The sequence below is a fragment of the Strongylocentrotus purpuratus genome, unplaced genomic scaffold (assembly GCF_000002235.5).
Source record: "Strongylocentrotus purpuratus isolate Spur 01 unplaced genomic scaffold, Spur_5.0 spur5_scaffold_7, whole genome shotgun sequence".
Lineage (NCBI taxonomy): Eukaryota > Metazoa > Echinodermata > Echinoidea > Camarodonta > Strongylocentrotidae > Strongylocentrotus > Strongylocentrotus purpuratus.
The window spans coordinates 2,537,324-2,609,412 of record NW_022145613.1 but is presented as its reverse complement, the minus strand read 5'-3'; the positions used below and the strand labels follow the sequence as shown (position 1 = coordinate 2,609,412).

At 37.5% G+C, this 72,089-nt stretch overlaps 2 protein-coding genes, 1 long non-coding RNA gene and 1 other non-coding gene across 5 annotated transcripts; 2 read left to right on the top strand and 2 right to left on the bottom strand.

Moving 5' to 3' along the window:
- The first annotated feature begins 17,121 nt into the window (after positions 1-17,121).
- Positions 17,122-33,191, top strand: LOC582035 (cholesterol 24-hydroxylase). The gene is made up of 13 exons (XM_782011.5): positions 17,122-17,328; positions 18,789-18,863; positions 19,799-19,880; positions 21,280-21,440; positions 22,067-22,205; positions 23,642-23,755; positions 25,667-25,901; positions 26,304-26,376; positions 29,227-29,311; positions 30,662-30,772; positions 31,175-31,263; positions 32,427-32,493; positions 32,979-33,191. The coding sequence occupies exons 1-13, from the start codon at positions 17,195-17,197 to the stop codon at positions 33,120-33,122; spliced, it is 1,509 nt and encodes a 502-aa protein (XP_787104.4). The 5' UTR covers positions 17,122-17,194; the 3' UTR covers positions 33,123-33,191.
- Positions 33,192-43,045: 9,854 nt separating this feature from the next.
- Positions 43,046-43,117, bottom strand: TRNAE-UUC. The gene has a single exon. It is a non-coding gene; the product is annotated as a tRNA-Glu (tRNA).
- Positions 43,118-43,961: 844 nt separating this feature from the next.
- LOC115919965 lies at positions 43,962-49,126 on the top strand. Of its 2 annotated transcripts, none has more exons than XR_004062084.1 (5): positions 43,962-44,261; positions 45,784-45,936; positions 46,643-46,944; positions 47,837-47,995; positions 48,434-49,126. It is a non-coding gene; the product is annotated as an uncharacterized LOC115919965 (long non-coding RNA). The 2 variants fall into 2 exon arrangements; XR_004062085.1 differs by having other exon boundaries at positions 43,963-44,261; positions 45,789-45,936.
- A 14,259-nt stretch (positions 49,127-63,385) lies between these two features.
- Positions 63,386-67,007, bottom strand: LOC105440120 (monocarboxylate transporter 5-like). Its single transcript, XM_030974758.1, has 4 exons — positions 66,871-67,007; positions 65,002-65,981; positions 64,574-64,664; positions 63,386-63,896 (listed from the first exon to the last, which is right to left on the bottom strand). The coding sequence occupies exons 1-4, from the start codon at positions 66,965-66,967 to the stop codon at positions 63,745-63,747; spliced, it is 1,320 nt and encodes a 439-aa protein (XP_030830618.1). The 5' UTR covers positions 66,968-67,007; the 3' UTR covers positions 63,386-63,744.
- Positions 67,008-72,089: the final 5,082 nt, after the last annotated feature.

Below are 72,089 nucleotides of genomic sequence, written 5' to 3'. Positions count from 1 at the left end.
TTTTAAGTAAACAAATTCCTCATCTTTATTCCTTCCATTTTTTCTTTTCTTAGTGATTCTAACTGAACTTTCTGTTCATTTAATATGACTAAAGCTCTATATTTGTCCGTTTTTGATATCAATGCCTTCTCCAAAGCTATAATTTCTTTCTCTAAATCATATTCTAAATTTACCAATCTTTTTTTCTTTCTGGCTGAGTATAACATTTTTTCACCTCTAATTATGGTCAACAACGTATCAAAAAATAACTGATCATTTACAGTAAATTCATATTGTGTATCTTGTCCTTCTACCTCAATTCTATTTGCATTGTTATTATATGGGACAGAATAGGTCTCAATCGTTTGTTGAATGACATCTTTAATGTTTTCCACATAACTATCATCCCTTAACAACGAATTATTGAATTTCCAGTAACCTCGACCTACCATACAATGATTTAAATTCAAAGATAGCTTGACCAGGGAATGATCGGATCCAGGTAAAATTTCTATTTTATTAACGAGTGACAGTAGTTCAGTGGAGACCAAAAAATAATCCAATCTAGCCGCCTTAAAGGGAGTAGGTTGCCGCCATGTAAACATTTTTTCCAGGACATGTAATTCTCTCCACGGGTCTATCAAATCTAAATCATTCTTCAATTGATCGACTTTTTTCTTGGCATTAGGATTATTAAGGCGAATATAATTATATGTTTCAAGGATAATGGGGGCTCCGTTGGGCATCTGTTTCAAGCAAGGCCTGTAACTTTCTTTCCTTTGAACCCTTACTGTACTGGGCTATTTGAGCACCTCATGCTGGGAGACCCCCCCCCCCCCCCCCCCATGATCTCGGCCGTCGAATGTCCGATGAACACGAAAATTTGCATGTTTGTAGATATTTACGTATGGAACAAGATGGTATAATTAGTTTTTTTCCTAATATGCACATTTTTGTGGTTATAGGCCTAATTAATTATGCAAAATGCTAATTTTATGCATTTTACAGAAAACTCTTCATATTTGTCTGTAGAGTTGTGAAGAATCTTGAAATGTATTGAATAAATGTTTCATTTATCTCAAATTCATGAGGTTTCATTATTTCTATGATATATGAAAATGCATAGGTTAATTTGCATAAATTATGAATACGCAAATTACGCATTCATGAATATCAAATACAGGGAACTAGAATCATTACAAATTTGTCAGACTCCACTTTTTGAATGTTGAAACTCATTATTCATATGCAACTTCTTTTCTAAAACAAAATAGTTATTTGATTTGATTTGATTTGATTTGATTTGATTTGATTTATTTCTGTTTGATTTTCTTTTTCTTTTGCATTTTTACAAATATATAACAAACAAATATTGCAAATTTACACGTGACAAAAGAATATATGTAGAATAAGGTAAGGCTGGGTGTAACTAATCGAGAACATCAAACAGGAGGGTTGACAACATAAGCAAAGCTTGATAGTATGACTACCCTCAAAGGATACATAATAATACAAATATGGAAGAACAAAATATTGGTAAAAAGGGGGAAAAGACAGAAAAAAGAAGAGAAAAGAAAGAGGGGATGCACATCAATATTCACAGACTTATGTGGTAGTTGGATTTCAAATTGATATATAAAGATTTTAAATAAGAAAAGAAATGCAAATTTGAATACTGAGTGGCCAACTTGGGATACAATAGAATGAGAAGACTCTCAAGGTTCGAACAGTAAGAATGTGAAAGTAAGATCAGCCAGCTGGTTTTAAACCTGGGCATGCGAGTCAGAGCCTTGATATGTTTGTATAGAAGACAGTGTTTATTCAGTATCCCAAGTAGGCCACTCTTTATTCATACGTGTATTCATACCAGGTCATGGAAGGTTATAATCAACGTTTCAATAAATGGAAGCAAAAAAAAGTAAACAGTACAGAAAATTATCGAGTTTTGTAACGATGGGTAAACGAGGAGAATTTATTTTGTTGATGGATTTAAAGATAATGAGCAATAAGAAACTTTTTTACCGCTCTTTTAAAGGATAGCATTGTATTCATCGTTTTTATTTTGATGTAATTATAATGATAATTTATGCAAATTTGATGCGATTTTCAAATATTTATTTTCTTATGTATTTGATTTTTTTTTAATTTCTTATTATATCTATTGTTTTATTTCTAATGTATTCTTTTGTTCTGGAATACATCAAGTTACTTTGAGAAACATGTAAAAGCAATTTGATATCAATTCATATCTCCCACTTAGGAAGAAATACATCTAAACCTGTATTTATATAACACTTTTTGATGACATGCGCATACTAATTGTTATGTAACACCTTACAGGTATATCCGATTTCGACGAAAATTTTATCAAAATGTGCGTAAGACTTGAGGAGAAAAAGTCATGAAACGACAATTAAAAATTCTAAGCGGTTGCGGCGCAATCTCCGAAAATGTCGATGGGGGGGGGATGGGGCAGGGTAGCACAACATTCAAGGGAACATAGCTACAACACCATGTGAATGAGGCAAATGATGAAACTGTGCATTTTACCGACGCCCATTGACAAATCACATTTCTTTTTGCGATGGAGCGCAGAGACCTAGCAAGAAAAGTTGAACTCTGTAGTTTGAGGAATTTTGACCACAGAGGCAAATTTGAGTCGAATTCCCCGTTCTCTCAACGGGAGTAGGCAGCTTTATATCATTAACTTACGAACTATGGGTTGATTTCTAAATTTCGGAGGTTAGGGATTCAATCCATTGTCCAGATTTTCCATGCGAGACATCCCTCATCCCATTTGATTAGCAGACCCTCTATGAGGCACAAAAATACATTTCCTACATTCAATCATGTTCCTATGTATTGATCATATTATAATGAATCGCAAGACTAATGAATGTGTGCTTTTAATACAGATGTGTTGGGCAAGAGAGCGGAGCGACCGAGCGACAAGATTTCTTTTTTTTGTAAAACTGAAACTGAGAATTCTAAAACATCCTACAGCCAAATGCGGTATATAAACCGAGAATAGTGTGTGCGTGTGTGTGTGTGGGGGGGGGGGAGGGGGGGCTACAGCCCGGAGCCCCCTTTTCATTCTTCGGCCTACGTTCTATTTACCAACTGAAATAAAAATAGGATGATAACAATTTTTAGAGGCCTTAAGAAATAAACAGGAGTCTTGGTTGGCCTAGTTTAGGATTGCTTCCGAAAATCGTGGAAATGATGAATTTCCTCCTTGTCTCCATCCTACGTGGTCCCGTCACTGCCATGGCTGCTTATAAACATGATGAAGAAAGGGCCAACAGAACGAGCCTCAACACGATGTCTACACGAATGAAAGTCAGCTCATTAAATATGATAACAATATTCTGGATTTATAAAGCGCCTTGTTATGTCTCTATGCGTCAATTTTTCAGAAATGTTGTAGCCCTTATCACGTAAATTCGTGTTAAATACGGAAGCTCTTCACAGGACCCACTTCTTTTATGCCATTGAAGAACATGGAGGCATTTTTTGCACAAAACATTATCCTGACGTAGTATTTAGACGCAGATGCTACTTCTTGACGGAGGCCTAGCGCATGGTTGCGGATTTGTCCTACTATCGGCATCGATGCAACACTGGCGTAGAATCAAACTTACACAAACTTATGAATTTGCATATAATAATGTACATTGTAGAAGCCTGCGTCATTTTTTCGACATAGTGCTGCATTAGCGACTGGCGTGGTTTATGACGCAGTATGCACGGGAGAGTTACATGGTACAGAAAAAACGCAAAATGAACAGTGTCAACACTGCGTTGAATGGCGCATTTGCTAACTACTTCCATCGTGTTCATTAGTATGCTTGATTAGCATCGATTTTAACGCAATCCAATAAGGGATTTTACAGATACTATCTGCGCATGGGCAGATAAAGGTCATTTGTACCAAAAAGGTAAAACCCACAGAGATGAATACACTGTGAAGATGACGGACAAAGAAAGCGGACAAAATATACAGTTCCTCAGGTAGACAAAGAAACATCCCTTCACTGATATTATGTAAAAAGTGAATATGCATGTGACACCTGTTCTACACATTTTTAAATAATAGCAGTGAAGGGATGTTCCTTTGTCGACCTGAGCAACTGTATATTTTGTCCGCTTTCTTTGTCAGTCATATTCATAGTGATACTGGATATGCGCTCATGAAAGTTATGTAACATTATTCATTTATGCACCAACGGTACATTCTATGATACGCAGGTGGAAGTATTCTTTTCAAGAGGGCAAACAAAAGGTATTCGTGAAGCACATCTAGGACTTTGGCAGTTATTATTCTAATATGCTCAAAGTGGAACTTCTCCATGTGTAAACGATCTGTGGATATTTGGGGTCATTTGTACCATGTGCTATCTGTAAACTCCCTTATTGACGCCTCATGTGTATCCCAAGTTCTTTTGATATGAATGAAACAAACGATTGACGCAGAGAAATGACACATCGGGGTGATCATGTACAGTAGGCGAGAGGTCACAGAGACGGAACCATTAATGTTGCAATTAAAAAAGGGGTCATATCAAAGAAGTAAATGAAGAGATGAATGGAAATAAACTACTGTCCTTGAACATGTTTATCCCTCCATTGCTACCTGCCTTGAATATCTTGCTTATAATTATGTTGTGCATCGCAATTGTTCGTTGATATTGATTAATATGTTTTGTTTGTAATACTACTGTTCAGCTGAGATGTTGTTACAATAAAAAGTAATAAAGTGGGAAGGAGAGAGGGGTAGGGGGTGTCCCACATGATTGTGAAAGAAGTGGCCGAATAAAAGAGTAGACTTTGAGGCCTACAGCTATAACAATGAGACTACGAATAACACATTATGTGTAGTACTTAAATCCTATTTTAGCTTTCCTTTTTGTGCGAGGGAGTATAGTGACCGAGCAAGGATATTTTTTCAATATTATTATAGAAATTTTGCAGCACATTGAGTAACACCCGCCGATAAACATCTCTTTTTTTAAGGGACCTGCTCTATAGGGATGGTGCTAGATTCTTCAATCACTATTATTTTGATCATGGAGAAAAAAAAATGGGTTATTATACCCAATTTTACTTATTTTGCGAGAGTCCCATGTTAATTTCTCTTTGTTTGATATTATTCATCCCCAATATTAGCAATATTGGTTCATATATTTCTCTCTCTCCATCTCTCTCTCTCTCTCTCTCTCTCTCTCTCTCTCTCTCTCTCTCTCACTCTCTCTAATTTTATATATCATTGTTTTCATGGTGAATGGATGAAAGAGGAAATCAAGTAATTTGTCGGTCAAGGCAAATAACATGAGTATCTGATTCATTTTAATGACGTCATATTTTGTGTTGCCTGATGTGTATGTCATCACTTTATTGATAAAGGTATTGATGAGCAGTTACTTTCTTCTCTTTAGATTCTGCTTTGTGGAAGGGGAAGAGGATGATGATTATTTTCCCTTGTCCTTATATATTCACGCCCTTTCGTTTTTTTCTTTCCGCGGGTCATCCTTTACATGCTTTTATTACTTGCTTTACTCTCCATTTTTCAACTAGATTTTACCCATTCTTTGTCTTACCTAAGCCATATCAGTGGCTTGTAGAATCTCTTTTTATTTCTTCTTTAAATAATCTTGTCTGAACATGAATGTCAGATTCATGTATGATTACATTTCCAAATATTTGTGTCGAAAAAACCTTCAATATGCACCATGTTTTGTATTTTTCGAATCCAGAATTTCTTTCTACCCATGCTTCTATACACCATGACAATTGTCCTAAATTTATATTATATTTCGGAAGATTTTATTAGCATGCATTTATACACACCTTCTTGTATATATATGGTTATGAGCGATATTTGATTGTTATGATTATTTAGAACAGATGTCATGTCAATATATACGTATATATTATTCAATGTTCTTACTACTCAATTATAACTGAAAACCCGGTCTGTGTCACACTCTGTCTACCCCCCCCCCCTCTTTTCTCCTTCTCTCTCTCTCTCTCGTTCTCTCTGAATTTCTGTCTTTCTCTTTCTATTTCTCCCTCTCCCCCTCTCTCTTAATATGCAACTTTAAAAATAAAAATCCCAAGTTGAACCACATGCCGGCAGTGACTGCTAATTTTCCTTCTCCTGTTTTCTTCACATTTGTTCATCTTCAAGAATAATCACAAGATTCAGGGTAGATAACCGACTTATGATATTTTTCTTTTCTTCAGGAGTCCTTGATGACTTTATATAAGTTCTTGAATCACATCCGGGTCGCGGGGTCATGGATGAGCATGCATATCCCCGAGCTAGTCAAATGACTCGCGAAATTTCAAAACAAAAACCGTATGTCTGATAGATTAAATCAAGTTCAGTATTAGAATTTTTGAAATAAACTAGAGACATTGCCTTCATAATAGAAATCCTGTGAACTTGATTATTTACACAATTTGTTGTTGTTTGCCGTCTCAAAATCACTGCAGTACAAGAGTCTCTGAAAGTCAGATAGACCCAAAACAAGCATCACTTTCTTCAGTTTGCAAGTGACATTACTGTATATAGATTGAAACAAAATTGAGTAATGTTTGAGTCGTGCCCGGCTTTCAAGCGATTATGCATTGTTAAAACTTATAAAGTTAAAGTATACGATTTACCGTAAGAATTTTTGGGCGAATGGCTTCCCATGTTTCAGACCTTTTAGCTTTTATGGAAATCACATCTGAACCATCAAGGAAATTATAATTTGGGGGACCGCCTTAAATCGTTGATGGAAATCAATAGAATATGTCTAAGCCCCTGGTCTTTATATCAACATGTTTACAATTTCAAGTTGTGTGTAATAATTAAACGACATGTTATCGTTACCATGGTTATTCACAAATTAATGATGGGGAATCCCTATATTAAGATCATTATCTTGTCGCCGCGCCGGGGGGGGGGGGGGGGTGATGTTGCCGCCTGTATGTACATGTTAATGTGTTCCCCCATGTTCTTATCATCAGGGATGGGGAGGGGACGGAGGGGGAGGGGTTGTACGCCATGTTTTACGATACTAGCAACATACTCCAACAGAGTTCATCGGTTAGAATTGCATGGTTTAAACCTCTGACCTCATTTTTCGCGTCAAAGTTATCATGGCTGAACTTGGATTTGTCCCATTGCCGCTGGCTGTGATGAGTGTCACCTTTCCATCATGGGCTTACATCTCTTGACAAGGCGATAATTGGATGCAAGCGTTGGGTGCTCAAACTGGCTACGGGCGCTATCGGATGACAAACATCGAAATATGGGAGTGGGACTGTTGACAGTTTAGAAAGGATTAAATAGTATTCTGCAATGGTCGGTCAGTTGGTGGTTCTGGGGGAAGAAGGTGGGAGTGGGGGTCATAATTATGTCCCTCATGTCTCCAGCTAATCAAAAATCGTATATTGCGAGGGCTAGCGGGATTCCTAAAATCGTATTCATGGATAAAAATATCGAAAAGGCTATGCCCCCTCCCCCGCCCATCCTCTGGGTCCGGGGGAGTCTGGAGGCCCAAATGTACATTTCCGGGAAATAATCGTATTGTAACAATGTAAACATACATACGCGCCTTTCCCCTTTCCCTGCAAAACATCGATGATCCGCCAAAGTAAATTATCTGTATAATGAAGTTTAGAAACTACAATATTATGTCGTTTTATATTTTCGGCTGAATTTACAAATGTTACTTTTGCTATTGTCTAACAGATTTGTACAGAAACACAATGTACATTTTCCATTAAGTGGTAGCGTGTGAGGTACTATGATTGGGGGGGGGGGGGGTGGCAAAATGGGTGCTTTTGATACCCATTCATTAAAAAAGAAAAACCCAAACAACTTTGAATGTTAAAGTGCTCTATGTTTATTCTCTCAATATACTTGTTTTATGTTGTATGTATTGTGTCACATGTACATTTCTTTTTCTTTCTGTGAATAATGCACGTAAACGCAATTCCGTTCGGACCAATGAATTTGACTTGAATTGAACTGGGTTGAATAAAGGAGTTCTTAAAGTTTGAAACGCTAGTAAAATAGATATGTAACCCTGAGATAGGTTGATAAGGGACAGGTTGGAGTGAGCTTGTGGCAGGATGGAAATACTGCTTAAGACAGTTTCGAAAGAAAGTGGTGCTGATTGAAATTACACCGTGCAATTTAACCGAAACTCACATTATTTTGATAACCAGTTATGGAGAATCCGCACTTGTTATACCCTACGTACTTCCCTCAGACTCGTATTATCATGATTATTGTACTCAGTGATGATAATGACTATAATCAAATAACAAATATTGATAATTGATAATTCATAATCCAATTTTAGTTTTGTCGTCACGCCCTAGCTACGCCCTAAAAAAATGATTGTTCCCGGTTATTGTTGTCAGACACAGGTCAGAACCATTGGCTTGCCGTCTTAAATCTTGAGTTCTGTTCGTCAAAATACAAGTCTTCCGATGTATACTGACCAGAGTGACCATTCATATTGAAGTCAAATTATCGAACATGGATGACCGGGTAGACGTTGTCGGAAATGAATCATTCTACCCTGTGTATCTTGGCTCTCGAGTTCCCTATCCGTTTAAAATGCTTTTTATTTGAAAACACTTGGCCATGATTTCGTGAAACAGGCAGAGTATACAGTATATTAGTCTAAGAGTAGTGTTGCTCAAAGTGAGCCAAATTAGAAGTACCCAATCATGCCATTTGCGTGGAGTAAAATGGGCGTCAACCTGGTTTTAAGTTATGAAGTGAAGTGCCCCGGTCCTGTGCCTCACGAGTCCCCCTTTTCAGTGGGCTCTAAAATACAATTCCATTTCCAGACAAAACATAGCGATGGTCAAGATCATGCAATTCGGTAAAGATATTGCAATATTTGTCTTTATAAAGTGGTGAGCAATAAAAAAAATCTGAATATTCAATATTTTGTCCAATACAGATAATCGAAAAACATGTACACCACGACCTTGTTATTGTGCATTATGAACTAAAGAAAATTACAAGAGACAATTACATTTTTTTCTTTAAAATGTCACTGGTTGAACAAACAATTCTCAAATATTAAGTGACGACGCATTTATTAATTTTATCTGCGTGCCAGCTAAATATAATCCCATCGTCTTTACAAATTTGGTCTACATGATCAATTAAACATTATATCCATAAAACCCAGAGCAAAGAATGTCGAGCTTTATCCTTATCTTTACTTTACATATCATATATACGCGTACAATAATGAGGAAGGATAACATTTCCATTAGATGCAGATGTCTATGTCCATTTCGCGAAATGCTCAAAGCGCTGAGAAAATATAAACTGTAATCCATTGTGAATATGAAGAGCAAAAGAGAGTACATTTATGTTGTATAGATATGTATATTGTTGACATTAATGGACGTAAGACATCAGTCATTGTCCAGTGAGCTTTGTTTGACATTGTCGGAACACTTTACACTATCAAATTTAGCATTTAGCTAAATTACCATTTATAAAATTTAGGGGGAAAATGCATCATAACATCTGGCAAGCTGCCCTCAGTAACATTCTTTGCCAAATTCAAGTCAATTGACCTTTTAACAGCTTGCATGTGAGAACTGTAAAGGTTATGTGAAATCATTGCCCTCTGGCGCAGGGGAGGCTCATGCCCACATGTACCCTAAATCTACACCATTGTTGCCCTCTTCAAAATATGCCTAGAGGCGTAATCGATAATGAATAAATATAAATCAACGAAGAAAGATGAGTTGATCCGAGAGTCCAGTCGCATTTATTTATCATGTTGCGTAATCGATAATGAATAAATATAAATCAACGAAGAAAGATGAGTTGATCCGAGAGTCCAGTCGCATTTATTTATCATGTTTAATTCTCGGAATTATAAATAGTAACCGATGGAAAATAATCAAATGGAAGTGGGTTCTCCAATAACAGTAAATAGTAGCATAACATATAGGAATGTATTCGTCATGATGATCTCATTAGTCTGCGTCAAACGAATATCCACTTCGGAATGTCTGGCTTGCTCTCGAGAGATAATCTAGGGGATTTGAATCATTCATAATCTCATTATTATCAGGATTTCGTCTATTTAGGTCATGTTTTGTTCTAAAACTAACGAAAAAGTTATAAAATGGAAGTCGGACAGACTTTGATCTTCGGAATGACGGTCATCTTAACCATAACAGGATAAATCTATATCAATTTAGCTTTAATAAAATGCAGGGATTTAGGATTTGGCATGCTTCACAGAGCAAAGGCGCTCGGGTAAACTAAAAAAGGAAACTCGATTCGGATTTGAGCCGTTGAGTATCATATTGCGATATTATGTTGTTACTCTTTGTGCTCAAAAGTGATTCCCCCATTATCTGCAAATTTATTTAATCCTTTACTAAATAATTGCAATGTTACATTTTTTCACTACATTGTGTTATGGAAAAGTGCGATTTTTTTTCTTCGTACACGTAAATTCTTATTTGATTTTTGCATGTACAATCCTCTCCATTTAAAATGGTATGTCGATGCCACAACACTCCCTCCCTTCCTCCGTCTCCCCTTCTTCTCCCCCTCCTTCTCCTTTCTACCCTTCTTGTTTTTTCCTTCCTCCTATTCCTCTTCTTCTTCTTCTTCTTCTTCTTCTTCTTCTTCTTCTTCTTCTTCTTCTTCTTCTTCTTCTTCTTCTTCTTTTCTTCTTTTTCTTCTTCCTCTTCTCATTTTTTTTTTTTTTTCTTCATCTTCTTCTTCATCTTCTTCTTCGATCTGACAAAAAATAACACCCTTCTATTTTTTTCTTCTCAAGCAATCTTGATATTTCTCTGAAAACATGGTTTCCTACTTTGACCTTAGCAATAACCTTGGGGATTTCGACCAGTGGCAGTGTACTTCCTAGCTCGCCTGCGCAAAACAGATAATATTCAATATTTCAGATGGAGTTCATTTGTAGAAATCACAGAGATCACTGTATACAGATGGGAATGATAACACTATTTCAAGACAGCAATCTTTTCTACAAAGTGCCTTATGAGTTTGTCGATTTGTTGACGCGTCGCTATCAATTAAATGTGGCTCCGAGGCCCAGACGTCACCGCCGGATAAATGAAAGAATAAATAAACAGTTACTTTTCATGTTATTTTATTTGAAATCAATAGTGTCCTTAAAAAGCGTATACTTGTTACAAACAATGTTACTTAATTTGTTTGAATTGGGAAAAAAATTATGCAAATATATGGATAATATGGAACAACAATAGAGAACGAAGGAGAGGCGATGAGAGAGAGAGAGAGAGAGAGAGAGAGAGAGAGAGAGAGAGGGCGAGAGAGAGAGAGAGAGAGAGAGAGAGAGATAGAGAGAGAGAGAGAGGAGAGAGAGAGAGAGAGAGAGAGAGAGAGAGAGAGAGAGGAGGGGGGGGGGTAAGAGGGAGGAGCAAAGAAGTGTGTGACATATTTGTTTGAGGGTTCTCTCACCGTGCAAACTTTCCCTCGAACTAAAAGTGGTTGAATAACTAGCACATTGTTATGTTTGAAATGTGTTATAGAGAATGTTATATTATGTTTGAAATGTGTTATAGAGAATGTTGAGTGCATCCTGACAAAAATTAGCCTCTTTATTTTTCTTCCTTAGGTGACAATAGGCAACGCTCATAAAATAAAAAAGAACAAATTTATACTTTGTTTATCTTTGCATGCTTGGTGTTCGTGTTACTTTCTATTGACCTCAAGTCATAAACATTTAATATAGCCAACTTGGGCAGTGAGTCACAACTATTTAACACTCATACTTAATTCATTATGATATCTTTTTTTATCTCAAGTGTTCAATTCGCATATTCGCAACGAACACTCATACGGCAGATATCTTTTTCTTTGCTTGATAAACATTTTGATTTCATTAGCACATGTTTTCGTGTGAATTCCCATGTGGATAACACATTTTCTCTATCAATCGTGTGCATCTGTTTTCCTGCTCTGATCCATGTAGCTGCGATATCATCATCAAACTGTGTATATGGCAAGGACCACTCCAACGAGTTAAAAGAGCGTTTTCGACCTTTTTACCCTCTTTATGAGATAAACGATTGCCAATACTTCTTGGTTCGAATCTCGTAATGACGCATTTTAACAATAATTTAGTTCATTAATCTGCTTAATCTGCTTAGACCTACCTGTTTATTGTTTGAATCCAGAGCTTGACTTCCGAAGATTCTTACAGCTTTGTTTAGGTGACATGTAAAATATCAGCAAGTTTTACTCAGTGAGATCAGACAATATTAGAAGAAGAGACACGCTGCATGACAACTCAGAAATACGAGTTATTATCTCTTCTAAGCGTCTGATTTTCTGATTTCATTGAATAAAGCTTGCTGATATTTATATACCACGTAAACTCAGACTTCAAGAAGTCAAACTCTGGGGTCAAACACATGCAACGCACTTTTAGTAATATAAGAATGTCTGCTCAAAGAATACCAAATCACACCAATGGCAATTACTGAAGTAATTTTGACCCGATATTTGATTTAGTAGATAATACAGCAAGCCCCTTGTTCCCTTCGGGACTGACATTTCGATTTCGAATAAGCAGATAACTGCGTTTAAGTGCTTTCATTACGATGATCAGTTTGTTAGTGTTGCCCAAGATTTCATCATTAATTTTGTTGGAGAATTGAAGGTACCTCATTGATGGGAAAGAGGAATACCAACAATTTTAGTAATTCTTAAATTGTTTATCGTATGAAATTTGTTCTGAATATCGATCTGTTCGCAAATTTTGAAATCTTTCCACCGTTTTGTTCCTTGACGGCTTATAAGAATAAATTATCAAGCTTATTAGTTATTCTACATCTTACTTTTATCAATTTTTGGCTACTTGCCGGTAATTAATATTACGAGCCACGAAGACATTATTAGCATCGCATGTCTTTATGCGCGATGTCTCTTGATGTTTAGAAATTCTATGCTTCTTTATATAAACCAAAAAGACAATTAACAAAGTCTGTTTGATCCTTCATCCATCCCCTTAAAAATCTCATAAAAGATTATTTATCGTTTTATAACTTCAAATGGATTCAAATATCTGTCAATTATAATACACCTGGTATTTGACAAATGATGAGCTGTTGTTGTTGTTGTTGTTGTTGGTAAGTGTTTAATGGCGTTCATTCAGTAATGAATATATACGCCATAAATATCTTCAATTTTATAAGAAAATCAGTTATAGTCTTCATAAGAAAACTGAGAATAAAGATTTGTAATGAAATAATTAATTAATAAGTAACGCAATTTATTCAGAGTCTCTGGATGGTTTGCAACTTCGTGTTTCTGCTTTTTTAAAGTTTAATCTGGTCAGCCCGGTTTCGATTGCATGAAAACTAGCTTTGCCCGATTTGAAACAGGCTTCTCGGCTACTCGGCGGCGTGTTGAGCTGTTACTTTTGATACATTCTCTCTTTCCTGCACCAAAATATACAAAAAGGCTATATTTTTTTTATATGACCGCATATGTCATGCATATTGAGCACTTGGACTTGCCTTGATAAAGTCATTGCTCCACTTCTAAATGCTATATTTGGACATGTTAAATCCGTCAACATAGATAACTCGATCAATCTTTGACGACGACCTCCCACCTTCCCTCGCCCCCTTCACAATCCTCCTACAAGTTCATTCCCATTAACCCGCGGTTAAGCCAAAAATGTTTGTAGGAACGATTAGGTACACCCACCTTAAACAAACAGATCATGTTCATAGGGATATTATGACATTGGTTAATGGCAAATCAACCCAGAGGGTTGGGTCTTAAACATGCCCTTCTGTCTATTATCGTTGGTTTATCTACTAAGCAAAGAAGTCTTAAATGAATTATAAAAGGTGTGCATCGATATAACACAAAATGTTGTCTTTATTCATCATAGTATATGTATCTCTCTCTCTCTCTCTCTCTCTCTCTCTCTCTCTCTCTCTCTCTCTCTCTAAGTGCCATATCGTTTGACTTTGGCGATCATGCTGTTCCACAACCCTCGGCTCCTAGCCTTCTGTATTAGTACCACTCCCAGTTCTTTCACTCCTCTCTCTTCCAACAATTTCTGCAGACTGTCCATCCAAAGTATCCTCCATCTTCCCCTACTCCTTCTTCCCACAATTTTCCCTGTCAAAGCAAGATTCTCTAGGCCTTCTTTACGTGTAATGTGACCCATGAACTTCAACTGCCTAATCAACATCTCACGTATCATTTTCCTTTGCACTCCAGCTCGTGTAAGAACTTCCTCATTACTAACTTTGTCAGTCCAGGGGATTTTTTTGGTATATGTATACCAAAATGATAAGTCAAGGAAGTAATGTCTCTGTATTTTACATAGTTATGATGTTGATCAAAAGAATTAGAGGACAAAGGAGCAAAAGAAGATGACCGAAGAAAGAGAAGAGGAAATGAAAAGTAGCAATAATAACATGAATGAATAGAAGAGGAAAAAGAGGGAGGAGGAGGAGGAGGCGGAGGAAGAAGGATAAGAATAAGAAGTAGCAGTAGAAGTAAAAGTAAAAGAAAAAGAAAAAAAATGAAAAGAAGAGAAGAAGACGATACATGACTATGAGCTGAGAGAGGAACTTTATGGAGACCCGATCTCTAGATAGCACGACCTCACATGACCTTTGAACGACGGTCATGTGACCTAACTTTAATCACTAAACTTGAGCTTGACAGACCTGTTGACATAATCCCAATCATAAAAGTCCAGTTTTGGACAAAAATATCAATCATGGCCATATCTAGAAATTAAATGCACTGCGTTGGCGTGAAGAGTTTGACAAGAGGAGTTTAGCTATCATCCCAATATCCTTTGGGATTTACAAGTTTATTCAGAAGCAGAGTCAGGATCGTCGTAATGTTTGAAAATCCTTGTCATGCAGCAATATAAAAGGAGAAAACGTATATTGCGGGGGGAGAGTCATATTATTTTCTCAAACTGGACGGAAATTATAGGCCTACACACCCAACCGAAAAAAATCCAGTAGATATTATCTACTGGGGGGTTTTCCCGGGTTTTTTCGGTTGGGTGTGAAACAATATTGTTCAGGTATAGGCCCGAGGTAGGCTAACAAAGTTCCTAAAATACTCTGAATACATGTTGCTCCAACTGATTTACAAAAGAAGAACAAAACAAAAAAGAAGAAAGAAAGAAAAAACAATGTACGTAAGAGCGAAGTTTGGGAAAGGATGGTGTTATTTTCATTCTGAAGCACATAAGAATCTTTTACGGAAAAGCTGGCTGATAACGAGGTAAGTCAGTCACAAGCGGGCGTGATACCAAATCAGTAACAAGAGCCATACACACTCAGTAACTAGAATTTTTCTTCTTCAGAAACATGACATAAGTAATGTCGTAGCGGTCATGCAGTATCATGGTACCATGATTTGAAGAAAAAGAAAATACATAACATAAACAAACCAAACAATAAACAAAAAAATGATTATTTGAACAGGAAATATGATGGGGTGGGGGTAGAGGTACTCGGTTATTGCGGTATACGGGGAAGTGTCGCTCTAAAATGGGTTACTTGTTTGCAAAAAGTCCCTAAACATGGGATATGATTTCGTGCTGCAAAATCCCTAAAAGTGCCCCCACTTTTCTGATCTTGGCTTACTATGGGTTACTATTTTCTTCAGGATAATATCTCACCCGTAATCTCGCTAAAGTGAAATTTATTTTCACACAGATTTATAATTTAGGCTCCGCTTCTGACTAATTTATGAACAGGTAACCCCCCCCCCCCCCCTCCTCAGAAAATACTCATTCCTCTTTTCTTTGACCTGACAGTATCTGAATTAACGGCATAAAAGCAACTTATTGTCATTGTTTGTTTAAAAAAAAAATGTTATTAACATTTTAAGAACGACCAGAAGAACTTCAAGTCCACCTCTTGAAACATACGCATAATCATGCTATAATAAATATTTATTTAAAAAAAAAAAAAACAAGCCATTGTTTGATTTTAAAGTATTAGTAAGATGGACTTTTAAGTTTTGTTAAAGAACAGCCTCCTTTTGACAATATAGGCATATGATACGTTCACCAATAGGGAATGTCGCTATACTTTCCAACGATACAGCAGAAATGTGCTCCTATTCGAAGGTTCAGTATTGTATTTAATTCGTTTAAATATGAGTGTCTAGATTAAAAAAGTCATACTTGTAAATTGTCAAGGGACCATGACCTTGAATACCTAATGAGTATTTGTTATGCTTGAGTAATAATATCGCTAGCATTCAAACACGTACCTGCATGAAGACAAAGCACGTTTTTAACCGTAAAACTCTCCGTCATACGATAAAGTCACTATGTGACTGAAAAAAGGGTCAATTTGGTTACAAAATGTAATCATATGTATAATACCACAAGTAGGCAAGTTTCAATACTGTAAAGACCTCAGTGTTGTCTCACTCAATACATTAAGCCTATCAGTTCAGATTATGCTTTAATCATGTTAATGCATTCAGGAATGTGTAGTATTAAACTGGTGAAGGACAATATTACCCCATCTCTTCGATGTGCGTCTATTACTAAAAGTCAGGCGTGTATCACTTTTTGAATTTTGAGAATGAAAGGTATCAAACAACAAACTTGGCACAATATGGTATGAGCAAGAAATGCAATCAAGAATGTAACCTATGGAACCAGTCGAGAATTCAGAAAATACCAAATTCCTCATTTCTTTGATATGTCAGTGTCTGAATTTAATAGGCAGCTTAGTATCATTAAAACAACATTGCATTTACCGATATCGATTGTTCAAAGATATCTGGAATCCCAAAAGCTTTCATATAACGTAACGTTTTGAGTAACCTCTCATCCCGGGGATTAAAACACATTAGCCTACTGACAAAAAAAAACATAACATTGAACAAATTAAGATTTTTTCTTCAAAAAGAAATCTCAATTCTCATAACGGAAACCCAGCTATATTCAGGTATTCTGAACTTTATCTGAAGCTGTCTCGCAGATCGTACAGATATCATATAAGCCCATAAAGTGCCCCGCCTTTATATTACCCTGCCTTCCCTCAACAACACACTGGGAACGATTTTTATTTTCCCTCTTGAATTTGTCTCATCAGTGCACCCTTATCGTTTACCGTCTTCTACTGCTGGAAAGTCTTCACGAAAAGGCTAGAAAACAAGAGGAAATAACTAGAAATGGAGGCAAATTTGATATTATTTGCTTTTGGTCTTCTTGTAACGGCATTTGTCTTCATTTTACTTGGGATTTATCTCTATATTTCGTACATCCGGAGCATTTACAGTCACATTCCTCGTCCGAAACCTCTTCAGTGAGTCAGAACAAGAATTCTATGTTAGCCTAGGCCTACGCCAGCGCGGCCCGGGTTCGCGCTCGCGGCCAGCCGTAGGCGGGCCGAGAAGGCATAGCCGCCCGTAGTGTAGCCACACTGCATTACTGTGTATTCAAAGCTGTTTTATTCATGATTCTCAACATTTCAAACACCACTGCACAAAACTCAACTGATTTCACTCCAAATTGATACTTTAGTGACAATTGATGACAACTAAATAGTCTAGATCTAGCAGTAGCACTACTACTAGCACTAGACCGAATTTTTATGTCTCTTTCGTTTTCGTTCGTTAGCCTGGGTAGGGTCGGCTCTCTCTTTAGAAGAGAGAGCCGACCCTTCCCAAATCAGACATCAGAGGCTAACGAACGAAAGAGACAGAAAAATTCGGTCTATACTAGCACTAGCACTAGCAGGAGGTCTAGTAAGTGATGACTGATGTTGATGTTAAAAATAAAAGAATTAAAAAATTCAAATGGTTAAAATGTTAAGTCCAGTGACAAGTGTCAAATTTGCCAATCAGCCACATCTGTATTATTTTGTGCATTACTATGCAATAGTGTGTGGTGTGTGTATTTGTGTGTTTTACTAGCCTTAAGACAAGGGCTCGGTGATTTATATCACCGAGCCTTAACCAGCTGCCATACAAGCGTCCAGAGATCGAGGCAGGAAAAACAAACCCTAAAATATGTTCCTAATCACCCCTTCCCCTCAACCAACACAAATTGCACACTTGCTTAAAAACTCTGATAAGATAGCAAGTTGAAAGTTCAATTTGATAATAATTATTACAATTCTCCATTTTATTTTTTTACAAGAGAGTCTTTTTGTTTGAACATTTTCTCTTCTTTTCTGGTTAAATGGGTCTAAGTTTAATAACACTGGGCAGGGAGGTGACAGTCCTTTCACCCCCTGCACACTGGGTAATATAGACATTTTCATAATGTCAGGATAGGAGACCTTGCCCCCCCCCCCCCCTACCGGCCCTTTATTCCCCATTATCACCTGTGGATCACAAGGTCTGCGGTTCAAGTCCCGCCGCGGCACTAATGTCCTTTGGCAAGACATTGATCTACATTTGCCACTCTCCACCCAGGTGTTAAATGGGTACCCGGTAGGATGTGAAAGTTAATGTGGTTAGATAAGCAAGTGTGCGGTTATACAAAATTACACCTGGCTGGAATGCTCCCCAGGGAGTGGGAAATGTGCATACAGTGTGTGCAGCTAAGCCTGAATCCGATGAGCGGGGTAATAATATATCTTTTAAGCGCTTTGAGAGGGCCTGTGGTCCTGAAATGTGCTATTAAAGAATGAACTATTATTAATATTATCTTGAGTCTTGACTAGCATTTATCTCAAGACTTCAAAAGAGAAATAGATCAGTTAAATTAAAAAAAAAGAATCAATGGCATAATTTTTTTGTTTATCTTATTTATGCACAGCTTCTTCCTTGGACATCTACCCCTCTTCAAAGAGGTTAACAAAACTGGAACAGTGATTAAAAAAATTGCTGAGTGGTAAGAAATACTCTCCTAGCTTTCAAGGGGGGGGGGGGTAAAGCATTGCAGTAATTATTTGCTACTACTAGTATACAAATATACAAAGCTGTGAGAAAGAATAGTGGAAATTATTTATCTGAGGAGGGACTGGCAAAGTACTATTTTTTCCGAGGGGCAAAGCCCCGAGGAAGAAATAGTAACTATTGCAGTCCCTCCGAAGATATATAATTTCCACTATTCTTACGAACTAAATGCTTGGTATATTTGTTTTATATCACTTTGTTACGATCCAAACGTTTGATTAATGATTGGCTGGCATTCTTGTTTTTAACTTTATTCTTATTTCACCCACATTGGGCCGGCGGTATTGGAGAAGTTTATAATCAGTTTGAATTTGTCAATTTAACCTGCGCACAATTATATTAACGCGCATTTAATGAGACGCGCTAATTGCGCATTATTTTTGACTGAACATGATGTGACGTCACAATGCTTTTCTACCTGAAAATCTCATAGAGCATGCGCAGTTCTGCCCATGAAAAAATAGTGGAAAATATTCAGAGCTCTCACAGAGATTTGTTTCAAATAGTGAAATTATATTTTATCACATGACCACCAATTGACCAATCATGTATTTAGAAAACTCATGAATATTTATAGAAGGGATATAATATTATATAACTTGGCCATGGCAAACAAAGTACATGTAAGTTATAAAACTGGACTACCGTCATGCTTATAATTGAAGCAGTGTAGAAATTATTGTTTTGTACTTCATTCCTAGGGCCCCCAGTATTGGCAAACTTAATGGATAAAGACTGTTTGAATTTCTGATTATATATTTGCAATTCAATAAACTGACTGGCAGCTTTATATACAGGCAGTGCTAAAGTACTAATCAGATTTTAGAAAATAAATTGTTGGTCTCCCCTTTTTTTATTGATAATATATAGGAACAAAGAACTGGGTCCAGTGATCTGTGTCCACGTTCTTTTCAGAACTATCATCATTTGTGCAGACTCAACAGTTATAAAGGTAACTTCTATGTAGAATTTCAGTACATTTGATGCCATTTTTGTCTTCATTTGTTCAAACAAAATTATGGTTCTGGTTGAAGTATTGTTAAATTAGCATAGGGGAGATGTTGAGGAGAATTTTTTGGGTTTTTTTATTATCCATAAATAGAGCTCCATCATTTTGCTGTCGATTTCAATTTTAATTTCAAAGTGATAATGATTTACAAATTCTGGTTGAACTATTGTTAAATTTTGAGGAGAGTTTTTTTTGTTTTTATTACCCATAAATAGTGCTCCATCATTTCACCATCAGTTTAAATTTCAACTTCTAAGTGATATTAATTATTTAATCACTTCTTAGTATGGATAGAGGAATGCCTGAGTGTATAAGGGAATAATTTATTTGTGCCCCCCCCCCTATCCTAAATTACTACACCCCTTTCAGTAAAGAACCAAAAAAAGAGAGAGAAGATATGTATGGCAAGGTTTCAGGTCAAGATTATCCCTGATACTGAAAGATTAGACATGTAATTTCACATTATTAGCATTTGTAAACCTTCATTGTATTAGACATTTGGACTAAAAACAAATAACACAGTTACACTTGTATTTCTGATACCAGTTATGACCAACATGATGTTAAAGGGGGTTTAGCATGAATAGACTACATGTATGTGTCTTTACCGTGGCCTGACTCAGGGTCAATTGGGTATAATACAACTACGGACGACGCGACCGCAGTATTCATGTGCGTGCAACATACGTGAAGCCGAAGCGTGAGCCTGAGGTGAACTTTGTTCTGTTTCGCGAACGCTAGCACGCACTGACCGTTAATCAAGTCCATCATTAATGTACAGTTGTCAAAAAGAAGTCATAGATGGTGTTAACCAGTATTTTCCATGCTACACGCCCTTTAAAGAAGTAAGGGAATGACCAGTCTGGTCATGTGATTAGATAGAAACTGGAAGCCGTTTGGGCAGTGGTGATTATGTAGTACTTAAGAATTGATGTATACTGTGACTCTGTGAGGTTTTGGTCAACATGACAATAAATTGACTCAGTTTTGCTGAAAATCACACGTATGCACTGCACACAGAAATGTGTATTATAAGGCTACATACACATGACATGAAAGTTTGGTCCCAACGTTTAAGCTACATACTGGTGTTTATTTCTCATCGTATTATGAATGTGAGGGCATTTATGAGTCGGGACATTTCTACAATAATACACTTCCAAACTAACACGAAAAGAACAAGAAAGCTCACAGATTATTTGTCATTTTTTTAACTAACCATTTTAATTAACCTTCTCTTTAAAGCAGAATGAGATGATAGTTTCTTGTACAAATGGCACCATGTGATTTTTAATCCCTTTCAATCATGATGCAATCTGAGTAATTATTTTCTCTTATGAAGGAACTTCTGACACGAAGCAAATACTTGAAAGCTCCTGATCAGTACCGTGGCTTGAAGTCTTTGTATGGAGCCAGGACCTTAGGTAATGGTCTGATCTCTGAGTTGAACCATGAGGTCTGGATGAAGAAACGTGCTCTCTTTAATCCTGCTTTCCATCGCAAGTAAGACTCCTACAGATACTGACCTTGCCTCATAAGACGAAAGGGGGGAGGGGGGAACAGTCATTTTATAATTTTTGCCACATTTTACTTTCAGCTTTTTTAACAAGTCTCAACCACAATTCCAACAATGCATATGAACCTGACAACTAGAAATCAAACACAGTTTAATTTCATCCATTGTTAATCAAATGAGAAGGCCTTTTTTGTTTAATTTGTCAAAAGTGAACATGTTGTCTTATGATGAATAGCAAAAGATCTTTTGATTATTGAACAGTTATCATCAATCTGTCCATGCCATTTTCCTGTAATTTGTTTTGATCTGTAGAAACATGGACAGCATATTAATAGCAGTGACTTCTTGATAAAAGGCTTTGTTCTGTCCTGTGATGAGGAATACAAAGTAAAATCATTCTTTGAACATTTTCAAACTCTTCTGTCAAGATAACAAATATGTACAATGTACACCTTCAAAATTTAATGTGAAGTACATTGCAAATGGGGAGTAGAGTGGAAATAGATAAAGTTTATAAAGAAATCAATTTTAATTATATTCTAAATGCATGTTTTTAAAGTTTTTGTGCCACTACATTTTGCTAAAGAATTGATTTGTGATGCCTTTTCTGCAGATATTTAATGGGCCTGATGAATGAGTTCAATAGCTGTTCAGCTAAACTGGTCAATCATTTGATCCCGTTAAGTGATGGTCAGACGGAGGTCGTCATGACCAAAGAATTTGAAAGGTTGACCATGGAAATCATTGGAAAGGTCAGTGTACTTAAAGTCCTCTTATTAACCCTGGGTCATTTGTGTATGTTGAAAACTGTGTTATCTTTCATGTTATTGAGAAATATGTCATTATGGGAAACTGAAATTGCATGGAATTGACTCTCAGTCTTAGTGTTGGTGCTTGCACAGATGTTTTTCTTAAAGGTATTACAAAGTTTTGGTAAATTTTGAAAATTGGCTGGATAGTGATTCTTTACAATTTTGATATATTTGGATGCCCCTATGAATGTATTATAAGCACTAAAAATGTTAGCCCCTAAAACTCTTCTGCTTTCGAGAAAAATTGAATATAAAAATTTACCGGTGCTCCCGGTAAATTTTGATAAATTTGAAATATCGCCTATGGCCAGACGATGGTAGCTGCGACTATAAAAAATCTCAGAATATGCAGATCTGATATATGTATTCCAAACGGTAATAGCAAATCGGTCGATTTTAGTCAAATAACATTGTTTTATAGATAAATTAATATTTAGACCTTGAGAGGGTGCTATACAAAATAAAGAGTTTATTATTTACAATTTCATCACTTTAGACTCGATTTCAACCGCGACAACGATCACTGAATATTGTAGGATTGCATATGCTTCCAATATGTTCATTTGAACCAAATTCATTACCCCATACCAAAACTTTGTATTACCTTTAAGCCTCGGTCACAAATGCCATTACGAACTGCTATTAACGCCGTACGAACGATTTTCAGACAATTCGGGAAGACAATGGAAAAATAGAGATTTGTAAGAAATTATCGTTCGTACGAACCTTTGTGACAGTAGCATTAACTGTACATTTAAACAGCCAGCTTTGTGCATAAATTAACAAATGACTTGTTTTAAATTCAGTTTGTAATGACAGTTGAAATATTTTTTGCTAACATAATATCACCATTTTCAGAATGCCATCCTTTTTTAGAAATGGCTTTGTTTAATTTGGTTTATTCTTGCATTGTCTGGGCTTTCTTTTCAATATGATGATGCAATCTTAAAATGACTTCTTGACTTCATTTGTGGTATTATGATTACGGAAGCTATCTAAACTATTGGCTAAGCTTTCTTGGACTTCTTGATCTAGAGCATACCTTGGTGTACTTTGAATCACAGCGACTGTTGTAAATCAAATGTTTCTTTGATCTTTTACGGTTCTAGGACACCTACCCCCTGGACATCCACCCTTGGATGATAACCACCTCCACACACTTAATTCATATTTTCTTTCAAACTTTTAAATCTGCCTTTTATAGGGTTTAGTAGAAATACATCTACGGTAGTATATGTGTAATTCTACTGGGACCATTTTTTCCCCATTCAGGTTACAATGTTACAATGTATGTAGCTTTAAAGTATGTATTTTGTGTTGTAAATTTTTGTAATTTGATTTTAGTATTTATTTCAAAATATTTGTGTATGTTTTAGGTTGGATTTGGATTGGAGGATGATATCATTGGGAACCCAGATTCCCCTCTTTGCCAGCTCTTTCCAAAGGTTATGTCTGGCATGCAATCTGTTTACAGACGTCCACTATTAAAGGTATGTCGGTCACAGACCACATGTCATATATCACAATCCCCAATGACTCCCCCCCCCCCCCCCCCCTCCATATCTTTGTTTCATGGGATGATAATTGTAATTGATATTTCACAATAAGATGATGATGATAGTGGCTTGTTGTATAGTGCCAGTGCCAACTTCTACTGGTTCTACTAAGAGCATCTGCACAAATTGTGTATGATTATCAAATCAACAAATACTTAGCTTCTTTATTTATGCACGTAGATTAATTATAATAATATAGTCATGGATGAACTAAATCAAAGGCATCTGATACATACAAGAAAATAAGTGAACAGTTCGGTTGAGTTAAAACGTTGTGAATATTCACATGAACTGAATATGGCCTGTTGTATCACTGAAGTCCCAATATATATGACATCGATGTCCACCCTGCCACTGTCGAGTCGGCTTGCCGAGATGCTGATTGACCTTCATGTTACCTCTAGTCCAGCAGTCGAATGCTAGCCCGGCTAGCGAGAATCCAGTTTGGGTAATTAATAGCGGCCTTGTGTCCAGGGCAAAGCCCAAAGGTATGACTGTAAAAAATGGGATTTACTCTTTCTGTTAACCACTTTAAATCTAACAAACGTAAGCCATAATAGAGATTACAAATACACATACATGTTAGAGTAGATAAATGTCTACAACCCCATCGCCTTGTTCCCGAATCTTCCGATAGTCCTTCCATTTAAAACTGTCAACATAAATGGGCCTCGGCTTGCGGCTCTCGAATTACATAACAATATATGGTACTTCACACTTATTTTACTGATGCGTACGCATCTATATTTACACAACATATTTAATGATCCGTTCCAATATTTAAATTCATGAGATATGCATCTATGGTAAAATAAGGTAAACTATAGAGTTATTGATTTATTTTAACCTTTCCCTCTTCAAACTCTAAGAACTTAGAAATTATTACTTTATAAAAACTCTGTCAACACACATAGACATTTATACTGAAATAAATGTAGTAAAGAAAACACAGATATATTTAAACTTACGTCTTTCTCCTCTGTACACGGTCCAAAGACTGCAGAGCAGCATTGGCGTGGTCCTGTAGAGGCTTGGTTCTCCCTTGTGGCTTATAAAGGATATTAAGATGATTTCTAAGAACAAATACCCATTAGCCTAACACGTTTTCACCAAGCTCAAACCACGCCCTGTGTACACTCTGCCTACGTGGTTCAAACCTTGCCTTCAACTCACATAGCAACAATAGGCAACTACATGCTTGAACGCATCGCATTCCTTTCCGTAAACACCTGATTGCGGTTTACTGGCCTTTATAGCTTGCGCATTTTGACACGCTCTAACTGCAACATTTCTTGACATATTTCATTCAAATTTCTACAGAGATGCTTTATACTATAATCTACACACATATTGTTTTGGTGAGGCTGCTCCTAGTCTTGACAATTGTTCGAGCCACTAGCGGCGATCTCTACGTCTTCCTTTTGTTTCAGGGAGGGGAGAGGGGATCTTTGTCCCTCCTTCAAACATAAGGATGACACAAAATTGCTGGCACTGCCGGGGGATACATTTGCATTGCGCGGCAATACAGATTGCGATATTTCTAGTTCTTTTAGAGTTATCTACTGCTGCAAACAGAATTGGTAAATATCTAAGTTATGATGGGGATAGGATAGGGATACATTCATGAAAATTTGATACATTAGAAATGTATCTTTACTCATTAAGCAAAAAGAAGTTATGTTCATACATGTAAGTGATCATCTTAATTTGGATTTCAGGTTCTGCACTTCTCGGGCTGTTTATTTTATACAGTGTTTCTTTTCAAGATGATTGGATAAAACCAACAGGTTGGGTTAGCTGTATATTAATAATGTATGTGTTTATTAATGTATTCTTACTTTACAGTACAGCATCCTTCCCAAAGACATCAAATACAAACATGAGGTTCAAGCTGCAGCTAATGAGATCCGAGCGGTGGGTCGGCGTTGCATCTTGGCTCGTATAGATGCTCTTAGACGGGGTGACCAAGTTCCTCAAGACATTCTAACTTACATCCTGCAGGAGTCAAACAACTTGGAAGGAATCAAAGACTTTGACTTAGAAGATATGGTCGATGAGTTTGTTACCTTTTTCGGAGCTGGTAAGTTTTTTTGTGCACCATCTTGCTTTTCTTATTCTTATAATAAACTGATTTAGTGGTCAGCTCTCTGTCTCTACCTTTAATCCAATTCTTATAACTCCAGTTTCAAAACTGCGCTACATCTTTTGAATGATGACTTTAAGTGTGAAGCATTGGTACTGATCTTCTAATCTTCCGTTGACGGTTTTGCACATTATACACTTTTTCTGAAGTTGTTTCTGAAGTTTATCAGGTAAATCTGCTTTTACAGTATGAAAGTTTAGCAAGGAAGTTGATATAAATGTTTTTGGAAGTCAGGTTGATCTCTTTGTAAGTTGTAGATTGGTGTTTATATCTACCATCTAGTGTTGAATGCTACAATGTTGAAAGATATATCATTTCAATGATATTTGTACCCACCAGGTCAGGAAACAACATCCAACCTTCTCTCCTTCACTCTTCTTCATCTTGGTAGAAATCCTCAAGTCTTGAAAAAGTGAGTATGGTATCTTCAAATAGATGTACCTTCCCTATAAACTGCAGAATTATCCTATATAAAGTGATCAGAACTATTTTTAGGGATCAAATCAAAAATAGGCTTAAAGGGATCGTTGAGTTCTTGTTTAAGACCGCAAATGCCTTCAAAGTCATGTTTATTGCTCTTAGTCTTACTTATGACATTTCTAGTGCCCTTTTAGAACCTAATATTGCTATGAAGGAAAATGTAGGCCCCAAAATTTGTGAATTTAGATTGAATACGATCATACCAAATCAGCTCCACTTTTGAAAAGATACGGTGAATGTTAGTTAATTAATTAATGATAACAATACACGGGCCAGCTGGTTGTGTGTATTATAACAAACACGAAGCCAATATTGGCATTGGCTGGATTAAAACGTGTAAGGCGCTATCTTGTTTTTCAATGACTGGTCAAAATTACCCAATATTTGTGGGGCTCCACAAATATTAGAAATGGATATTTTAGCTGTCTCTGAACCGATTTTGATCAAACAATGATGACTTTGTCTTTTAAATTGTATATTCTTTCAAATTTGACACTCATTATATCACAAAAAAGTTATTTTGTGTAGCGCCCTCTGCAACAAAACTCAACAATCCCTTTAAATCATTAAGAGATTTTCACTCATTTTTTTCCCCCTTCATCAGAGCTCTTGAATGTTTTATTTAGTTGGTTTCATTGCAATGGCTGATAAAGTAATCAATGATGAAGTTTGATTAGCAGTATCAGAAATTTATATTTAAACGTAGAATGGCTTTGTTTCCTGATTGAAGTCAAAATTACTCTTATAATGGGCAAGTTTGAAATTGCAATAATTTTCTGATTTACTACCGAAATTCGTGTTTCGAAACTTTTTCTGGTATTCATTAAATTTCTTAATAAAATTAACAATATATATAGGATTTATTGAAATCAAATCACATAAAAAACCAAGAACACACAGTCAGAAGATTGATACCTGTCTTGGGAACAATATAAAATTTAAATCAAGTATACGTAATAAAACCGCAGAAACGAATACATAAATAAGTTACATAAGTTAAAATATCAAACAACTATTATCATTGAATATTGCAAAAAGGACATATAAACAATAAGTATACATCATTACAATTACATCAATAAAGGACTCTCAAACTGTGCAATAACTAAATCAGGCACAGACCGAGAGTCTAAAGAAGAAAAAACAAACAAGCAGAAGACTATATAAAGGGGTTTATAAAGATTAAGGGCTGTTTTTAAGACTGAGGGTACGGTGGCTTGATTCATACTAGGATTATCAATGTGAGAAATAATCGGGCCAAATATCGGAGCGCAATCTTTTAAAAGAATGGTAGGAACTGGATCTAATGGACAAGATTTACAAGGCAATTTACGAAGAAGGGAAAGAATTTCATCTGCGGTGGTATGTTGAAAGGTCCTCGGTGTGGAAGAGGTGATAGGTTTGAGTGGTTTAACATTTGGATTAAAACTATCTCAGATTTTTAAAACTTTTACACAGAAGAACTGAATAAACGTTTCAGCCATGGAATTGCCATCAACATTTGAGGGCAATGGAGAAGACTGTTTGCAGTTCAAGAGTCGATTGGTGACATTGTAAAGTTTCTTGTGATCATCACCGCAGTCATCGATGAGTCTGGTGTGAAACGAACGTTTCGCCTCGGAGACAAGGTAGCTCACCCGGTCGCTCTGAGCACAAACATCTCTCGGTCAATCTGTAGCTTTCCATTATCGCGCCATTTCCTCTCAAGTCTCTGCCGCTCTTTCTTCGCTTCAGTGATGTCATGGTTATACCAAGGACTGTCTTGATGAGATCTTACTTTCTGAGTCCTGGCTGGAGCATGGGAGTTCAGTAACCTGCAGAGTTCTGAGTTTTAGCGGATAACGGCAGCATTCACGCTCTCTGTTGCTGAAGACATGATGCTACTGTTATTGACATCGTTGGCAAAATCATTCATGTTGATGCCCTTAATATTATGAGAGGAGAAAGTTGCATCTTTCCGTTTGGGCTTGTCAAAACGGAGCGAACAGGTAACAGCAAAGTGATCAGAGATACCGGGTATGACGCGTATATGATCCTTTCATATTACCAAACTGTTGATTATCAATTTTACTCATAATATCCTGATATAACCATTTAGTAAGAAATGCTTCAAATACCTTTGCAAAGGTAGGGGTGAGTGATATTGGTCTTAGTTGGTCAACAGTATTACATGGTGTACTCTGAGGGATTGGAACAATGTCTGAAACCTTCCTACAATCCAGGAAGATCCCTGTTTCTAATCATTTATTAAAGATCATAGGCAAAGGACCTGCTATCTCAGGAGTGAATTCACAGATAAGTCTTGTGGGTAGGTCATCATGGTGTAAGGACTTAGATGGTTTGAGTTTGCACAGCTCACGATACACTTGATAAGCTTCCATGCTGGGAGGAGGATGTGAAGCAGGCGAGAAAGCCGGTAGAGAAGACCTATCGGGCGGAAGTAACTGACAACAAATTTCTGAGAAATGGTTATTGATAAAACTTGCTTGCTCAGACAAGCACATTTCATTACCAGGTAGACTTGTTTTTCATCCAGGTGATCTTTCGTATTTGATGATGCCAATTACTTGGACGACATTTCTGAAGATCTTTCACCTTATTTATAAAGCGCAACATATCCATCTCTAGAGATGCTCAAGGCGCATTAATTTACCGCCTTAACAATTATTGTGATGTGTTTTTTCTAGTAGAAATATTACTGATACCTTTTGATCTTAAAGAAATTTGTTTATTCAACTAAAGGGTATTTATAAATCCTTTTGATTTTTTTTTTTTTACCCAGACTCCGTGATGAAATTGATACTGTATTGAAAGGGAGAAACTATGTTGAATATTCAGAGGTCAGCAAGATGAAGTATCTAACCTTGGTAAGACTGTAATTCTTTTCTGTTTACATCAAGACGTTACACTTTTTGTTATGAACTGTAGGACCAAAGTTTCATTCACAAAACTGATGTCTGATGAAGACACAAAACTATGATCTTGGGGGACAGTAAAAAAAAAAAAAAAGGTGTCTTACTTATGGCTACCATTCGTAGGCCTTGCTGTGGCATCAATGTGTATAATTTAAGTTCTGGATTTCCTAGTTCATAAATATACTTCTTAAAAATGAATCCCCAAGAGTTTTGAACCTTATTCCATGCACCTGTTACATTACAGGGCATTTATTTACAGGATATGTATATATGATTCTAAGTGTCCTTTCAGCTTTGAGGAAATCTATTTTTAATCTACTGCGATAGAACGCTGAAAGTTCTTACCAAAGGGTAATAATGCAAAGCGCTTAGAAACTTGGACATTTAATTCCTGATGTATTAAATGCTATATAAGTTAAAATATTATTTTTATGCCTCCGTTACGAAGTAGCCGGAGGCATTATGTTTTCGGGTTGTCCGTCCGTCCGTCCGTCCGTCCGTCCGTACGTCTGTACGTACGTCTGTACGTACGTCCCGTTCTTGTGATCGCGTTATCTAAAGAACCGATTGATGGATTCCTGCCAAACTTTGGTAATGTATGTATCTTGCAGAGCCGATGAACTGATTAGATTTTGGGGTCACGAGGTCAAAGGTCAAAGGTCACAGGGCTCATTAGGTATGCAAAAACAGCTCGTGATCGCGTTATCTGAAGAACCGATTGATGGATTGCTGCCAAACTTAGGTCATGTATGTTACTTGCAGAGCCGATGAACTGATTAGATTTAGGGGTCATGAGGTCAAAGGTCAAAGGCCAAAGCGCACATTATGTATGCAAAAACAGCTCGTGACCGCGTTATCTCAAGAAGCGATTGATGGATTCCTGCCAAAATTAGGTCATGTATGTTACTTGCAGAGCCAATGAACTGAGTAGATTCTTGGTTCATAAGGTCAAAGGTCAAAGGTCATGGGCTCATTATGTATGCAAAAATAGCTTGTGAACGCATTCTCATTAGAACTGACAGATGGATTACTATTTAACTCAGGACATCTTGCAGAGCCAATGAACTGAGTAGATTTTAGGGTCATGAGGTCAAAGATCAAAGGGTCATATATGTATATGAGAAATTGCTTGTAATCACGATTTTCTGAGAACCTGTCAATGGATTACAATTGAACTTGAATTCGAAAAATTTCTTCTGTTTTGGTTTGTAAAATTGCTCTATGACGGAGGCATCATTTTCGACTGCGCGCAGTCGAATTCCATCTAGTTATTATTATATTATTGACTGTCTTCTTTTTCAGGTTTTGAAAGAGACTCTTAGAATGAACCCTCCTGTTGGTATGTTGAATAGAGTTTTACCTTATGAGATGGATCTATGTGGATACAAAGTACCTAAAGGCAGTACCGTATTGGTAAGTATGTATATCCACAGTCTTCCCCTGGTGTCTTCAATTACTTCCTTTAATTATATTGATCTTTTTCCTCATTATGTAGTCCATGTACCATTGTAAGTCATGTTGAGTGTACATTTAATATACAGTAGAAACTTCATTATAACAAATTTCTTATGGCCAAAGAAATGACCTTCTTGTATCAATTTGTTTAATCAGGGATGACAAAGAACAGAATACAAAGCAATGGGACCAGCAAAATTAATCTGATATAAGAAGAGGTTGTCATACACAGTGTTCTTGATAACTTCCTCTGTATTTCGTTTCTGTCTTGCCCACTATAATTTTGTATTATAATGTGTATGATTATGAAATTAATCCAAGCATTTTTTTTACAATTCCTATTACTCTCTTTCTATTCAGATGCCCATATATGGAATGGGTAGGGATGAGAAACATTTCAAGAATCCAGAGAAGTTTGATCCGGAGAGATTCACAAGAGATGAAGACAGGTAGGAATAAAATCAATTGTAATGTCAAAGAAAAATCTTATATTTATTAGTGTTAGATGGAGAAGGAAAAAAAAATCTATGAAATTTATTAATATATTTCATAACCATTTCTTTGCTTTGTTTTGATCATCTCTGACCTTCTAAAATTAAATTTAATGAAAAATATATATATATATAGAATGGTATTATATATGTGACCCGGCAACACAAAACCCCAAAACAGTCACATCGTGTGATTTTCAGTTTGAGCTTTATAAATATGAAATATTATACTGAAATTATATGAAATTGTACTTTATTTGCATTTTGTGAAAGAATATACTTTTGATTTCAAAATTTATAAACACTAAACAATCTAAAATAGGTATTTAGGCATGTTTTGTAGAGCTATGTTTGCCTCATTTTGAGTCCGTCTAGTGTTGTAATTTTCATTTCTTTACAACCCTGGCCCACTGGTCTCATTTGTATCTCCTACAACCTTGAAATAGAGTAAGCTGTGTATTGATATGTAGACAAAATAGAGAACAGGATGTGCCTATTAAACTGATGTTACAAGATTTAGGATAATCGGTTTATCCCTTTTCAAAAATTTCTATATAGTTTTAATCCTCCTGTTGTCACCTCACACAACACCTTGGGAGTAAAAGTGCTTCAATAGACTGCATACTTCAACCTCTTCTCCAAGGAACATTATTTCGGAATTCAAAATTTTCTCGCTTTTTAGTAGGTTTAGGAACTTTCAATTTTGATGAGCTATAAATATATGATTCTAAAGCTGAGAATCTCCTCTTAGCCAAATCAAACATATAGCGACTTTTTAATGGTTTGTGGTGCTGGGTCACATAATTGACACACACTTGAAAAATGACGTCTCAATAATCGTTTTATAAAAATGTTAATAAATCTCAAATCAGTAAAACAGTAAAAATTGACTTTAAAATATATCTTTTTCTGATGATAGGAATTACTCCAACCTATGTTGTATCCAATAGCTTTCAAAGCCAATAGGAGGAAACTAACCATAAATTTAGTCCTAGTGCAAGAGGATATACAAGAAAAATACATCAATTTTCTTTTCTCCACGAAACATGTGGCCTTGACCAGCTGTCTGTACATGTATATCTATTACCTTATATTGTGAACTTTATTTTTTGATCTTGCAGCCCCTTATTTGCGTACATACCATTTTCTCTGGGTGCTCGATCCTGCATTGGCCAGACGTTTGCTATGGTGAGTAAATCAGTCAAAGTAGCTCAGTCTACAGGCCGAACCCCCCCCCCCCCCCCCTCCCCCTCCCCCTTCCCCCTCCCCCTCCCCCTTCCCCCTCCCCCTCCCCCTCCCTCAAGGGCAATATAAATCCCATAGCAGTGCAGAGTTGTAAAACATGAATTTTTTGATGAACTTGTATGTCCTGAACCTCTTTTTTTGCATTATGGAATCGTGAACATAAGTTGATATTACAATATGGTATTTATTATTTGATGTTTTATATGAATCATGCTTTATGATGGCTGTTAGCTTGATACAGTCATCAGATGAACAGAAATCTTTGATGTGATCGTAATCAATATTTATTTTCCTCTCATCTCTTGTAATGGTAATGAATGAAAAACAAAACAAACTTATTTTCAATTGTTTTTTGTATCCATCAACTAGGATATATTTTCAACCATTGATGCAGATTCCTTTTGTAATTTTGATTGTATTCCTATTAGATTGAAGCCAAGGTGGTCATATGTAAGCTCATTCAGCAACTGGAATTCCAACTTGTACCCAACCAGAGCTTTGAGTTTGTACAAGAAGTCACTCTTAAGCCCAAGGATGGCTGCAAAAGTTACATCACAATGAGAAACCTGTGACATCACAATGAGAAACCTGTCACATCACAATGAGAAACCTGTCACATCACAATGAGAAACCTGTCACATCACAATGAGAAACCTGTCACATCACAATGACAAACCTGTGACATCACAATGAGAAGCCTGTGACATCACAATGATATTATGACACATTTTGTGATATATGTTATTGTTTTATATTGGGGGTTTGATGTATTATGTTTAGACACTTACAGGGTACAATTTAACTACACTCACCAAGGAGCACTCTAGCCACTAGACATTGTGCAGTTGTGCACATACTAACTCAAGTTACCATGATATTTGGATCACTCTGGATATGGTACCCTTTATGCACCTTGGTAAGGAGAAGTAATGTAGATGAAGATGCTCTTTCATGACAACACAAGTATAGTGCCAGAATAGTGCCAAAACTCAAACCTGTGGATATGGATCTCGAGTCAAAAATCGCAACAACTCTCCTGCAATACGTATACACAATGTAAAAGGGGGGGGGAGAGGGGGGTATGATACCAGGGCCATTTTAAAAGAGTTGTGACTGATGTGAGTCAATCAAAAGTCTTCCAACCTATAATAAAGATCCAATCTCCTATCTCGTAGTAAGCTTATATAGTCAATTTGAATCAATAGCAACTCTATTTTAAGATAGGTCCTGCCCAGAAAGTTTAACAAATTAGATGTGCTCATATATATGTGCAAATGATAGAAAGAGGCTTTTATTTATTGAATAATCCATGGAAAGAGGCTGTTATGTTTTATATTGAAAGGGAGATTACATATATTGCATGGTTCACTAACACATACAAATATTACAGGGGCAAATTTTCTATAGTTACATGCATTAGTTTTTCTTCTTTGCTGCTTATGATATGTATCATGTGAGAATGTTTGAATAATTTATTTTTTGATAGTTGTTAACATGTACATTTTCTTAAGACTTAGCAATAGCAACTCTATTTTAAAGGTAATACAAAGTTTTGGGAAATTTTGAAAATTGGGTGGATAGGGATTCTTTACAATTATGATACATTTAGATGCCCCTGTGGTTGTATTATAAGCACTAGAAAATTTAGCCCCTAAAACACTTCTGCTTTTGAGAAAAATTGAATATAAAAATTTACCGGTGCTCCAGGTAATTGTTGATAAATTTCAAATAGCGCCTACGGCCGTACAATGGTAGCTGCGACCATGAAAATTTCAGAATATGTAGGTGTGATATATAATTTCCAAACGGGAATAGCTAATCGGTCGATTTTAGTCAAGAAACATTGTTTTATAGCTTAATTAATATCTTGACCTTGAGAGGGAGCTATACAAAATAAAGATTTTATAATTTACAATTTCATGACTTTAGTCTCGATATCAACCGCGACAACGATCATTGCATATTGTAGAGTCACATATGCTTCCAATATGTTCATTTGAACCAAATTCATGACCCCATACCAAAACTTTGTATTACCTTTAAGATAGTTGCTCATATATATGTGCAAATGAGAGGAAGAGGCTTTTATTTATTGAATAATCCATCTAAAGAGGCTGTTATGTTTTATTTTGAAAGGGAGATTACATATATTGCATGGTTCACTAACACATACATATATTACAGGGCCAAATTTTCTATAGTTACATGCATTAGTTTTTCTTGTTCGCTGCTATGATATGTACCATGTTTGAATATTTTATTTGTTGATAGTTTGTAACATGTACATCTTCTTAAGACTTACAAATATAAGTCCTATATTGTATTTTACCAGAAGTTACCTCATTACCTTGAAGGTTGTTTTCTTTAAACATACCCATTTTCCTGTTTGGCCTATACTTGTCAAAATAAACAAGTTTGTAGGAAAGTTATGGAAATTTGCTTGATCTTCTATCGTGTCTTCCAATTGCATTTATCAATCAATAGACAATTATATATTTGTTGTTCTAGTAGCAGTAAGTGAAACTGTATTCTGATCGGTAGGAGTCACAATAAGAATTGATTATATATTTGTGATGCATACCAGATCAGAGAAAACTAATCAAGAATCCTCTGACATATATACAATGTGCAATACAGGCGACATGAAGCAACGTAAAGTACTAGTAGTCAAAGTACACTGATGAGTTACATGCAGTGTTTCAATTCCGAAGCCTTGTATCCTAATCATCAGCTGAATATTTTGTGCTTTATGTATATATCTTGGGCATCCATAGGCTTTTATTCAGATATAATGAGGTGAATTTTTTTATTTTTTAAAACATGCTTTGTATTTCTGTATCTTGTAGTTCACAGAGCTCATTGAATGTGCTTAGGACCTTTATTGAGCGCAGTTGTCATTCATTTACACCTTGTTTAAAAAAATGCTGCAGTTTATTTCATTTCATTTATTATGTCCATAGAGGATAATTGTTCATATTTACATTTACAAACTTGCTTCACAGTAATTTCACAAGTACAACTTATAATTGACAATCATAAGTACTTAATTAAATACATGTGAATTGTATTTTTTGTTCTCACAATAAATACATACTTCATGTTTGTCTGAATTTTGTTCAACCTCGTTTCTGATTTAGTCTCAAGGCCCTGTTTTTACTATATGCTCAATATACATGATCATGATGAATATACTTTTTTACTTTTTTCCTTCTTTCTTCTTTTTCTTCTTCTTCATCACTTTATATCTGAATGATCCTTTAGGGATAGAGTTCTCAAGTCATTTTACTGATATGCATTACTCCCTAGCTGCAATGACCCTCACAAAATAAAGTAGTATGAGGCCAATTGAGCAATGGCCTCATCATAAACAATCTGTTTGCCTTTATTAGCTGAAATATACACCTCTCTGACGCAAAAAGATGGAAATTAAGGCCCGTTTCTTCAACATTCAACAACAAATTATTCTTTCTTTGATTACAAAAAATATATTACAAAGAATTTGTAAACAAAGTTTGTTTTAATAGGCTCTTGGTGTTGGTAGAGCTACCAAGTACTCCAAGCAATGTTATGTGGAAATAGAGGTTCAGAGATACCTTGTGATATTTTTATAGAAATTGATACATGTGTTATCTTTGTATATAGGACAAAATATTTTTTGTCTAATTTATAATATTGTCTGTGTTCATTATAATCCAGGTCTTTCATTGGTGTAACCTAATGTTTATTGATTTTTTATTAAAATTAGTTTTATTTTAGATCAATAACATTTAGTAATACAAAAGTATATCATATGAACTAAATATTGATGACAATTCATTGTCTTTGTTAATAATATTGTATTTTAACTAGTATTATTTGAAACAATTGTGAAAGAAATATGATATGTTTTTAACTGTAAATTGTCATGCAATTCAGCCCAGACTGCGAAATGATGATATTAATATACTGAACTGAACTGATTTAGATGTTATTCATTGGGATAGTCCATGATAAGAAATAATTTGTTATACTTTATTTTAAATCAGTTAAAAAAATAAAAAGAATAGTAACTGTATTTAATTGTTATGAAGTTTCCTTAATATAATTGAAACCATCATGACCTTTAATTAAATATCAGCCAACCAGACCAATAATGATATCTGCTGTTTGTTATTGGCTGTGAAGATATGTGTTGTGTGCAAAGTGATACACTTGCTATGGAGTGTACCATTGGCATTTTCTTGTTTTGCTTGTCAGAGAAACTTGTAGCTAAATTAAGTAGCACACTAAAAACTTGGTGGTGGTAAAGATGGTGATGGGGATGGTGGTGGTAGTGAGGATGATGATGATGATCACTGGTGATGGTGATGATGATGATGATGGTGATGATGATGATGATGATGAAGGTGATAATGATAATGTAGATGATGATGATCGATGGTGATATACACTGTTGGTCATAATGGTGGAATAATTATTTTTACCCCAGTTAAGGGAAGGATTTTAAAAAATTATTTATTTCTAATAGATCTAGATAATGGCATACATTCTCAGATTTTATTGAATATTAATTTGCGAGTGTTTGTTTTGCGTGACTGCTTAGTCATATGTGTGCTACTATGCTAATGAGCTAGGGAACCCCCGTCCTTAAATCATAATTGACAGTAATGAGGATTAATGCCTCACATAAGGGCACTATAATATAGCTGATCGACACGATTTTTATCCTGGGGCCTCACAGTAACTAGGCCATTGCTTAGCCCCTGAATCATGACTGTACGCAGTGTTTGCTAGGGTACGCGGCCGCCCCCACAAAATGATTGATTGATTTTTATTCGACAAGCTTCCAATATACAACAATATACAATAATAACAGATCAAAAATAAGTCAGCTTGAACAGGATAACCCACGAAAGCTCGAGAGCTTATTTCCAGTGGGGTCCCTTACAGACATGTATACAATTAATAAATTAAAATAGTAATATTTACAGACAGATAAGAAAATTAAAAGAACTACTTATTAAAGATAATAATAACAACATTAAACTGATGATAGAAATGATATTAAGTACAAGAAGAAAAAGAAGAAGGAGAAGAAGAAAAAGAGGAGAAGGAAGAAGAGGAAAATAATGATGAATTTGTAGAATTTCTATAACGTACGAAAACATAAGTATATACAACATGAAAAAGTATGAACCGACAGAAGAATAACAATTTCAATCATATAACATGTCATTCACTTCTCTTCTCTGACTGTCAAGTATTAGGTATTCCTTTAATTTCCTCTTAAAATGATCATAGTTTCCTATTTCTTTTACACCATTGGGAAGGGAATTCCAATGTTTTATGGCATTGTAATAAAACGAATTTCCAATACTACCTACTCTTTCTGGTAAGTTAAAGTTGAATCGTCTATTTCTTGTATTATAATCATGTACGTCAGTAACAAGATCGAAGTTGGATCGAATATAATGATTCGCCCTAGTATGATATATTTTATGCACGTGATGCAATGCGAGTTGTTTTGATCTTTGGTCGACTTCAAGAAAACCAGCTTTAGAAAGTTCGCTATAGCCAACATGAGTTCTTGGACCAGAACAGTTGATAAATCTCACCATTTTGTTCTGTATAATCTTCAACTTCTTTTGATCTGACTTGTTTATGTTACTGTACCATGCAGGGTTAGCATAGTCAAATAAACATTGAATAAGAGCAAAACAGAGTGTACGTCTTGCTTTTAAATCCATACAACTTTGATATCTGTACAAAAATTTCAGACGAGAATTTGCTTTTTTTACAACTGATTCTACTAAAGATGAAAATGAAATTGCGCTAGCCAACTCAATGCCTAAATACTTCACAGACTCTTTTCTCTTGATTGCTTGATTATTGTGTGTCACTTTGAATTCAAATGACTTTTTAGAACTACTTTTAGAACAAAATAAAATGCTTTCTGTTTTTCCCAAGTGTAAAGAAAGCTTATTATCAGTCATCCAATCGACACACGTAGACAGCTGTTCACTGAGCTTTTCCTCAATATATTTAGGATCAGGATTTGAATAGAGTAGTACGCTGTCATCTGCGTACAATAATAGTTTGAAGTCTTTTATACAAATACACATATCATTTATATAACTTGAAAATAGAATTGGGCCTAAAATACTTCCCTGAGGAACACCGCATGTTATAGGCATTAGTTTGGAACGAATATCATGAATGGCCACTACTTGGTGCCGATTAGATAAGTAGGATCTGAACCAATCTAAACTTGCCTTATCAAAACCCATTAGTTGTAACTTCTTCAATAAGACGCAATGATTAACTGTATCAAAAGCTTTTTGCAGATCAAGGAGCACCATACCAACAAAGCGTCCTTGGGAAGTTTCTCTCCTCAAATAATCAGTCAAATGAATTAGACATGTTTCAGTCGAATAATCATGTCGAAAACCAGATTGAAATTCATAAATTATATCATTTTCTTTGAAGTATCTTTCAATTTGAACACAGACCGATTTTTCTAGAATCTTTGATGCTACGCTTAAAACACTAATAGGTCTATAGTTGCTAACATCAGTTTTATCTTTCTTTTTATAAAGTGGAGTCACTTTTGCTATTTTCATATCTTCTGGAAAAGTACTCGTCAAGATAGATAGGTTCATTAAGTAACTTAGAGGCTTAAATAAAACCTTCGCACCATCTTTTAGAAATTTAGCTGGAATCAAGTCTAACCCAGTACTTTTTGATACATTCAACTTACGTAACTCTTTGAAAACAAATTGTTCACTGATTGGTAATAACTCGAAGCTGTTTTCACGTACACCTTTTCTTTCGTAAAAGTCACGAATACAATCATTGTCTGCGCTGAAAAAGTCTTTGGAAGGGGGGAGTTTGTCTACTAATTTGGCAGCCACATTTGTGAAATGAGAATTGAATTCATCAGCGATGGCCATCTTATCATGACATAATTCCCCATCAATTTTAATGACAGATTCTTGTTCTTTTCGCTTCTTATTTCTCAATCCTAAGCTTTTTAGATTCTGCCAAAGTTTTTTCGAATCTTGTTTATTTTCTTCTATATATCTTGTTTTGTAAGTAATCGAGTTTAGCCTTTTTCACCTCTCTTTGGACCATATTTCTTAATACTCTGTATCTTTTATAGAGCTTCTCATCTTTTGCTCTTTTCCTCCATTTTTTGTATACTATATTTCTCTCTTGAATTAGGGAAAGAATATCTTTAGTCACCCAAGTTTCTGATCTTTGTTTTATTCTTATCCGTTTCAGTGGCGCTATCATATTCAAATTTGAGATAAAAACATGTTGAAATATTGACCATGCCTCATTTACATCTGTACAGTCAGTTATTCGTGACCAATCAACAACAGATAGTTGAAGATTGAAAGACTCTTCTGTATATTTTTTCATGGATCTGATATCATTAGTCCTGTGATGACCTATAGCCAGTCTAACATTTTTCCGTGTACAGAAAGTAAAATAATGGTCGCTAATACCTAGATCAATGACACCACTTTGACTTATTTTATTTTCTTTGGTACAACCAACATGATCCAATAGAGAAGAACATGTAGGTGTAACGCGTGTTGCCTCTTTAATGAGTTGACTAAACCCATGAAGACTCAACAAGTCAATATATTTTTTAGCCAGTGGCGATTTGCGAAGAAGACAAATATTCATGTCTCCTAAAAGAATTATTTCGTCATCCTTCTTTAATGTATCAAGAATATTGGACAATTTCTCGATAAACAAATTGTTTTTCGGAGGTCGATACAGAACACCAACAACAATTGGTTTTGATCTTGGTATAAGCAAATTTATCCACAGGGATTCCGTATCTCCAGTACTTATAGCATCCATAATATTAAATGCAATATCATTTCTGATATAGAAACATACACCACCTCCAGAGCCAGAGGATCGATCATGGCGTATGATTTTATATCCGTCTATTTCAATTTCTTCATCATTTATGGAATTGTTTAACCATGTTTCAGTGAAAGCAATAATAGACAGCCTTTTTCTTTTAAAAAGAATTCTAAGTTCCGATATCTTGTTTAGAATAGACCTCACATTAAGGTGTAAAAAATGAAGACCTTTAACTTTAAACTTTTCTTCAAATTCTTGATAAAGAGAAGTGTTTTCATCTCTGAGGTTTGGCTGAATTACTCTTGCTATCGCTTGCTTTTCAGGTGTAACGCGCGTTATCTTAAAATAGTTTTCTTTTAGTCTATCCTCGTTTTGGCTTTCTTTCTCTAAACAATCGTCGTTAAATAATGAGTCACAAAAAGATGGCAGACAACATGTTAAACAATTCCACTTCTCATCAGGGCATTCATAATATAACCTGCGGTACTCTGAAAAACTGATAGCTTGACAATTAGTGTGAAACCATTTTTTACAATAAGAACACAGAAGGCCGTGTTGATTACATTTGACTGGCTTATCACAGTTCCCACAAGGGAACTTATATTTTCGACCGTCAACTATAATTTCGGATCATCACTAGATTTTGTCAAACTTTCACTTAATTCAATACCCTTCTTACAAATTGAAGATATTTCGCCCAGTCTTTCATGTCCACCTTGGATGGTCTGAAGGCTGGTTTCAGTCGTGACCTCTGTTTGACTGCACTGAAATCCAAAGATCTCCCAGAAACAGATTCGGCGTAGGACTTTACGGGGCTGCTTTTCTCCTCATCAGAATGAAGACTCTGGTTTTCTCGGTAGATGGCTTGATGCCGCCTTGCTCCAGGTTCACTGCCTGTAACTTGATCGGACGACCGTTGAGTCCAGCCATGGCCTCGTGTTGTCGGTTGGTCAGCACTGTTGATGAGGCGTTTCAGGTTGCCTGCCAAGATTCGTTGACCGGCTCTGTTGAGGTGAACGCCATCACGCCCGAGATGCTGCTCGCTGATATCATTGTTGATGATGAGGCCCCATCTGTTCTCGCTGGCTGCCAAATCCCCCAAAACGAAGAAAATGCAATCAATTGTCAAAAATTTATTTAATTTTCCCCCGACCCCCAACAGGAAAAATTCCTCTGTGTGGCCATGCCTTGAACCATAATGCATGGCCCTACAGAGGATTTTTTTTTCTGTTGGGGCCGGGGGAAAATGCAATGAATTTTTGACAATTTATTGCATTTTCGTATTTTTGGGGGATTTGTGGAAGGGGCCGCGTACCCTAGCAAACACTGCGTACAGTCATGATTCAGGGGCTAAGCAATGGCCTTGTTACTGTGATGCCCCAGGATAAAAATCGTGTCGATCAGCTATATATATTAGTCCCCTTTTGTGAGACATATCCTCATTACTGTCAATTATGACTTAAGGACGTAGGTCCCATAGCTGATAAGCATAGTAGCACACATATGACTAAGCAGTCACGCAAAACAAACACTCTCAAATCAATATTCAATAAAATCTGAAAATGTATGCCATTATCTAGATCTATTAGAAATAAATAATTTTTTTAAATCCTTCCCTAAAGTGGGGTAAAAATAAATATTCCACCATTATGACCAACAGTGTACATTGTAGTGATGATGGTGATGATGATGATGGTGATAATGATGATGATGATGAAGGTGATAATGATGATGATGATGATGATGATGATGATGAAGGTAATAATGTAGATGATGATGTTGATGATGGTGATGATCGATGATAATGTAGATGATGATGGTGAAGATGGTTATGACATCATGGTACCATGCAGTTTGATGATATTTTTTTTCTTCAAAATCAATTTGAATTGCAGTTCTTGTGTGATTCTGTTATTCTATTTCCATTACTCTTCTTCCCAGGTAGCCTCTAATCACATCTACAAGAAGGCAATACTTAGTTAATGTTTTTGTTAGATTTTATTTGCATGTACATACTTAAGGGATTGACCATAGACAGGCCTATGGGAGTGTCGATCCCACCATTATCTGTTGTTATATTTATGGTGTATTCTTGTTTGTCTTTTGATTGTTTTGTATTTTTATCCGATTGTGGAAATAAACTAAACTTGAAAACTGTCAGTTTCATGAATATTTATGTACATGACCGTGCGCGTAGGTAGTACTACGTCATTTGAGGTAGGTGGCGAGTTTTGGTATAGAGTGCTCTACACAAAATATTTTGTTTTGGTGAGATAATAAAAAACTGAGTGTAAATTTTGAACTTGACGTACAGCATACATGGACAAATCATATTTGTGAGATCAAAATCGGTTCAGAGACGACTGAAATATCCATAAATATAACCATTTCTAACAAATATTCAATAACTTTGAACCAGCTAGCCGTTGATAGACAAAAAAAAGCTTACACAAATGTTTTTTTTAATAAAATCTGAGAATGTATACTATTATCTAGATCTATTAGGAATAAATCATTGTCAAAATAATTCCATGAATTAAGGTAAAAAAAAAAAAAAATATTCCAACTATATGAGCGACAGTGAAGAAGAAAATAACTTATAATTTTATTTAAAAAGAAAAAAAAATTGGTGTTTCTCCCGTGCCGGGAATCGAACCCGGGCCGCGTGGGTGAAAACCACGAATCCTAACCACTAGACCACACGGGATTGCCGTGTAAGGCGGGAAATTTTACACAAGATATACCTAAAATATTAATACTGCTGACGCTGCAACTTACATTTATTTTTAAATATGGTATTTCTGCGCGTGTTTAATTACTTAGATGATTTTAGAAACATTTTTTGCCTATTCTTTCTGTAATGTGAACTAATTATGATTTTATGACAATGCATAAAGCGAACTTATAAATATGTTATAACGATTGTCTGTCTAGATAACGTCAGACTAGCTTTCTCTCATACATACATACACGACGTACACACACAGAGTACAATACACATATAAGACACACATACTACACACACACAGTACACAATAGTCTACGAAATACAGGCATAAATAGTATAGTACATCAACGGTAGCACTTATTATATAATTATAGATCTAAACTTGGAGTTACTAGCCTCCACGTTATAAACAAAACGTGGAGCTGATAGACCATGTAGCCTAATTAGATTTCTGAAACAGACAACTAGATCTATTCTTTACATTATTTAAAATAATCTGGATTTGTGTAAGACTATAGCTCTATGGACCAATCATGACTGTTTATACGACGGGGCCCCTGGAAGTGATTTTGTGGATTTTTGTATCCGAATTAAACCATAGACGTAATTACGTCTATGATTAAACACACCCAGCTGTTTATGATCAGTATGTTGCATAGAGATATAGGCCCGAATTCACAAAGCAAGGTTTGAGCTCAGACCAAGGTTTACGTACGTCATATGACGCGTTTTAGACCTTGGTTCAGACCTTGGTCTGAAATGCATTTCACAAAGCCGGTTTGTCCTCAGACCAAGGTTTATGTACGTCATATGACGCGTTTCAGGTTTGAGTTCAGACCTTGGTCTGAAATTACATTTCACAAAGCAAGGTTTGTCCTCAGACCAGGTTTATGTACGTCATCAGACCCGAAATTTACAGACTGCTCAGATAGGAGGTTTGTAATTTCTCAAACCTGGTTTGAGAGCTATCAACCAATCAGGATGCAGCACTGGGTGGAGATAATTTATGCTCGATTGATTTTATCCAAATAATTCACCGCCAAAACAATCTGCGATAGTATCTGGTCAGCCCGATTTTAGTGCAATTGAAATCTCTCAATCTCTCGATCCTTTCCTTAAAATCGTAAGTATAAAACCTGTACATGTAGTCGAATCCATACTCTTCACGTTACTGACATTTCAATATGTGATATGCTTTATAACTTTCCATTTTCCATGAAATGTTCGGTGTTTACATATCCGACGGCCTCTCAATTCCAGAGTTCAGGGACTGAGTCCGAGGGAGCTCGAGTCCAACGCCCAAGGCGGCGGCGGAGCTCGCACCCTCTGACCCTGGGCTGGAGTTGGGCCTAGCCGGGCCTACAGTACAGTAGGCTATATCTGAGTATGTCAGTATGACTGTCATGTTTAATTTCGTCTTGTTGTCAGCAATGCCATGACACATGCCAATTAGAATAGGCCTAGACCTACACTAGACCGAATTTTCCGTCTCTTTCGTTCGTTAGCCTCTTATTGGGGTAGGGTCGGCTCTCTCTTTAGAGACGGAAGCCGTTTATACACATGTCCTTGCTAGTAACGCCACGGCCAGTTCTGGTCGTAGCGTTTTGCCCCCAAAATCCCCCAAAATGTCATTTTACCTCGAGCATGTTATATTGTAAATTAGGCCTAGGCTATAATAAATCAGTTCCACTTACCAACTTGACTGAAATAATCAGTTTAATAGTCCCTTTTTAGGAAATTATGGGTCAAAATCGGAATCCATGTTGAAAAAGATTTTCAAAATGGATTTCGATTTTGACCCATAATTTCCTAAAAAGGGACTATTAAACTGATTATTTCAGTCAAGTTGGTAAGTGGAACTGATTTATTATAGCCTAGGCCTAATTTACAATATAACATGCTCGAGGTAAAATGACATTTTGGGGGATTTTGGGGGCAAAACGCTACGACCAGAACTGGCCGTGGCGTTAGCAAGGACATGTGTATAAACGGCTTCCGTCTCTAAAGAGAGAGCCGACCCTACCCCAATAAGAGGCTAACGAACGAAAGAGACGGAAAATTCGGTCTAGACCTACACTAGTTATTACAAATTCATGATAATGATAATAATACCAGGCTCTAGCCTAGTAGTAGTATAGGCCTGGCAATGATGTCCATCACTTGACTTGTTTCACTGACACTGGTACCTAAATAAATAGAAATTGAAATGGCATCAGCAATGCCAATGTTCCCCAAAATGAATCACACTGACACTCAGGCATAGACCAAAAGCTTCAGTCTCTCTATATCGCCGGTTGTTCACTGAGACTACGCCTGGCTCCATAGGCACTAGACCTAGACCTCCGATTATAGAATGTCAACAAATTGTCAGTTTTAATATTATTTTTATTAAAGAAATGACCCATATCACTCAGACAGTTATTTCTGTCTATGACTAGATCTAGATCTAGATCTAGTCTAGTATGAGTCATGACAAGCAAAGCTTAGTTTTATTAAATTTAGATCTGGTTCTGATTGTCTTAATTAACTGGCTTAGTCTCCGGAGAAAGGATCACCCACAAAGTCACAAGCACAAGTAGTCTAATAACATTTCTTTAATTTAAAAACATTGTTTAAACATTTGTTTAATTTTATCTTCACTCTAGTAAAGATGGTAGAAATGCAGCTGATTCAGCATAATGAGCTGGTGTACCTGGAGGAGGAGCTGGAGCAATATATAGCAGCACAACCGGGCAGAGGCCTCTGAGTCTGAGATTGGGAAAACCCGCTTGATGATGAGCCTTTTGTTTTAGATTGAGGTAGGCTACTTTGAACTCAAATTCGAATTCTGTATTGGGAAAGTTGCTGAAAACATGGCCAAACTACTTGATGAATATTGTTAACATAGCTATACAAAAAAAGGGCTTCTGTTGTAAAATCCAACCCTAGTGTCGTTATTAAAATGCAGAAATATTTCAATTCATGTTGACCGCCTAAATTCACTGTTCGTTTGCCCCGCTTCGCTGGTCTGCCTACGACCGTGCAAGCCCCCAATGCAATACACATGTGCATTTACATAAATTTATTCAATTTCTAAGCATTTTCTGTCATATTCGATACATTGATAGATTAGTTATGATATTTATTCTTTTACATGGTACTGTAGGTGATGGAAGCATTAATGTTAATAATTTGTGTGTGGGGCATTTCCCAATACTGTTATTTGGCTTTAATACATGAGGAAATTATTCAGATTATGTGTTGGAAACAGGTTTGTGATTTCTTGTTTTGTGTAAAACTACTTAACTACTTAAACTTATTCTTCAAAAGGTGAAGCCGTGAAGGAGATTAGAAAAGGCATAGACAATTTGTCTTTTACGTTAAATTGATTCACACCACATCTAGAAATCAGGATTTTTTTTTTTTTTAAGTGACAGTGACAGTTGGGGATGTAAAAATATAATAGCATAAACCAGCAAAAAAATGATTTATTTGAATGCTTGTTTTTTTAATTTTTTTAAAAAGGTAATTCGATCTAAAGGATGCACCGTGAGGAGGCGGCATGCCGTGTCATATTCATCTGTTTGCCGAATGGAGAGTAGTGAGGGATGTTTCCGAAGCTGTTGTCAGAAGAAAGGGACAAGTCATGAAGTTTCCTACAAGTTACAACAAGGCAAATAGTGACTACTATTCAGAAGCAGTTTTTCCAGTACTGCAGATTTCCAGGAGTTGCTGTTGATGGGACACATGTTTACATCAGGAGCCCTGGTGGGGCAAGAGCCAGGTACTACTTCAATAGGAAGAACAGGTACTCCATCGATGTTCAGGTGAGAATAAATGAATACATCATGACTGGATCCAGCACGGCTTTCCCTTTAGACCCTTTTTTTGTACCTTGCAAAATTTTCACATTAGATATATACACTCTCCAGTCTTGTGTGTTGTACATCCATGCTAATTCATTGGTGACCAATGCAAGATTTCTAGTGGCCAAATGGATATTAAAGTAATATTCGCGTACAGGTACTCATTTCACTGCCTTTGTACACAGTTAAGAATATCCAATGGATAGTTAAACTTAAAAATCCTAACACTCGTTAATATCTTTTTAACTAAAGGGAAATTTGAAAAATCAAAACTTGTTCCATCCTTCTATTGGCAATACGGATATGACCTCTAGATTTCTGATATTTTGTTGATGGCCATGGCAATTGGGCCACTGTTTTTGCCATTGATCAATGAAAGAAAAAACAACAAAGAGAAACATGTAAATTGATCAATGGCAATTACCACTATATATTTTAAACTATAGAAAAACAAACAGGTTCATTTCCAATAAAAAGATGCGAGAGTGGGTACCCCCTCCCCCCCCCCCCCCCCCCCCCCCACACACACACAAAGCATTTGTTGTTTTAGGCTCGAAATGTTTTGTTAAAAGTGAGATTATTTTTGTTTACATTGTTACAAGATAAACAATGAAAACATGAGTTAAAAATGAAGAAATACTTCATCAGTCAATAAATATAGGGTAATTAGAATTTTCTTCCAATTTTTGTTGTATGAATAGATATTGAAAAGCAATTATCACATATTCAACTGCATTTGCATTAATTACCATAAATAACAAGTGAAATTTATACATTTCACGGCCTATCTGAAGTGTGAAATGAGTGAGTTTTCATAACTAATGAATGCCAACATGTTATTTCATATTGACAGGTTGTCTGTGATTATGCTGGGAAAATAACTAGTATCGTTGCAAGGTGGCCTGGACTGGTAGCAGCCACGATGCCAGGATCTTTTCTGAGTGTGCACTGAATTGGCAGCTTGATGCTAGGGCATATGAATAACAGTTGATTCTTGGAGATAGACTATAGGGTAGGTAGTATAGGTACTGTAGATTATTTCTTTATATGAAAACATTTGTTTATTCTTTTTCTTAATCAATCTTGTTTCCTTTTTTGTATTTGGCCAACATGTGACATGTTAGGAATATTCATTTGGTAATATAGTAACAACTCGCATTAAGTAATTAATTCAAACGAGCTCATGTGCTTTTAAATTTCAGTTCACAAATCACAATTAATGTTTTTGATATCTGGATGCAACTTGATTAGTTTGTTGTCAAGTGGAACCTCATAGTTTTTGTATTAGTGACACAGGATTGAATAATTCCTGATTATGTGTATAATACATTGTATCCTTTCTATAGTATTACCCCCCCCCCCCCTACCCCCCTCCAAGAAAAAAAATGAACAAGTCGAAATTAAGAATATTGTTTATGATTTTGTTTATTTTGTCCATTCAATTTTGCAGGTATCCATGCCTTCTCTGCCTCATCAGAAGCCATTTCTTCATTCAGAGGGTCGACCACAGATGTGCTTTAAAGGCCATCTGTACTGGTTCAGCCAAAGAGGATTAGACAACCCAGCAAGGTCACTGACGGGAGGCTATCTCATCAATTCAGTTCTCAATTAAAATAAGAAAAAGAGGATCATGGGGGATTAACAGGCACAGATTGGGGAAGTTTTCTATAAAGAGGGAGCAAGTAGCTAGAAGTAGTACAGTGGGGCTTTAACACTTCACACACAAAAAAGGGAGATGTGTGATTGAGCGCATATTTATTAAATGCAAGGATGAGGACGTTCCATGCCTCATCAATACTAAGAGTATTTCAAAATACGGCCCCTCCCTGGTGTTCCCACAATACTTCGTAGTTATGCAGCATTACATCAAGAACCTGTGTGTTGAACCGTTGATTATTTATGAATATTTTTGAAGTTATGTTTAGTTGATAAGTATTTGTTGTCACTCTGACGGTATTTGTAATTAAGTGTTCTCTGTAGATTAAATGCACCCGATTTAACTATAATTAGCATTGTACTGCTGAGTTGAGGGGTGGGTCAATATAAATTATTTGGTTGGCAGCTAGGGGAGAGTATTCGAACAAATATTATTTACTGTACTAAGCGAAGTCAGAATTAAAGAACTTTTATGTGCAAATTTGAATTTTCGTCACCCATTTTGTTGTATTTCTGATTTTCTTTCTGCTAACAGCGCTACAGTGAGACTTTTAATTGGCCTTCCAGAGCCTCTCTTAACCTCTAGTGGGCTATATTTCATATAAGCATGCTACAAAATTTACAAATGTGAACTGCATTGTTTGAACAAACGGTAGATTACTATTGTGTTGTATGCTCAATTATTTATGTAAAACATAAAAATACGAATACCATATTCTTGCTTTCATATATTTACAAAGATAACTGAAATAGATATGTGTCAGATTATCTCTCTCTCTCTCTTTCTCCCTTTTTTTTGGGGGGGGGGGGGGTGCAGATGTGTGTGTTTGCAGTTTGCATGGTTTTGCATTATGTGTTTCATTGCAAAAAAGTAGAAGAAGAGAGAGAGAGAGAGAGGGGACAAAGAAAAAAATTAATAGAGAGAGAAAGGGAGGGAGAGAGAGAGAGAGGGGGGGGGGGGGGAAAGAAAAAGAATTAATAGAGAGAGAAAAAGGGAGAGAGAGAACAAAAATGGGTATAGAAAGAGAGAGGAGGGACGGGGACAGAGAAAGAGACATGGAGGGAGAGAGAGAAAGATGAATAGAGAGAGAGAGGGGAGAAAGAAAAAGAATTAATAGAGAAAGATAGGGAGAGAGAACAAAAATGGGTAGAAAGAGAGAGGGACGGGGACAGAGAAAGAGACAGGGAGAGAGAAAGAAAAGATGGCCATAGAGGAATTTTTTAAAAATTAATATTATATGGAAACAAATCATTTACCAGTTACAATTTTGATGTGAAAAAATAGCCAGTTGGGGAAACAAACGGGGAACTAGTTAAAATAATAATTGATTGACCATTCTAACAAAAGAACTATATAGATCTATGAAGTAATATATTAATCACAATAAAAACTTAAGTCATATTAAATCATTATTATTATTATTATTATTAGGTGATTTTATTGATAAGAATTTGTAACCCCCAAAACAATAATACTCTTACAGTTAATTTAAAAGAGCCCTTGACAACCTTAGATGTATTTATCTAACGAAGGTTTTCAGGTGTCGATGTCAATTTGTTCTGGGTCAGATTGAGTGCTTCACCAGCACCACACAAATGTGAGTACGTGGGGCACTTTCTGCATCGGCGCGCCAGTTTGGTTCGATTAATTCATGAAAATGCGATTCAAAAGTTAATTTCAGAGATGTTCTAACCATCATCTTTTCAAGATTGCTCATTAAGATGTCCGGATCGTACTAAGAATGCTTAGTTTAACAGTTTTTTCAATTCTTAACATTTAAACCCTAGCCCATAAAAATTATGTTAGAAACCCTATGGCTGAGACTAGTTTTACAAACCTTGGTCCGAGGTTTGGGAGGGTGAAGCTTTTCTTCACACACCTAATCGGAGATGAAGGTAGCCCATCCAATGTGTAAAAATTGCCAATTTGATAAGTGTAAGGATCGCATTGTACACATACAACCGCTATACTACACACACGCAATATATTCTTTGTGTATTGTATCCGTCAAGCATGATCAGTGCAACGATGGCTGGCTACCAATTAAAATAGGTATGGTGGTCGGATATAATGAGAGTAGATGATGGAGGGGGGGGGGGGGGGGGGGGGGGGGGGGCGGTAAAGCGCAGTACTTAGGGGCAAATCAAAGAATTATACTAAGACCTCACCTCATGTATGTTAGAAATTAAAAAGTTATTATCTTCTTTTGAATTGCAATATATCCCTGCACCATAATTATATGTCATGCATGAATGTTATTTGTCATATGTTATATATTTGAAAGGTGTTACACGATTCAAGCTCTTTTTGCTTATGTTTCATCACCTTTGTGTGTTCTTTCTTCAAACTGTATATTAGTTGCAACGTGTCTATGATAAATCATTGTTATATTCTTTTTCATGTGAAGTCAATTCAAATGGATTGTAAAATTGAAATGATTTGTTATATTATTTTATATTCATTTTTCATGTGATGTTAACTTCAATGAATTGTGAAATTGTGAACATGCATGCATGCATAAATAAATAAATAAATAAATATGCCTTCTCTGGAAAAAGGGGCATTGACTCTTTACATACCAAATCACAGAAACTATTCACCATTATGTCACCGTCATGTACATATTTTCTATGGATATAATTTTTCACGATCTCAACTCTTTACCACATCAGCGTCATGTACATTGTCGATGGATAAAGTGGAATATTTATTCTTCACCACCCTACGCTAACTTTTCACCACCCTCGCGTCATGTACATTATCTATGGATAACCTGGAATATTAACTCTTCACCACCCTACGCTAACTTTTCACCACCCTAGCGTCATGTACATTGTCTATGGATAAATGGTAATATTAACTCTTCACCACCCTACGCTAAGTTTTCACCACCCTAGCGTCATGTATATTGTCTATGGATAAATGGTAAAATTAACTCTTCACCACCCTACGCTAACTTTTCACCACCCTAGCGCCATGTACATTGTCTATGGATAAAGTGGAATACTAACTTTTCACCACCCTACGCTAACGTTTCACCACCCTAGCGCCATGTACAGTGTATACGGATAAACTGGAATATTAATTTTTCACCACCCTACGCTAACTTTTCACCACCCTAGCGCCATGTGCATTGTCTATGGATAAACTTGAATATTAATTTTTCACCACCCTACGCTAACTTTTCACCACCCTAGCGCCATGTACATTGTCTATGGATTATATTAACTCTTCACCACCCTAAGCAAACTTTCACCACCCTAGCGTCATGTACATTGTCTATGGATAAAGTGGAATATTAATTTTCACCACCCTACGCTAACTTTTCACCACCCTAGCTAGCGTCATGTACATTGTCTATGGATAAACTGGAATATTAACTTTTCACCACCCTACGCTAACTTTTCACCACCCTAGCGTCATGTACATTGTCTATGGATAAAGTGGAATATTAATTTTTCACCACCCTACGCTAACTTTTCACCACCCTATTAGCGCCATGTACATTGTCTATGGATAAACTGGAATATTCTTCACCACCCTACGCTAACTTTTCACCACCCTAGCGTCATGTATATTGTCTATGGATAAACTGGAATATTAACTTTTCACCACCCTACGCTAACTTTTCACCACCCTAGCGTCATGTACATTGTCTATGGATAAACTGGAATATTAACTCTTCACCACCCTACGCTAACTTTTCACCACCCTAGCGTCATGTACGTTGTCTATGGATAAAGTGGAATATTAATTTTTCACCACCCTACGCTAACTTTTCACCACCCTATTAGCGCCATGTACATTGTCTATGGATAAACTGGAATATTCTTCACCACCCTACGCCAACTTTTCACCACCCTAGCGCCATGTACATTGTCTATGGATAAACTGGAATAATTATTAACTCTTCACCACCCTACGCTAACTTTTCACCACCCTACAGCGCCATGTACATTGTCTATGGATAAACTGGAATATTAACTCTTCACCACCCTACGCTAACTTTTCACCACCCTATTAGCGCCATGTACATTGTCTATGGATAAACTGGAATATTCTTCACCACCCTACGCCAACTTTTCACCACCCTAGCGCCATGTACATTGTCTATGGATAAACTGGAATAATTATTAACTCTTCACCACCCTACGCTAACTTTTCACCACCCTACAGCGCCATGTACATTGTCTATGGATAAACTGGAATATTAACTCTTCACCACCCTACGCTAACTTTTCACCACCCTAGCGTCATGTACATTGTCTATGGATAAATGGTAATATTAACTCTTCACCACCCTACGCTAAGTTTTCACCACCCTAGCGTCATGTATATTGTCTATGGATAAATGGTAAAATTAACTCTTCACCACCCTACGCTAACTTTTCACCACCCTAGCGCCATGTACATTGTCTATGGATAAAGTGGAATATTAACTTTTCACCACCCTACGCTAACGTTTCACCACCCTAGCGCCATGTACAGTGTATACGGATAAACTGGAATATTAATTTTTCACCACCCTACGCTAACTTTTCACCACCCTAGCGCCATGTGCATTGTCTATGGATAAACTGGAATATTAATTTTTCACCACCCTACGCTAACTTTTCACCACCCTAGCGCCATGTACATTGTCTATGGATTATATTAACTCTTCACCACCCTAAGCAAACTTTCACCACCCTAGCGTCATGTACATTGTCTATGGATAAAGTGGAATATTAATTTTCACCACCCTACGCTAACTTTTCACCACCCTAGCTAGCGTCATGTACATTGTCTATGGATAAACTGGAATATTAACTTTTCACCACCCTACGCTAACTTTTCACCACCCTAGCGTCATGTACATTGTCTATGGATAAAGTGGAATATTAATTTTTCACCACCCTACGCTAACTTTTCACCACCCTATTAGCGCCATGTACATTGTCTATGGATAAACTGGAATATTCTTCACCACCCTACGCTAACTTTTCACCACCCTAGCGTCATGTATATTGTCTATGGATAAACTGGAATATTAACTTTTCACCACCCTACGCTAACTTTTCACCACCCTAGCGTCATGTACATTGTCTATGGATAAACTGGAATATTAACTCTTCACCACCCTACGCTAACTTTTCACCACCCTAGCGTCATGTACGTTGTCTATGGATAAAGTGGAATATTAATTTTTCACCACCCTACGCTAACTTTTCACCACCCTATTAGCGCCATGTACATTGTCTATGGATAAACTGGAATATTCTTCACCACCCTACGCCAACTTTTCACCACCCTAGCGCCATGTACATTGTCTATGGATAAACTGGAATAATTATTAACTCTTCACCACCCTACGCTAACTTTTCACCACCCTACAGCGCCATGTACATTGTCTATGGATAAACTGCAATATTAATTTTTCACCACCCTATTCTAACTTTTCACCACCCTATAGCGCAATGTACATTGTCTATGGATAAACTGGAATAATTATTAACTCTTCACCACCCTACGCTAACCTTTTACCGCCCTATAGCGCCATGTACATTGTCTATAAACTGGAATATTAACTCTTTACCGTGTTAGTTTGTGTTAGTTATGCCTATGCCTTCACGGTGACCATATGGTAGAAATACTCCCCAGCAGAGGCCGCCCTCCTTGGGGGGGGGGGGGGTAGGGGCACAGTGCCCCCACTTTTTCAAGCACCCGAAAAGTGCCCCTTTTTACATAGGAATAGTGCTCCTTTTACTCTGATAAGTGCCCCTTTTATTTTGACACGTGCCCCTTTTCCTTCGACAAGTTCTCATTTTCCATTGCAATAAGTGTCCATTTTCCATTCTCGTAAGTGCACTCTTTAATCTCTAGTACTAGGGTAGGTGTGGGCAATTGGAGACCCTTAAGCACATTTCCATAATTTACATAAACATGAAAAATGTTACACATACAGAAAGTTTTGTTTTCTCTTTAGTAACTTCTTCTCTTTATTGGGAAACAAAATTGTGATCATGATGTAACTGATTAATAAGATAACAATGATTTATGACGTCATCACCAAAGGTCTCTCATTACCAACATGCGTAGGTAATAAGGGACAGTTACAAATCAAGACATTTCAAATCAAGACATCAAGACAAAAATGGGATTGTTATAGTTACTTCAAACACTTTTTGAAAGAGATACAAGTCATGCAGCCAATGAACTTATTGTAATTTTGAAACGATTTTGAAAGAAGAAATTAATCCCATGTTATCAGCTTGTTATGCTTTATAATTCATTGATATTACAGTATATAACATATTGCAATTTAGTATGGGCCACCAGCGCCAAAATCAAAATCAACTCTATTTATTTATTGCAAAAGAAAGCCCTTCGTATTATGTACTGGTTCACCATTATTTATCTCACACAAGTCCAATATTTTACAAACTGAAAACCCTTACAGTATTCGACATAAATTCGCTACAATGTTTACTGATCATGTTTAAGTATTTAAAAAATATGCTCCCCCTTTCATTTCAAAACTTTTACACTATGAAGAAAGCTATTCACTCTTACCCTACTCGTAATTCCTCAAATTTTCATCTAGTATACCCGAAATAAATCCATAAGACACCATGGTCCTGACCTATGGAACTTTCTCCCAGAATCTATTAAATCTTGTTGCTCCCTCTCAGGGCCGTAGCCAGAGTTTGATGTTTAGGGGGGGGGGGGGGGGACACATACATGTAATTGATCGACGTTCTGGGGAGGGGTCTAACAAATTTCAATTTTTGGGGGGCACGTACTTATAACCCTATCAGGATTGGGTTTTTTCCTCTTTATAAGATGTAATTTTTCGCACTGCGACCTCACAAATCTTAACACTTTTCCTCGCTCGCAAATAAATGTTAAGACCATCACACCCAACTGCAAAGCATGATGCATTATGCAATATCTTGTATGGTGTATAAAGTGAAACAAATATTGAAATCATCCCTGATAATGTAAACACAATGTAGGGGTATATACCGAAGTCTAAACAATGTCTATTTCCTCTTTGAGATTTCCCTTTGTAGCCTAGGTGCCTTTTTTTCTTCAGAAAGTGTCCTTTTTTCTTGGTGCCCCCCCCCCCTCTTTCGAAGTCGCTCGGCCGCCCCTTTCCCCAGTGAGTGGAGACTACAAACTTGCGATTGACTGGAGGACTTACGATTGATTTGGATCAATCGTAACTCTATAAGACGGGGACAAGCTCTCATGAAATTCTCACAATGATGCACATCTGAAGTTTGAAAACAATATTAAGACTGCGGACACCAGAATATTTCGACAACTAATAAACATTTATTGAGAAATTACAGGAAATGCCAATACATACATGACTTTTTTTTCCCTTTCAATTCTATTTTCTCTTCTTCGTTCTCGTAGACATAGCCTCTACGGTAATACATGGCAACATTAGAATAAAGAATCAGTACTAGTACTATATAGATCAGGCGCGCCGGAAACAGTTTGGGATGGGGGGGGGGGGGTTGGGGTGGCAAACATTCCAGGGGGCTCACCTTCCAGGGGCAGTGACGTAATGAGAAAAAACGTTCGGAAGGGGGGGGGGCAGACGAAAAAATCTGCATCACCACCAGTCTTACATGTTACATGCAGCTCCCGCGGAACGTTTTTCAAAGTGGAGTATTAACGATCAGGTAGAGCGTAAATTGGCGTAGGGTCCAGGGCATGAGTCTCGGTAGGGGGTCAAGGGGCTGAGCCCCCGGAAGCTCAGGGGTTTTAGGTATTAAATTACGGTTAGATGAGCATCCAGGGGCCCTCTTTAAGGCCATTGACGTGTTCCAGGTGGGGAGCCCCCAGAAGCCCAGAGGTTTTGATATTTAACTACAGTCAGATGAGCATCCAGGGGCCCGCGCTATAGTGGGTCCAGGGGGCAGAGCCCGCGGAAGCTCAGGGGTTTTAGGTATTTAATTACGATCAGATGAGCATCAACGGGCCCGCCTTAGGGCCCTTGGTGGGGTCCAGGGGGCAGAGCCCGCGGAAGCTCAGGGGCTTAGGTATTTAATTACGGTCAGATGAGCATCCAGGGCCCGCCTTAGGGCCATTGACGTGTTCCAGGGAGGGGGGAGCCCCCAGAAGCCCAGAGGTTTTAATATTTAACTACGGTCAGATGAGCATCCAGGGGCCCGCCCTATAGTGGGTCCAGGGGGCAGAGCCCCCGGAAGCTCAGGGGTTTTAGGTATTTAATTACGATCAGATGAGCGTCCACGGGCCCGCCTTAGGGCCCCTGGTGGGCTCCAGGGGGCAGAGCCCGCGGAAGCTCAGGGGCTTAGGTATTTAATTACGGTCAGATGAGCATCCAGGAGCCCGCCTTAGGGACATTGGTGGGGTCTAGGGGGCATAACCCCCGAAAGCTCGGGGTTTTTAGGTATTTAATTACGATCAGATGAGCATCCACGGGCCCGCCTTAGGGCCCCTGGTGGGCTCCAGGGGGCAGAGCCCGCGGAAGCTCAGGGGCTTAGGTATTTAATTACGGTCAGATGAGCATCCAGGGCCCGCCTTAGGGCCATTGACGTGTTCCAGGGAGGGGGGAGCCCCAGAAGCCCAGAGGTTTTAATATTTAACTACGGTCAGATGAGCATCCAGGGGCCCGCCCTATAGTGGGTCCAGGGGGCAGAGCCCCCGGAAGCTCAGGGGTTTTAGGTATTTAATTACGATCAGATGAGCATCCACGGGCCCGCCTTAGGGCCCCTGGTTGGCTCCAGGGGGCAGAGCCCGCGGAAGCTCAGGGGCTTAGGCATTTAATTACGGTCAGATGAGCATTATTTTGATACCTAATTGTGACATTTGCAGGTCACTAATTGGCTTGGGGTTCAGGGGGCGGAGCCCCCGGAAACTCAAGGGTTTTAGGCACTCAATTACGGTCAGATGAGTATCAAGGGGCCCGACTTGAGGCTTTTCGTTGGGGTCAGGGGGCATAGCCCCGGAAGCTCAGGGGTTTTAGGCGTTTAATTACTGTCAGATGAGCATCTAAGGGCCCGCCTTAGGGCCCTAGGTGGAATCCAGGGGGCTGAGCCCTCGTGGTTTTAGGCATTTAATTTAATCATGGTCAGATGAGCATATTTTGATACATCATAATGTGACACTGGCAGTTAACTATTTTTTCTTTCTTGCTCTCTTTCTTTCTATTTCTCTTTAATATAATTTTTCAAAAAAAGTGGGGGGGGGGGCTCGAGGATCCCGATCCCCGCCGTTCCGCGGGCCCTGACATGTAGGCATCTCAAGAAGCATTTTCTTGCCTGGCTGTAAATTTAGGAATTGTCATTTTCCAACAAACGCATACAAAAGTACAATTTACTTAAAAGTGATGAAAAATCTCGGAAAATTATGTCATTTCAGCATTATTTGTAAACCACCGTTATGTAATTAGAAATAAACCACGTTTGAATTTTATTTTCCCAAAGCCCCCCCCCCTCCCCTATCAGTACGCCAGTGCCCCCCCCCCCCGATTTACACCTTGTTGACGAGAAAATTACAACTGATATCCCTTACCTTTCTTCATTCTCTTTTTGCTCTTTCCCTTTCTCTCCTCTTTCCCTTTCCCTTCCCTTCTCTCTCTTTTAAGTTTGCCTGGGGGGGGGGGGGAGGGGGGGGGAGGTCATTTTGGCCCCCACTCCGCTCCACACATTGTTGACTGATCTCCCCTTCTTTTCTCCCTTTTCTTTTCTTCTTCCTCTTTTTTGTTCCCTTTTAGCTCTCCTCTTTTCCTTTTCCTTCCTTCTCTTTTTTTTAACGCGGGGACGGGGGGGGGGGGGGAGAGGCAAGGGCCTTTTGCCTCCACCCCCCCCCCCCCGATCGGGAAAATTGCAACTGATATCCCCCTTCTTTTCTTTTCTTCTTCCTCTTTTTTCCTTCCCTTTATCTCATCTTTTCCTTTTTTCTTTCCCTTCCCTTCCTTTTCTTTTATTTTTTGATTGGGGGAGGGGGCAGCAGCCTGGGAGGCAATTCCTTTTGCCCCCCCCCCGATCTCCTTCTTCCCTCTTTTCTTTTCTTCTTCCTCTTTTTTCCCCCTTTTTCTCCTCTTTCCCTTTCCCTTCTTTTCCTTTTCTTTCTCTCCTTTTTTTTTCGGGGGGGGGGGGGGGGCAAGGCCTGCTCGCCCCCTCTGGATCCGCGCCTCTCTACATGTACTTAATGTACATTTGTCTATTATGTAAAAATCAGACTAATTAAACGAGCGAGCGTGTTCGCTAAATTCAATTCGACAACTAATGATCATTATTTTCTCACAAAAAGACATTTTCAAACCTTTTGGTTTTGAGGGAAGTTCTAAATTATTATTATCATTCAAATTACGTTGGAATTTAACCTCGTCATTATTTTTGGCCTGCACATAGGATATAATACCCGTTTTAACTTCAATAAACTGTATTGTAATTGGATGGTGAAAAATTAATATTCCAGTTTATCCATAGTCAATGTACATGGCGCTATAGGGTGGTGAAAAGTTAGCGTAGGGTGGTGAAAAATTAAATATTCCAGTTTATCCATAGACACTGTACATGGCGCTATATGGTGAAAAGTTAGCGTAGGGTGTGTGAAGAGTTAATATTCCAGCTTATCCATAGACAATGTACATGACGGTAGGGTGGTGAAAAGTTAGCGTAGGGTGGTGAAAAATTAATATTCCAGGTTATCCATAGACAATGTACATGACGGTAGGGTGGTGAAAAGTTAGCGTAGGGTGGTGAAGAGTTAATATTCCAGCTTATCCATAGACAATGTACATGGCGCTAGGGTGGTGAAAAGTTAGCGTAGGGTGGTGAAGAGTTAATATTCCAGCTTATCCATAGACAATTAATGTACATGGCGCTATAGGGTGGTGAAAAGTTAGCGTAGGGTGGTGAAGAGTTAATATTCCAGCTTATCCATAGACAATGTACATGACGGTAGGGTGGTGAAAAGTTAGCGTAGGGTGGTGAAGAGTTAATATTCCAGGTTATCCATAGACAATGTACATGACGGTAGGGTGGTGAAAAGTTAGCGTAGGGTGGTGAAGAGTTAATATTCCAGCTTATCCATAGACAATGTACATGGCGCTAGGGTGGTGAAAAGTTAGCGTAGGGTGGTGAAGAGTTAATATTCCAGTTTATCCATAGACAATGCACATGACGCTAGGGTGGTGAAACGTTAGCGTAGGGTGGTGAAAAATTAATATTCCAGGTTATCCATAGACAATGTACATGACGGTAGGGTGGTGAAAAGTTAGCGTAGGGTGGTGAAGAGTTAATATTCCACTTTATCCATAGACAATGCACATGACGCTAGGGTGGTGAAAAGTTAGCGTAGGGTGGTGAAAAATTAAATATTCCAGTTTATCCATAGACACTGTACATGGCGCTATATGGTGAAAAGTTAGCGTAGGGTGGTGAAGAGTTATTATTCCAGCTTATCCATAGACAATGTACATGACGCTAGGGTGGTGAAAAGTTAGCGTAGGGTGGTGAAGAGTTATTATTCCAGCTTATCCATAGACAATGTACATGACGCTAGGGTACGTGGTGAAAAGTTAGCGTAGGGTGGTGAAGAGTTGATATTCCAGCTTATCCAGATAATGTACATGACGGAACGGGAAGGGTGGTGAAAAGTTAGCGTAGGGTGGTGAAGAGTTAATATTACCATTTATCCATAGACAATGTACATGACGGTAGGGTGGTGAAAAGTTAGCGTAGGGTGGTGAAGAGTTAATATTCCACTTTTATCCATAATTGACAATGTACATATGACGCTAGGGTGGTGAAAAGTTGAGATCGTGGAAAATTATATGCATAGAAAATATGTACATGACGGTGACATAATGGTGAATAGTTTCTGTGATTTGGCATTTAAAGAGTCAATGCCCCCTTTCCCAGAGAAAAGGCATATATATGCATGACATGCTTTTAATTATGGTGCGGGGATATATTGTAATTCGAAAGAAGATAATAACGTTTTAATTTCTAACATAAATTAGGTGAGGTCTTAGTATAATTCTTTGATTTGCCCCTAAGTACTGCGCTTTACCCCCCCCCCCCTCCCCCTCCATCATCTACTCTCATTATATCCGACCACCATGCCTATTTTTTAATTGGTAGCCAGCCATCGTTGCACTGATCATGCCTGATGGATACAGAATATATTGCGTGTGTGTAGTATAGCGGTTGTACGTGTACAATGCGATCCTTACACTTATCAAATTGGCATTTTTTACACATAAGATGGGCTACCTTCATCTCCGATTAGGTGTGTGAAGAAAAGCTTCACCCGGTTTGGGTATTACAGACCAAGGTTTATACAAACCTTCCTTTGTGGAATGGGTTTGAAAATAAACCAGGTTTGAGCTCAGACCGAGGTTTGTACAAACCTTGGTCTGATCAAACCGGCTTTGTCCTCAGACCTCCGTTGTGAATTCGGGCCATAGTGTTTAGTAGTATATATCTCTATGGTATGTTGTTGTTATTCGTTTGGTATTATAATGGCTATTAGTCAAATTTGACTATTGTTGTTGCCAATTTCATCGCATCTCTTTCTTTTAATGTCGTGGTAAAAAAAAAAAAAAAAAAATCTTTCTTTTTCCAATCTCATTTTAATATAGTCAAAGTCTACAAAAAAACAAAAACAAAACATTATTTCAAATTAAACCACAATCCGCACACAGTTCCAACTCACGCTGGCCCTATGATGCCTTCTTATACCAGCCCAGCGAGTTACGTTACGCCGTACGCTTCTCGGTTGATAAACTCAACCTAGGTCACTCTGGCATAGACAAGGGGGCGTCGTGTACCTGTATGTTTAGAGGGTTTATTTATTTATTAGGAGAAAAACAACTGCATATTAAGCAAAAACACTTGTGGGCTTATTAGTTTATATGAGTTAGTTCATGAGATTATTTATATAGTGCATGACTTTTAAATACTGAAATCATTGGGGGGGGGGGGGGTGACATGCTTTCGAGTAATAGCAAGTTTTAATTGCTTTTGTCACCCTGGCCAGCAGATTGTATTGTTCTCTCTCTCTCTCTCTCTCTCTCTCCTCTCCACTTCCCTAAAGTTGTGTGTATGTATTAAAATATGTTTTCCGATTGGTCAAATAAATAATGATAAATTGTTTCGATTGTTTGTTTGTTTTTATTTTTATTTTTTTAAATCAAAAGAGGCCTAAATAAGATACAGGTCTATACGATCAAAACTTCAAATAATCAATACACTAATAAGCCTATAAGGTTATACACAAAATACCTATTTTCTCTTGGCAAAAGTATGGTGGGCCAGAATATTTTGCTTCATGGTGATGGAGTTTGTTTTGGATTTCAATTAAAGCTGAAATGTAATTTGAGTATTTTCACCATTTCATTGTTTTTCATTTCCAAGATAAGAGCCAGTTTTACAGGATACGGCTTTTCGCCAAAAAATCTACCAAGCCATCCATTTTGTCTCTATGTGGCAAAAAGTGGTATCTGCATATAAAAAACAATAAACTCATCAGCTCATTATAGGTGGGTAGTGGAGGTAGGGGTAGGGGGAGGTGGAGGGAGGGGGAGAGGTGGAGGTAGGGGTGGAGGAAGCGGGAGGGGAGCTAGGGGGAGGTAGAGAGGGGCAGATGGCGTTGGTAGAAGATGTAGGGGTGGTATAGAGGTGGGATGTGGTAGAAGAAGTGGGGATAGAAGAGATTAGGGGTGTGGATGAAGAGGTGCGGTTGGTAGAAGAGATGGGGGTAATAGATCGAGGTGGGGGTACTAAGGGGAGTAGATGGAGGGTGCGGTGGTGAAGGTAGGGTGCTAGTTGAAGGAGGGGATGGTATATAAGAGAGGTATGAGGGGAATGGTAGGAGAGGTAAGGGTGGTAGAAGAGGTGTGGGGTGGGCACTAGCGTTATGATGGGGGCAGTTGACCCCCCCCCCCAAAAAAAAAAAAAAAAGAAGAAATAAATAAATAAATAAATAAATAAATAAATAAATAAATAAATAAATAAATAAATAAAAATCAAATCTGGTTTATTTCTAATTAACTACTAAATGAAATGACATGATTATCCGGGTGTTTTCTTTCACTTTTGCCCATTATGCCTTTTTAAATTTTTATATAAGCCCCTACCCCTATTCAAAATCTCCCTTTTAAGTTCTAATAAATTCCCCTATTAAAATCTGATAGCTGCCCTTTTCCTTCCACAATATTCCCCATTTTCATTCTCACAAGTGCCCTTTTTCATCTCTGTTGAGTGATCCTGTTTAAGTGCAAGAAGTGCCATTTTCACCTCTGATAATTGCCCTTTTTACTTTGCCACGAGCACCATTTCTTTTCTCATAACTGTCCTTTTCTCTTTTGATAAGTGCATTACAAATATTGTTATTCTGGTCATCGGATTCATTCACGCACAATGCGCACCTTCTCAACTAGATTCTCAAAAGCCAATTGGTTTCATTTCGGACCGAAACTCATGTGCTGTATGTATTAACTATCGAACATTAAAAGCTAAACTATCCAATTCCGAGCTTTTTTGCCGAAAGTTGGTTGGACAAAATCTATCACATAATAATTTGTTTTTCCTTTCTTTATATACTGTATAGGGAATTTGATACGATTATTCGTGTAAAATTCACCTGTTCCCTATCGTATGTTCATAACCATAGGTTAATCTACATGGTACAATGAAAGAAAGCCAAGTAGACCTATATATGTCACTATTACTCCTGTCATTTTTATTCTCTCAGTAGTATACATCAGAAAAATAAACATTCATTCAAAACAAAACAAATCAAAAGCAAGGGTATACATCAAATAAAATGTGCTCTATACAGTTTATGTCTACAAAGTGATTCAATGAAAATCAGAAGTGATAATAAAAAACAATTGTCTCTTTCTTTGAGTAACGTTAAAATTGGTCAATATAAAAGAAATCGCAAAAAATAATAATGCAATTCTGTTTTTGTTTTCATTATAATGAGAGGAAGCTTTAAAATAAAACTTATTCCTGTCATTATAGCCATGAAGAAGAAAAAAAAATAGTAACTTATTCCAAATGCCTTGAAATTGGCAATATCAAGGCATGTAACCAAACTGCAGTTTTCTTAAACTTTGACACTGAAAGAAAAGTTTAGACAGGTGTTTCTCTATAATCTCTTTGATCTGTGTTGCGCTTGAAGTCGTAGTGGCAATATGCAGGAATCATTGCTAATAGAATAGCACTACTCAACCCTCCGAGGAAAACAAAAGCCATTTCATAGCCAACTAATGATGCTATCCATCCTGAATATGGGATAAAAAGAAAGAGAATGCAGGAAATATCATTTTGTAATTTGACATGATCGAATAGAAGGAAGGTGGGTAAGTACCCGAGGAGTTTTAAGAGCTAGAGTCCCAACTGCAACAAATTATTTCAAGCAGCTGCCGATTTTTAAGGCTACGCAATAGAATCTACAGGTGCGTTGTTACCTTTGATGTCCCAGGTTCGAAGCCACCACCATCATTGGAAAGCTTGAGTAATGAATTTTCTCACAAAGAAATATCGTTAATATTTCTCTTTGTATTTGAAATATCAAGGGTAAACTCGAAATGATTATAAAATATGAACACAAAGGCCTAATTGTGTCAAGAAACTTGCTTACATTGTATAATCAATAGCAGTTCTAATTTGTGAAAAATAGTAAATTTTACAATCCTAAAACCTGCAATTTGACACTTTTACGATTACTTCCGGCTCACGGAAATAAAAAAGTGAATTTGTTCAAGTACCGTTCATTATGATTTTATATGTCAGATTAGTGCCCACACATGCCCAGTCGAGTAATTTTGATTAATATTTCATAAATTTGTAAGTCTATTTCCGTTTGCTTCCGTCTTATTTGTCTTTACCAGAACTTTATATTTAACTCACACTGAAATCAGAAACGATATAATAGAGCCCTAAATTGATAAAATTTTACCTGCAGTAAATCCACCGATTGGTCCTGCAATCCCGTAGGACAGACTGCTCAACCCGTAAGATGTTGCGAATCGAGCTTGGGATACTGTGTCCTAGAATGAAAAGGAATTTATCATTAAAAAGTATGTTTGTAGCCAGGGGAGGGGGCGGCATCAAGAACTTATTATATTTTAACCCTTTTTGTTATCAACGATTTTGTACTCGGACCGTGTACCGTAAGTACCTTTCTAAGAGGCTTTATTTATGAATTAACTTTCTCATTACAGGTTAATCTAACATAGAAAGATATAATTACAAGGGGAACAATGCGTTTTGGTTGCATTCACGTTTTTGTCTTTCACTCACCCTTGTACAACGTGTACAGTTGTTTTTTAAGGTTTAAACTTTGTTTTTTTTCCTGTATAGTATTATCTAAAACCTGGGAATTACCTTTAGAATAACTGACGTTAAGGTTAAAGTTCCTCCCAGGAAGAAGCCATTGACGAATCCCGCTCCTGCCAGAAGCATAACGTTTGACAAGAGTGGATCAAGGAAGAAAACGACACTGTTTAGAAAAGACATGACCATGAAGAGACCCAGTGATGTCATCCAGCCTCTGTCTATGACAGGACCTTGGAAGAGAGCACCAATTATTTCACCAACTCCAGCGATAAGATTGATAAGAACAGCATGTGAGAGTGTTATTCCTTTGGCCAGGGCATGAGGAACAAAGAATATGTACCAAGCTGTATGTACCATGGCGAAAAAGGAGGTGGCGAGATAAATACAATTCAAGAATGGTTCATCTCGACAAAGAGAGAGGTCGAGGAAACACCATAGCCATCGGAATGGACTTAAAAGAACTGTTCTAACCATGTGCTCTGGGTTTTTACTTTTGGGGGATTTGTAACGAAACACCTGATCTTTTACACTGTCATCCCTGTTTGTAGGGTTTGTGATCACGGTGCTGTTAACATTCTCCCGATCAAAATCATTTATCTGACAGTCCCTTACATCAGCATGTGTATTTTGGTTTCGGTGAAGTAATGTTGAATCTTCCTGTGGACATCTAAATGTACTTAAGCATTGTTCCTTATGTCTTCCATGAAACGTACTCATCGAGTCTTCGTTTCTGTCAGAGTCCTCTGCACAATTACTTGTCCCTTTCGTGCGTGGAGATCCTTTCCTTCTCAGTGTTCTTGGATCTCGAAGAAGAGCGCTACAAACAACCATGTTCAAGGAAATCCCTCCGAGCAAGAGGATCGTACCCCTCAACCCAGTAGCTTCCAGTATCTTTTCGGTCACCAGAGGAAACACCAGGCTCAGGGAAGATCCAATTTCGATGATCCCCAAGGCCATTGCGAAGTGCTTGGTGAAGTATCGGTTGCAAATAACCACAGAAGGTAGCATTACGAACGCATATCCAACTCCTGCAATTAAATGGAAACACGGATCGTGTTAGATTACGGGTATGCATGGGAATAATTACCATTTTAGCGGTTTGCCATGCTGATACATTTGGGCTATGAATACATTTATTACTGTAATAATAATAATATTAATACTCAGTTTTTATATAGCGCTTATTAAAATCACTAAGCGCTTCCAAACTTGGAGATTATTACCCGGCTTTAGCTGAGCTGCCATTATGGCGCTCTAGCATTTCAAAGAATTAATTCCAGACAGGTACCCATCACCTGGGTTGAGTGTGGTAAATGTAGATCAATGTCTTGCCAAAGGACATACTTCTACTAATCAACAAGCATGGTCAAGGGAGCTCATTGAAATCAAAGTCCATCCTGATAATATCATTTTAGTAAAAACATTGAATGGAAAGAAACAGACCAAAGATATTTTGAGAAAAGTCACGAAAAAAATAATGAGAAAAATGAACTTTTGAACCAGGAAAGCTATAGGACTGAATTTCTTTTAATGTGTCATAATCTCATCAAGTTTTTTAAAAAGTCGTATCATGTTTCGTCTCCTTAAATAAATCTTAAACAAGACAGGCCTGTAACATTTTTAGTCACCCCAAACATTTGTTCTTAATATTGTGGGCCATAGTATAGGTGTTGAAGGGGAAATTTAATAAGCATACCTGTTAAGTATCCTGGATAATTGTAATTTTAAGAGGGTTCTGGAAGAAAAAAATAGCTTTAGAAGTTTATGTTTCCAATTTATCATCATGAATAATTATGCTCATCAAATCTGCAGCTTTTGAATATCATCATTCTCTCTTGTTAAGATTAAATTCGAAAAATCATCAAAAATATGCTAGATTTTGAGCCGTTAAAGTCTAGACCTCCGATAATGCCTCACCTGATGTAGCCATAGCAACAGCAAACCCAACTACACTGGATGCAAGGGAGGCCATTGAGATAGCCACGCCCATGATGATACTTCCAATCACCATCATCGGTCGAACAAACGTCTTCCGATTCGAGAATGGGGCAATAAATGGGGCTGTTTGATGGAGAGAGAAAAGACAAGCCTATCGTTAAAGGTAAAAGAAGAAAGATTAAGAGAGAGAAAGAGAGAGAGAGAGAGTGAGGAAGAGGCAGGCAGGGGCGGATCCAGCCGGCGGCAAGAGTGGGGGGGGGGGGAATCTTGAAAAAAATATTTAGCGGCGAACCAGCCAGCCGGTGAACGGCAAATGAGCGGGGGGGGGGGGTTAGAGCAAACATTTTTAATTTATTTATTTATTTATTTATTTTTTTTTTTTTTTTGGGGGGGGGGGGGTCCAGTTTTGGGGGAAAATTTTGCACCGAATCAGCGGTGAATAAGCGGGGGGGGGGGATGCAGGAGAGGTGGAACACTTTTTTGGGGGGGGGGAGGGAGAGGTGAAGCGCCATTTTTTTACATGACTTTCTTTTTAACTCTCACTTGCACCTATCCTAAGTTGTTTGTTGCTGCTTTCTATGTAGTTGATAATGCATGATTAAAATAAATAGAGAGAGAGAGAGAGAGAACCACCATCATTATGCAATGGTTCAGGGTTTGTGTAATTTTGATACCTTTTCTTAGATTCTCAACCCTAAAAAATAGCGAAACTATTTATGAGGAAAAACATTATACTGAACTTAAAAAATAATAACTTTATATTGGCTCATACTAATACTGATACGGGCTATAAAGACAATGTGGTATCGGCACAGTAAGATCGGGTATTTTTATAAAGGTATTCCAAAATGACATTCTGATAATCAACATTTTGTTCTGTATTCATATGTATATACGCATAAATACAAGTGATCTTTATGATTTCTTAACGTGACATAGCTTCTTCTCCCCCTGCAAACAAAAAAGAAAAGGTTAATTAATGAAAGGATCATGCGACAAATGATCATTGTGATTCAAATTGATGCAAATTTTTTTTTTGAAAAAGTAATGCTTTTCACCAGAATCTTCTTTGTAAAAACGACATTTCAAAATGGAACGTCTCAACTCGGTAAGCATGGCTGAGATTTGTAAAAGTTGGTTTACAAAGAATATTCTGGTAAATGGCAGTGCTTATTCAATCAAATATTTGCATCAATTTGAATCACAATCATTATTTTGTCGCTTAATCCCTTTTAATGACATTGTTTTCTTTCTCGTTTCCAAGGGGAGAAGAAGCTATGTCACGTTAAAGACATCATAAAGATCAGTGTTGTATGCGTATATATTATATACCCAGGCCCTGCGGAATGTTTATCAAAGTGGGGGGCTAAAGTATTACGATCAGGTATGAGAGAGGGTATAGCGAGCAAAGCGTAAATTGGTGTGAGGACCGGTACAGGGGGCGGAGCCCCCGGAAGCTCAGGGGTTTTAGGCATTTAATTACGGTCATGCAGAGAAGCACAAATATTTTGATACCGCATTTGTGTCACTGGCAGATCACAATATTTTTGTTGAATGACGTACCTCATGGTCTGAAGCAATAAATGAGACACTTGCTAAAGACTAAAAATTTAATGTTGACCATTTATTTTCATAACTACATTTTATATATAGGTGAAAATTAAAATTCTGTTTAAAATATAATACAAGCGAATACCGTATAATCTCTTCCTCTCACTTTATGGCAGATTTGTTTTGTAGAGGAATATATACATGTATAAGCAAGTGTCGCTGAAAGTTGCGTTATTGAGTCCTGGACTCACCAAATAACGAAATCCCACGCACGAATTTTAGTAAAACCAGTGAGTAATTGCGTCCCGTAGGACCCAACAAACATTCCTTGGTTGGTATCCGGAAGTTGGAGATGAATCATTTTCGCATCGTATACTGGTTATAATTTCAATGATTTACACATCTATATCCGATCTGTCCATAATAGTGTAACAGTAACGACCCATAAATTATGATCAGGGGCGGATCCAGCCGGCAGCAAGAGGCGGGGGGGGGGGGAGCAAGTCTTCATAATCAGCCAGCCAGCGAACGGTGAATGTGCGGGGGCAATTTTTTTTTTTTTAAAGGTAAAATTTACCTTACTGTCTTATTTTTTAACCGTTTTGGGAGGCTAGGGGGGGGGGGGGCCTAGGCCGGTAAAATCGGCCCGTGGATCCGCGCCTGGAGGCAGGAGTATATACAGACTTCGTAAGAAGGATGAGTGTGCGACATTTTATATAAACAAATTTAAAAAAACATTTCACACCCGCTCCTCCATTCAAAATTACCCGTTTGCAAATTTGGACTTTTTAGTGCATTACCGACAAACAAAAACAAGAATTATGACACCTTTCTATATTTCTCTTCTTATTTGAAAATATAAAAAGCCTATTATGAACTAGACTCTTACCAATTATGTAGGATATACCATTGGAGAGACCAATCACGAGACCAACGATGCCGATGTCAGTTTCGAATTGAAGAACGAGATCATCGACCAGGACGCCGAAGCCCCTGATGATGCCGCTTTCTATCAATGAAATAAGAAACAAGGACACGACCACAAGACATGCTCGTGGTCCAGTCTCATCTGGCTTTATATCGAGTCCCTCATCGACATGGATTGTTGATGTGCCGGTTGATGTGGTGGTGTCCTCTAACGGCGCACTGGATTCCGATTGTTGAGACGAATAATTGCTCTCTTCAAAGTGGATTATATTAGTCATGTTGGCTTTCAATGTATCTACACAAACTACATCTCCTAAAGTCCAGTCGACGATTAATCAATGTTCAGATCTTGTGTTAGACTGTCTGGAGCACGAATGATGATAACAATAGAGGAAGACTAAATACACAGAAGACTGTTGGTTCAAAGGTATCAGGAACTAGCAACAATAGGTCCATACCAGTATTATAGGACGCACTCTCCGACAAGAAATATAGTTCTTCAATCACGAAAGCTGATGGTCCTGTTTATATGCATAGATCCTTTTCTTTTGTAAGGAGTCAATCGGCCTCATGAAATATTTTGTTTTTAATAATAATAATAATAATAATAATAATAATTGATTCTTATTGAGCGCTACTACAAACAAACTGATCAGAACGCTATACAACAGAAAAGAAACCTACAAATCATAACCTTTAACCTTTCCACTTGGAATGACGAGCTGTAAATAAGTCCTGTCGACGGTTTCTGAATGACCAGCTATAATCAGCATAATCAGTGTGGGCCGTATGGTGACAGCTAGCTAGAGGCCAATGTCGAATGACTGCATTCAATTTTATGGCTTTATGGTCACAATAGGGTCTAGGTTTTTCCGGTTTTTCCTGTACGTGTAAAATAAAGTTACATTGAAGTACACACAATATAGGCTCAGACCACTGATCTCTACGAGAAAAAAAAACGGGCTCATCCCCCTCATTCTCATCCGGTCACACCACAAGACCGACTTCAAACTGGGCGATAACCGACAAAGTGTTTGTCATTGCGAGTTAAGTATTTCTTTGTTCGGTCTAATGTCGGTGTGACTGCGGCATCAACACATGAATTTTGGACCTGAACGGTTGGACTTTCAATGCCCTCCTGTCTTATCCCCTGAGTCAATAAATAATTACCTGATAATGAGTACGTCACATCAGTGCCGTAATGAGCAAAAACTTTGTGGGGTCAGAACAAAATCCTTATCACCACCAAGTAGCATAATGCAGGGGCGGCGGAGCGTCTTCCAAAATAAGGAGGGGGCACCAACAAAAAGGTCACTTTCTGGAAAAAAGGGGCACCTACAAAGGGAAACCTCAAAAAAAAAAAAAAACCTACACCATTTTTAGACATTGGTATACCCCTACATCGTCATGATTGTTTATTACACTACCAGCCGATATCATTTCTTTACATGGTAAAAGGTACTGCCTAATTAAGCAACACACTATGTGTGATGGTCTAAATATTAATTTTCGAGCGAGCGAAGCGATCGAGCAAAAATGTTATGGTTTGTGAGGTCCCAGTGCAAAAAATGACATCTTATTAAGGAGACCCCCCCCCCCCCCAAAAAAAAAAAAAAAAAAAAAAAAAAACCTGATGAGTATTATAAGCACAATCTAATGAATAACATTTCAGAGGTCATCCGTTTAGTTTAAGCATCGGCCACAAATGCTATGAACGCCGTACGAACTATTTTCAGACAAATGAAATTCGGGAAGACAATGGAAAAACAGGGAGATTCGTACGAAAATATCGTTCTTATGTACCTCTGTGACCGTAGCATTAGTCTCTAGTCCTCATCGAATATGCCGGAGGGCATAATGTGTATTCAAGATTACAGTGGGGCTTTACTTGTAGTTTATCTCCCCCTCCCAACCAGACGCACCTTTCAGTATTTAAGAATCTACCTATACAGGAGGGGCAGGCGCGCCGGAAGCAGTTTGGGATTGAGGGGGGGGGGGACGTTCCAGGGTGCTCACCTTCCAGGGGCAGTAGCGTAATAAGCAAAAACGTTTGGAAGCCCAGGCAGGGGCAAGGGGCTGAGCCCCCGGAAGCTCAGGGTTTTTGGGCAATAAATTACGGTCAGATAAGCATATCTTTAGATACCTTATTTGTGACACTGTTAGGTCACTAATTGGCGGAGAGTCCAAAGGGCAGAGCCCCCGGAAGCTAAGGGGTTTACGGCCTAGATGAGCATCCAGTGGCCCTATTTAAGGTGGGGGTCCAGGGGGTCCAGGGGCAAAGCCTTTGGAAGCTCAGGGGTTTAAGGTATTTAATTACGGTCAGATGAGCATCCAGGGCACGTCTTAGGGTCCTTGGTGGGGGTCCAGGGGCAGAGCCCCCGGAAGCTCAGGGGTTTTAGGTATTTGATTACGGTCAGATGAGCATCCAGGGGTCCGTCTTAGGCCCTTGGTGGGGTCCAGGGGGCAGAGCCCCCGGTAGCTCGGAGTTTTTAGGTATTTAATTACGGTCAGATGAGAATCAAGGGGACCGTCTTAGGGTCCTTGGTGGGGGTCCAGGGGGCAGAGCCCCCGGAAGCTCAGGGGTTTTAGGTATTTGATTACGGTCAGATGAGCATCCAGGGGTCCGTCTTAGGCCCTTGGTGGGGTCCAGGGAGCAGAGCCCCCGGTAGCTCGGAGTTTTTAGGTATTTAATTACGGTCAAATGAGAATCAAGGGGACCG

What these genes read in the sequence shown, in the direction of transcription:
- LOC105440120 (XM_030974758.1), bottom strand. Translation starts at nt 66,967, where the DNA reads ATGATGGTGATTGGAAGTATCATCATGGGCGTGGCTATCTCAATGGCC. An exon ending in TAACGTCAGTTATTCTAAAG is followed by an intron (nt 64,665 to 65,001) that starts GTAATTCCCAGG and finishes TTTTCATTCTAG; the next exon opens with GACACAGTATCCCAAGCTCG. An exon ending in AATCGGTGGATTTACTGCAG is followed by an intron (nt 63,897 to 64,573) that starts GTAAAATTTTAT and finishes TCCCATATTCAG; the next exon opens with GATGGATAGCATCATTAGTT.
- LOC582035 (XM_782011.5), top strand. Translation starts at nt 17,195, where the DNA reads ATGGAGGCAAATTTGATATTATTTGCTTTTGGTCTTCTTGTAACGGCA. An exon ending in AATCCTGCTTTCCATCGCAA is followed by an intron (nt 21,441 to 22,066) that starts GTAAGACTCCTA and finishes CCTTTTCTGCAG; the next exon opens with ATATTTAATGGGCCTGATGA. An exon ending in TGTTACCTTTTTCGGAGCTG is followed by an intron (nt 25,902 to 26,303) that starts GTAAGTTTTTTT and finishes TGTACCCACCAG; the next exon opens with GTCAGGAAACAACATCCAAC.